General features: G+C 47.5%; 2 protein-coding genes and 2 long non-coding RNA genes across 6 annotated transcripts in view; 2 read left to right on the top strand and 2 right to left on the bottom strand.

The window, feature by feature from the left end:
- The window catches only part of LOC119123495, a 12,437-nt gene extending 10,583 nt beyond the window's left edge, over window positions 1-1,854 (top strand). Inside the window, exon 2 of the long non-coding RNA XR_005098086.1 lies at window positions 1,687-1,854. This is a non-coding gene — a long non-coding RNA (uncharacterized LOC119123495). The remainder of the gene's footprint in view (window positions 1-1,686) is intronic.
- Window positions 1,855-34,305: 32,451 nt separating this feature from the next.
- LOC119123399 (dedicator of cytokinesis protein 3-like) lies at window positions 34,306-62,624 on the bottom strand. 3 transcript variants are annotated; one of them, XM_037252460.1, is made up of 51 exons: window positions 62,195-62,476; window positions 62,032-62,128; window positions 59,345-59,428; window positions 59,138-59,178; window positions 58,953-59,008; window positions 58,512-58,608; window positions 58,054-58,202; window positions 57,864-57,948; window positions 57,746-57,784; window positions 57,026-57,168; window positions 56,878-56,959; window positions 56,746-56,806; window positions 56,510-56,657; window positions 56,340-56,428; window positions 55,906-56,025; window positions 55,711-55,835; window positions 55,086-55,248; window positions 54,666-54,998; window positions 54,477-54,574; window positions 54,189-54,272; window positions 53,936-54,036; window positions 53,778-53,859; window positions 53,416-53,586; window positions 52,974-53,169; window positions 52,760-52,887; window positions 52,442-52,546; window positions 51,425-51,523; window positions 50,981-51,075; window positions 50,831-50,906; window positions 50,652-50,752; window positions 50,000-50,058; window positions 49,773-49,921; window positions 49,507-49,592; window positions 49,349-49,375; window positions 49,057-49,152; window positions 48,880-48,937; window positions 48,718-48,811; window positions 48,487-48,635; window positions 48,044-48,352; window positions 47,787-47,928; window positions 47,536-47,702; window positions 46,510-46,596; window positions 46,127-46,327; window positions 45,951-46,034; window positions 45,776-45,892; window positions 45,528-45,604; window positions 44,823-44,886; window positions 43,897-43,972; window positions 43,717-43,836; window positions 38,941-39,578; window positions 34,306-34,833 (listed from the first exon to the last, which is right to left on the bottom strand). In XM_037252460.1, exons 2-50 carry the CDS (start codon window positions 62,066-62,068, stop codon window positions 39,568-39,570), a joined length of 5,361 nt encoding a protein of 1,786 aa, XP_037108355.1. In that variant the 5' UTR covers window positions 62,069-62,128; window positions 62,195-62,476; the 3' UTR covers window positions 34,306-34,833; window positions 38,941-39,567. The 3 variants fall into 3 exon arrangements, with proteins under 3 accessions (XP_037108355.1, XP_037108356.1, XP_037108357.1); XM_037252461.1 differs by lacking the exons at window positions 34,306-34,833; window positions 38,941-39,578; window positions 43,717-43,836; ... (1 more) ...; window positions 44,823-44,886; window positions 45,528-45,604 and having other exon boundaries at window positions 46,127-46,187; window positions 46,322-46,327; window positions 62,195-62,624; XM_037252462.1 differs by lacking the exons at window positions 34,306-34,833; window positions 38,941-39,578; window positions 43,717-43,836; ... (3 more) ...; window positions 45,776-45,892; window positions 45,951-46,034 and having other exon boundaries at window positions 46,188-46,327; window positions 48,044-48,148; window positions 48,266-48,352; window positions 48,718-48,937; window positions 62,195-62,623.
- Window positions 62,625-62,840: 216 nt separating this feature from the next.
- Window positions 62,841-64,331, top strand: LOC119123473. Its single transcript, XR_005098060.1, has 4 exons — window positions 62,841-62,992; window positions 63,129-63,567; window positions 63,837-63,903; window positions 64,309-64,331. It is a non-coding gene; the product is annotated as an uncharacterized LOC119123473 (long non-coding RNA).
- Window positions 64,332-70,456: 6,125 nt separating this feature from the next.
- The window catches only part of LOC119123438, a 1,664-nt gene continuing 1,460 nt past the window's right edge, over window positions 70,457-70,660 (bottom strand). Inside the window, exon 2 of the mRNA XM_037252581.1 lies at window positions 70,457-70,660. This exon is cut by the window's right edge and continues 140 nt beyond it. Coding sequence (XP_037108476.1) covers window positions 70,474-70,660 — 187 coding nt within the window. The 3' untranslated portion in view covers window positions 70,457-70,473.

Genomic DNA, 70,660 nt, shown 5'->3' with positions numbered 1-70,660 from the left:
TCAATTATGAATTTTACTGACTAAGTGTGTTGGGCAGGATGGCTGAATGCGATGCGCGATTGACGTGTCTTGCGCATCCGTTCTGCGCATCTGTAATGGAGGCCTCCGTATGATATCCGGTTTGCGATGGAGATTAAAAACCAAACAATATTTGACAATAACACACCATCAAGGATTGCACCATCGCATCAAACGATGTGTCATCAATTATGAATTTTACTGACTGTGTTGGGCAGGATGGCTGAATGCGATGCGCGATTGACAACAAACAAGAAGAAAGGTGATTTCAAGTTTTATTTCGAGGGAGATTTTCTTCAAAAATTGTTGTACCCATGCATAATGCGCACCCCATATTTTAGGACAATAAATTAGTTAAATTTTGCGCATTATGCATGTGAATCACGGTAAGACTTCGTTCGATCATCGCTGTATGCACAGTGACGAACAAGCTCTCCACTTGCAAGTGTTCAAAAGGCATACTGTCTCCCGTGTGGTTCTTGCAAAATAAGTTTTTCATTTTGGTGCCGTGACCCGGATCCCTCACATACCCACTGCTGATCGACGGAGGACGACGTGCTGCATTGTCGACAAGCCAGCGTCCATGAGGAGGACCTGGAAAAGAAAGACCTGGGAAGAAAATTCTTCGCTGGGCCAGCATTTCAGGTCTGCCTTCGTCTGACAACAGTGGATTGACGGGATCCGGAAGTGCAACGAACCAGGGGACAAGTAAGTAAAAGCCCTAAAGTAAAAGATGTGAAACGCGTAAAAGGTAGAAGTGCACGAGATATAGCTTGGGTTCAAGTCCCAGTGGAAGGAACAGGCTAAGAAAAGCAGAGCTTCTTTTTTGTTAATCAAAGAAGAGCGTAGATTTTTCTTTGTCCGTTTTTCTGAGCCAATGAACAGCTTGGGTTAGAGTCCCAGTGGAAGGAACGGGCGAGACAAAACAGAGCTTCTTTTTCTTAATTGAAGAAGGGCGTAGATTTTTTTTGTCCGTTTTTCCAAGCTGTTTGCCTGAAAGTTGTGTGGTTGAGAGTGTGACTGGTAGGATAAATTGACTAAAGAGCAGTACTAGCAAATAACACAGTCAAAATAACACTATAATGTTATAATAATGACAATAATAACACATAGTGAAAGCTAAATTGAGCAAATTGGCTATTTCAGAAGTGTGTATCAAGCCCTTTGCCTTAATCAGTACCCAGGAAGTAGCTCTCGGTTTAAGAAAGGTTGGTGACCCCTGATCTAGATGATGATGATAATGATCTAAATGAAGATGCAACAGTCTTCTTCCAAAGTTCCCAAAGGGGCAGAGGAAGAGGCCGCAGGCCGCCATTCAATTCAAAATCCACATCAAATTTGGACTGTTGGAACTGTGAAAAACGGGGACACTTGGCAAGAGTGTGTCGTCATGTAAAACAAAACCAATCAAAGGGTGGAGGAAGAGGCAGAGAAAAAGTCAAATTTTCAGCATGACTAGCTTCCTCACCTTTGACCGCTCATGCTCCTACAGAGAAAGAAATAATAGATGTCCATACAGCATGAGACATTCTGAGCGCATTAAAAGAAAAAAAACACATGGAACTTTTGGTTTAGAATCATTGTCAGATTACAGAATGACAAGTGAGCAGGTATCAAATTGTGTGCACACTAAAGTTAAAATTTGCAAATCAAGTGGTAAAGATAAAGAATTAGAATGTGCTGTCCTCGCGTGAGTGGGCGGGAACCAGCTCATGATTGACTGCAGGAAATGGCCTGCCTGTGACGAATCATTGATGCCGGGCCCCAGCCCTCGCGCGCGAGAGCTGTGCATGTGTGTGCGTATGTTAAAATGATGAAATTGGCTAAACCTTTAGTGCAAAGAAATTTGCTAGACCGTGGTCTATCCAATTCGCACCGCAAAACAGAAACAATTTTGAAAAATATAAAAGAAAAAGAAAGAAATCTGTGGGCAGAAACTGGTTCACATTAGTGCTCATTAGTGTCTCACCTTGAAGACAAATTCGAAAGACAGAGAGAAAATGTTTTCAGGAATTGGATGAAGCAAAATTGTGAATTTAAGACATTGCACTGCTACATTTAAGAGGAATAATTGATGGTTGTGTTATAAGATTATACAAACTTCTATATGTGAGTTAAATCAGAGAGATTGAGTTGAAAATGATATATGTATGTTGTGTGGAGAGCTTGAATAAATTCTGACCAATTTGATAGAAAGACTGCTTTTTGGAGACTGTGTGAGGCGCAAAGCAAGGATGAATGATTGCCTGAATGAAAGGAAAATACAGGAGAATGGTTAAAGTTGTTGGAGACTACTATGGAAAATTAGAAGAAAACCTTTGAAGAAAGAGAGATTTTGAGTAAGTTAAATGCTAAGAAAAAAAAAGTTGCTTTTGGATTGATAATTGACTAAAGACAAAAAACTGGAGAACCAGTAACACATGCAGAAGATGTGTGAACCGGGAAATTGAGAAGCGTTTTGGAAAGAAAGTCAAATTAAAGGATGATAGAATCATATGTAGTAAAGAACACATCCTCCTAAAAAGTTTGTCAAGGTGTGAGGCATATGGGTGTCGCCAAGCCTCAGAAGAAGGGAGGGAGTAGGACAGATAGTGAAAGATAGTAATAATACAACACTTTACGACATATGGATTCTCTAATACATTTGGCGTCATACCATTAAGTTAAAATTTTCTCAAGCTTTTCAAACTTTTGCTTGAAGCAATCGGAAGATTGCCACCACCAACAGCTTCATACTCCAGGCTGTTAGGATCCTGAACTCTCTCCCCCCTTCTGCGTAGCGTCCTGTACTTTTGCGCTATATTCTGACTGTCTGCTGTATGCACACTTGCTCCGTTTTGCTCCTCTTATTTATTGTGTTATTTGTTTATTTATTATTTATTCATCACTCTTATTATTCATTGTTGGTGCCTTCTTGTTTTTATTTTGTGTTCTTTACTTGTATGTATATCGTGTACTATGTCTTGTCACCGTGGGATAGTGGAAACGTAATTTCGATTTCTTTGTGTGTCTTGGCATGTGAAGAGATTGACAATAAAGCAGACTTTGACTTTGACTATATAGAAAAGTGACTAAATAAGCTATGAGGAAGTGGTGTAGCTGTTGGAAGGGCACGCCCTTATGCGCTTCCCTGGCTAATCAACACTTGTTTGAATGAAAAGGAGGCGGGTGAATTGTCTGGGCTTCCTGAAAAACTGTGGAGAAAGGGCCCATCTGATGTAGAACTTTTAACGTCCATTCCCCCAGTACAGATCAAACCAAGATCAGAGTGGCGTCCAAGAGTTAAGCAATATCCTTTAAAACAGGAGGCAATAAATGGGATAGTCCCTGTCATAAATGGTCTTTGGTCAGGAGGAATCATTAGGAAGTGCTCCAACTCTTCTCCCAAACACTCCTATTTGCCCAGTTCAAAAGGGCAATAAAATTGACTTGTGAATGATACATTTGCAAAAAGCAGATGAAGAACTGTCCTTGGGAGATAGCATGATCAGAGCACTCAAACTGAAAGATGTGCCAAATGCAAATTTACTGCCGCCTGATCTTTCTTCCCCACAGGTCAACAACTGCTCCAAGCCAGGAGACTGAGACGACATAAAGGTCGTCAAAAAGGACAAACTGGGCCAGCCATGGTGGGAGGGACCATTCCAAGTCTTGCTGACTACCCCCACTGCACTGAGTGTTGCTGGAAGGCCCAGCTGGATTCACCTCAGCCACTGCAAGTTACAGAGAGTGCTGGACCCCATTTTCGGAGTGGTAGGGAAATCTGACTACATAGGGGCCTCATCGTTTTGGGTGGGGCGTCTCAATATTGGTGAAGAATTCAACGATCCCCACTCTGACAGACAATGGAATATACCGGTGTCTCTGCCAACCTATTAGCAAGGGGGACTTCACATGCCAGGTGGATCCTCTGCTGCGTTATGGTTGAAGTGTGCTATGGTCTATGGGCTCATCTGAATAGACCGATTGACAATGTCAACCGAGGAAAAAGATGGTCACATGATGAGAACTTTGAGGACTGGTCATGGGACCCCAGAAACCCATGCGAAACCAACACTTGGTATATAAAGTTCACTGTGAGATCCCACACACAGGAGGGATGCTATGTGTGTTCCAAACTCACCCCTTTCTCCACGCAAGATCACCTGGAGTCACTGAAGCGAAATGCATAGCCTCTTTGGGAGGAGTTGGATATCAACACCGTGCTGTCACAGTCAGTGATGCTACCCCTACCGCCCTGGACTCACAGAAAAGAACCTGTGATCGAACTCTTTTGGATTAATCTCAGTGTCACTGTTAAAGGACGAAAGATGCAACAAGTGGCCTAAACAAAAAAGTTACCTGGAATGGAGTACACGTGTTTCATCCAAGAGAATGAAACCCACGAACGCATTAACGACTGCTCTCCAGGAGGAAACTGGATGGGAGCTTTGGAAATCACCGCTGAGTGCCAGGATAGGAGAGCCATTTCAAGTGGTCAGGGCTCTCCTACCCACATGGCTGCACCATCGGACGGGACCTACTTCATTCAGAATGGCTGGTGGCTTTGTGGTCACAAGAGTTGTCCGATGCTGCCCGCCAACTGGACAGGAGTGTGTGCGCCAGTGTGGGTAACAGACCACACCTGAAGATACAGCATCATCAGAGGACAACGGCACACAACTCTTCTGGACGTCGACACAGGGCTGTTGCAACCTTTGAACCATATTACCCCGTCTAGGGTGCGAATGTCCCTGACAGCCACAAAGTGTGGTCCGTCGGAGACAAAATCGTTCATGCGCTTTTTCCTTGGATCGGAGTTGGAAAATAATCACTCTTCATAGAGACACTGCACTATTTTCAATCTTTTATGACTTTCTCGCTGATGGACGAAACAGAGAGATCCACGCTATTGAACTGATGGTCTTGCAACTGATGGACTTGATGACTGCAGCACAAGGTGGCGTGTGCCACATTATTGGGACTTCTTGTTGCACATACATTCCAGGAGTTAATGACACTCACATCAACGACGCCATGAACTCACTGAAGAATTTATAGCAGGCCATGTCGGAGGACAAGATCCCACATAAATGGGATTTCTTTTCATGGCTATTCTCTGGCGCCTGGTGGCAACTGCTGTTGAAACTTGTGACTCCTATGCTTGTTGTGCTGGTATAGTTGTGCTCATTTACGACCTGTTATCTCATGTTTGAAGTCAGCTGTATCAGGATCTGTGTCTTCTACCGTAGCTGAAGTGCGAATACAACATCTCAGGCATGTCGAATGTGACGATTTTAATGCGCTGCGGACAGAAGATTGCGATAATGCTGATTAGCTGAACAATTTTCACAGAAACTTGATGATTTGATTGTCAAAAATGTCTCGCAAGTGATGAATACAATGATGTACTGTTTGTGTTTTTATTTTTATTTTTCTATCTTCATTATATTTTCTTGCTTATGTTTGTTAATCGGGGTGATATAATCATGTGATAAACAGGAGGGATAATAATAATAATAATACATTTTATTTGCAAATCGCTTTTCATAAAAGAATCTCAAAGCGCTACAGAAATCAAAGTAAAAAAAAGTCAAAGTCTGCTTTATTGTCAACCTCTTCACATGCCAAGACACACAAAGAAATCGAAATTACGTTTCCACTATCCCACGGTGACAAGACATAGTACACGACATATGTACATACAAGCAAACAACACAAAATAAAAACAAGAAGGCACAAACAATGAAGAATAAGAGTGATGAATAAATAATAAATAAACAAATAACACAATAAATAAATAAATAAGAGGAGCAAAACGGAGCAAGTGTGCATACAGCAGACAGTCAGAATATAGCGCAAAAGTACAGGACGCTACGCAGAAGGGGGGAGAGAGTTCAGGATCCTAACAGCCTGGAGTACGAAGCTGTTGGTGAGTCTGGTGGTGCGGGAGCGCAGGCTCCTGTACCTCTTCCCAGAGGGGAGAAGATTGAACAAAGAGTGAGCGGGGTGACTCACATCACTCACAATCATGGTCGCCTTGCGGGTGAGATGGGAGGTGTAAATGTCCTTCAAGGAGGGGAGTGAAGCACCAATAATCTTACCAGCCGTGTTCACTATGCGCTGGAGGGCCTTCATGTTGTAGTCAGTGCAGCTACCAACCCAAACAGCAATACAACTGGAGAGGACGCTCTCAATGGTGCCACGGTAAAATGTAGTCATGACGGCCGGAGGAGCACTCGCTCGCCTGAGTTTCCGCAGGAAGTACAGGCGGCGCTGGGCCTTCTTCGCCAGTGATGCGGTGTTGGTGGACCAGGAGAGATCCTCACTGATGTGCACCCCCAGGAACCTGGTGCTGCTCACTCTCTCCACCACAGCACCGTCGATGGTCAGCGGCAGGTGTCGGGTGTGACCCTTCCGGAAGTCAACAACAATCTCCTTGGTCTTGTTGACGTTCAGCAGGAGGTTGTTGTCCTTGCACCACGTGGTCAGAAGGTCAACCTCCAACCTGTATTGAGTCTCGTCGCCCTCGGTGATGAGACCCACCAGAGTCGTGTCGTCAGCAAATTTCACCATGCGGTTGGCGCTGTAGGTTGCAGCGCAGTCATGCGTCAGCAGGGTGAAGAGCAGCGGACTTAGCACGCAGCCTTGGGGGGCCCCCGTGCTCAGCGTGATGCTGGCGGAGATCTTGTCGCCAACACGTACCACCTGAGGTCTCTGACTGAGGAAGTCTAGTAGCCAGTTGCAGAGGTAGGTACTGAGGCCCAGCTTGGCGAGTTTGCAGATGAGTCATTGTGGCACAATGGTGTTGAAGGCAGAACTGAAGTCCACAAACAGCAATCTCACATACGAGTCCCTACTCTCCAGGTGGGTGAGGGCCGAGTGGAGGGCCGAGCAGATGGCATCCTCAGAGGACCGTTTGGCTCGGTACGCAAACTGGAAGGGGTCTATGGTGGGGGGTAGAATGGATCTGATGTGCTCCATGACAAGCCGCTCAAAGCACTTCATGATGATGGGCGTCAGTGCCACGGGGCGGTAGTCATTGAAGCAGGACGGGGCAGGTTTCTTCGGCACAGGTACGATGGTGGCAGCCTTGAAACACGAAGGGACGACGGCTTGCTGCAGGGAAATGTTGAAGATGTCCGTGAACACACCTTCAAAGGCTCCGTGCGTCCTTGAAGTGGGCGGTAATCCTGCAAGAGAACGCCCTTTTCGCCTCCTTGATGCCCCGGGACAGGTCGGCCCTCGCTGTCCTCAAGCCAGCCTCATCCCCCGCTCTGAAGGCTTTGTCCCTGGCCCTCAGCAGCCTGAGGACAGCCCCAGTCAGCCACGGCTTCCAGTTAGCCCGAGTGACGATGTATTTCGAGTGGGTCACATCATCAATGCACTACGCGACGTAAGAGGAAACAGAGTCAGTATACTCCTCTATATCCGTCCGATCATTGCAAGTGGCCGCCTGCTTAAACATTTCCCAGTCAGTAGAGCCAAAGCAGTCTCGAAGCACAACAGAGGCACCCTCAGGCCACACTCTAACCCGCTTGCGAACCGGCCTGGATGCTTTCACCATTTGTCTGTATGCGGGCAAAAGCATAACAGTGATATGGTCAGAAAGTCCAAGATGGGGGAGGGGGGCGGCTTTGAAAGCTCCTTTATGTGAAGAGTAGACCAGGTCCAGGAAGCTGTCACCACGTGTTGGAAAATTAACATGTTGGTGAAGCCTCGGAATAAAAAATAAGACTAGCAATAAAAAACACAAGAAACCAGAATAAAGGCATAAAAGCATAAAAGCACAGAGGCGAAAAAAAACCCTATGAGGAGCCAGGGAAAGCCTTTCTAAACAGAAAAGTTTTAAGCCCCTTTTTAAGTGTCCACAGACTGGGGTTGACGTAGATGCGCAGGGAGAGAGTTCCAGATGTGGAGGGCAACGGCCCAGAAAGCTCGGTCTCCCATGGTGCGGAGTCGTGTACGGGGCAGATGGAGGAGGTTGGAGCTTTGTGACCGGAGGTTACGGGTGGATGAGTGAGGGGTAAGGAGGTCTTTGAGGTATTGAGGGTCGTTACTGTAGATGCAGAGGTGGGTAATGAGGGCGATCTTGTAAAGAATTCTTGATGTTATGGTAAGCCAGTGTAGGTGCTGAAGGATGGGGGTGATATGGTCATGTTTGCGGGTTTTCATCAGAGTTCGGGCGGCACAGTTCTGAATGAATTGGAGTTTGTTTGTGTTGGTTGGGGATACCGATGAGCAGGCTGTTACAGTAGTCTAGCCTGGAGGAGATTAGGGCGTGGACGAGCTATTCTGCATCGGAGAAGGTGAGGAAGGGGCGGAGTTTAGAAATGTTTTTGATGTGGAAAAAGCAGGTTTTGTACAGATGTTTGATGTGGTTGGTAAAGGTAAGTTGTGAGTCGAACTTCACCCTGAGGTTGGTAACAGGTGGATAGGGGGATATCTTGACCAGAGAAGGAGATGGTAGGAGATGGGTGATGACTGGATCTGGTGAGGGGTGCCAATTTGTATGGCTTCAGTTTTGGAACTGTTCAGTTGAAGGAAATTGTAACATCCACGCCCTAACTCAGGCGAGCGGGGACTCCTCCGGCCGTCATGACTACTTTTTACCGCGGCACCATTGAGAGCGTCCTCTCCAGCTGTATTGCTGTCTGGGGTGGCAGCTGCACTGACCAAGACTTGAAGGCCCTGCAGCGCATTGTGAAAACGGCTAGTAAGACTATTGGTGCTTCTCTCCCCTCCTTGAAGGACATTTACACCTCCCATCTCACTCGCAAGGCGACCAAGATTGTGAGTGATGTGAGTCACCCCGCTCACTCTTTGTTTGAACTTCTGCCCTCTGGGAGGCGGTACAGGAGCCTGCGCTCCCGCACCACCAGACTTTCCAACAGCTTCGTACTCCAGGCTGTTAGGATCCTGAACTCGCTCCCCCTTTCAGCGTAGCGTCCTGTTCTTGCTGTATGCTCACTGGCTCGGTTTTGCCCCTCATATTCGATGGGTTATTGGTCTGTTTTTATTCATCGCTCATTTTATTTTATTTTATTTATTATTTGTGGTTTGTGCCTTCTTGTTTTTGTTTTGTGTCGCCTACTTGTATGTCTCGTCACCGTGGGATGGAGGAAACGGAATTTCGGTTTCTTTGTGTGTCTTGACATATGAAGGGATTGACAATAAAGCTGACTTTGACTTTGACTTTGACTAATCTCCTCCAGGCAGTTGGAAAGAGCCTGAGTGGGTGATGATGAGGGGACCGGAGTGGAGCGTGGAAGAGATGCCGTGACGACTGATGATCTGACCCAGGGGGAGCATGTACAGAATAAAAAGGAGGGGTCCTAGGACAGATCCTTGAGGGACACCACACGTGACAGGGGCTGTTCCTGATTTGGAGGAACCCAGGCTGACGTACTCTGTCCTGTCAGCGAGATATGAGGTGAACCAGTCCAGTGTGGAGAGATGGAGACCAATGTTGGTGTGGAGACGGTTAAGGGGTATATGGTGGTCGACGGTATCAAAGGCTGCTGAGAGATCAAGGAGGATGAGCAGGGAGGGGGATCCAGAATCGGCGGAGATGAGGAGGTCATTGGTTACCCTCAGCAGTGCTGTCTCTGTGCTATGGGCAGTGCGGAAACCAGACTGGAAGGTTTCAAATAGTGAGTGGTGTTGAAGGTGTTCCTGTAGCTGGATGGCAACAGCTTTTTCAAGGACTTTGGACAGGAATGGAAGATGAGTAGTTGGAGAGACATTCTGGGTCGAGGCTGGGTTTTTTCAGGAGTGGCTTGATAACGGCGGTTTTGAGTGATGGCGGGACATGGCCTGAGTTTAGTGAGTGGTTTATTATTTGTGTGATAAGAGGGCTTATGGCAGACAGGTTAGATTTGATGAGAGTTGTAGGAATGGGGTCCAAGGGAGAGGTGGAGGGTTTCATTTTTTTGATGAAACCCTCAACTTCGGACTGAGTGACAGCAGCAAAGGTGCTGAAAGGTGGAGGTTGAGGGCAGGCAGATTGCAGAGATGGTACTGGGGAGCCTGAGAGATGAGACCGGATGGAAGTGATCTTGTCTTTGAAAAAGACCTGTTGCCTTGTTCTACTGTTGATTTTGTATGCGTTTGGTTTTTGGGGTTAAGGAGGTGATTTACGGTGGTAAAAAGCTGCTTTGAATTTCCAGGACTGCTATTGATGATGCTTGAGTAGTAGATGGACCGGGCTTCTTTAAGGGCTGCTGCATAGGCCTTCTGATGTTTCTTGTAGGCCAGCTTGTGTACCACCAGGCCAGATGAATTTGCACGCCTTTCAATGGCACGGCCTGCAGTTTTCATTCTGCGCAGTTCATTAGTGAACCAGGGGCTAGTGCGGGAGAAAGACACAGTCCTTGTCTTGAGAGGGGCATGTACATCCAGGAGGCAGCGAAGGGAATGGTTTTATTGTGTTCAACCAATTTGGTAGCTGAAGGAAGGTTAACCGAGGCCAGCATTTGAAAGTCAGAGTGCAAAATGGCAGGGTTAATGTTTTTAAGTTTGCGAAAATGAATATCGCGTTTAGGCTGGAGGGGTGGGATGGGCAGCAAACGTCCATGGAAATAACACTGTGGTCGGAGACACCCAGGTCATATACTGCCAGATTATTGATGGAGGGAGAGTCTGAGATGACCAGGTCTAGAGTGCGCCCCCTGGCGTGTGTGGGAGCATCAACATGCGGTGTGAGGTTGAGACAGTCCAACACATGAAGGAAATCAAGTGCCAGGAGGGAGGAGGGATTATCAATATGAATGTTCTTATCACCCAGTATTATATTATTGGAAGATAGGGAGCAGAGGGAGGTGAGAAGGTAATGAAACCCAGGGATGAACGATGGGTGTGGTTTGGGAGGCCGGTAAATAAGAACAGCATTGATCTTGGACGGAGGTTTTGATTTGAAGGCCAGATATTCAAAAGAGGACACTTCAGGTAGAGACAGAGGAGACAGCTTGAGGGTGTCGCGGTAGATCACTGCCAGGCCCCCACCTTGGCCAGTGCAGCGAGCTCTCTGCAGATAACTGTAACCAGGGGGACAGGCTTCATTTAATGATGAAAAAAACTGAGGTTGGTGCCAGGTCTCAGTGAGGCACATTAGGTCAATATCTTTATCAAGAATGTGATCATGGACCAAGCTTGATTTATTTGACAGGGACTGAGCATTAAAAAGTTCAGTATTAATGTGGATTTGATGGGTAGATCTCTGGATGGGACAGAGCAGGCCTGGATCCACACCTCTCCTCCCACGACAGACAGTACGGCCAATTCTCGCGATGTTTCCAGCGCTATTCCTTACTGCGGTTGCAGCGCTCAGATGACGTGTCAGTGATGCGACCGGAAGAGCGGAGCACCAGGCGGGCGAGATGGAGCCGACGTCGGGAGGCCGGACGCAAACAAGCTCTCTCCATGATGCTCCAGCTCCAAGCTGCGCCAGGGTAGCAGGTCCGTCCACCGGCGTAATTAGTGGGGCTGGCACCGGAAAAACGGGCCGGATCCAACGGCTGCACACGAGCCTGACAGGAGGAGAAAATCCGCGGCACAACTCAGTCGAGGAGGAGACTCTCAGGTGAGCTTTGAGGCGGACAATCACACCGGCACGTCTCCCTCGTCTGCGCTTTCTCTGGGTGAGAGGGCATGACAGCCGGCGTCGGTGTTCGGAGCCGCAGGGTCCGTTGGAATGGGACTTTTGGTCGCGATCCCTCCGGGGAGAGACAGTCGACAGTCGGCGCAGGTGTTAGACTTAGACTTAGACACTTAGACAGAACTTTATTGTCATTTTGTCAACACTAGGTGTGTACAAAAACGAAATTTCGTTGCATACGGCTTTCAGCAATGTAGAGGTATTTCGGCTGGTTAAAAAAAAAAGTGACATTCTATATAAAAAATATGAAATAAGATAATTATAAAGTACAAAGTGCAGCAGTGATAAAGTATGTGAACAGTGCAGGAGACAAAAGCAGTATTTACAAGTGTGCAGAGGAATGCTACGTTTGAATGTTCAACAGTCTGACGACAGCAGGGAAAAAACTATTGCAGAACCTGGTGGACCTGCAGCGGATGCTGCGAAACCTCTTCCCAGAGGGCAGCAGGGAGAACAGTCCATGGTGGGGGTGTGATGGGTCACTGATAATATTTCGGGCTCGGGACACGCAGCGCTGGGATGACAAGTCCTGAATGGAGGGAAGAGGAGCACCGATGATCCTCTCTGCTGTCCTCACCACTCTCCTCAGGTTCTTCCAATCGGAGGCGCTGCAACCTCCACACCACACCGAGAGACAGCTTGTCAGAATGCTCTCTATGGTGCTTCGGTAGAACGTCCTCATGATGGGTGGGGGCAGGTGGGCTCTCCTCATCCTCCGCAGGAAGTACAAGCGCTTCTGTGCCCTCTTGACCAGTGTTGTGGTGTTCACAGTCCAGGTGAGGTCGTATGTGATGTGGACTCCCAGGAATTTAGTGCTGCTGACCACCTCCACAGCTGAGCTGTTGATGATCAGTGGAGCGTGGTGAGGCTGGTTCTTCCTGAAGTCGACGATGATCTCCTTCGTCTTCTCCACATTCAGGATCAGGCTATTTTCTCTGCACCAGCCCACCAACTGCTCCACCTCCTCTCTGTAGTCCAGGTCGTTGTTGTCCCTGATGAGGCCCACCACCGTTGTGTCGTCTGCAAACTTCACGATGTGATTGGTGGTGAACCTGGGGGCGCAGTCGTGTGTCATCAGGGTGAACAGCAGGGGGCTCAGGACGCAGCCCTGAGGGGAGCCTGTGCTGAGGGTGATGACATCTGAGGTGTTCTGTCCGACCCGGACTGACTGAGGTCTGTTGGTGAGGAAGTCTAGCAGCCAGTTCCGAAGGGGGGTGCTGAAGCCCAGGTGTTCCAGTTTTTCCACCAGATGTTGTGGAATGATGGTGTTAAACGCTGAGCTGAAGTCCAGGAACAGCAACCGCACGTGGGTGTTCCTCTCCTCCAGGTGAGCCAGGCTCAGGTGAAGAACGGAGGAGATGGCATCCTCAGTGGAGCGGTTCTGCCGGTAGGCAAACTGGAACGGATCGAATGTTGGGGGGAGTCTGGAGACGATGTGATCTTTGAGCAGCCTCTCGAAGCACTTCATCATGATGGGAGTCAGTGCCACAGGTCTGTAGTCATTCCATGAGGTGATTTGAGGTTTCTTCGGCACCGGAATGATGGAGGCAGCCTTGAAGCACACTGGCACTTTGGCTTGGTCCAGCGAGATGTTAAAAATGTCCGTGATGACACCAGCCAGCTGGCCTGCACATTCCTTGAACACCCGCCCAGGTATGTTGTCGGGGCCTGGGGCCTTACGTGGGTTGACTCTTCTCAGAGTCTTCCACACGTCGGCTGAGTCAAGGCAGAGGACCTCCTCTTCCTGGTGGGGAACAGTTTTAACTGCCGGAGTGCTGTTGAGGAATGTTCGCCAGCACCGGTGTTTGCTGATCAAAGAACGGGCGATCAGGTAGCAGTGGGGATTCAAACCACGCCCTAAGGTCGAGGAGGGTTTGGCGATCATATGTCAGCAGAACAGAAACATATCGGAAGGCAGAAAGCAGCAGGAGCAGGGAAAAAGACTTAGCAGCAAAGGAGTGAGGTAGACGGCATGCCATCACGGGCGCCATCTTGGATCACACCTTCACATACGTATGTTAGGGTTGATAGATAAGTTTGATTATATGATTATGTTGGAATGTAACCTGTAATAATTAACCAAACTTGTCCTGTCTTAACAAAGTAGTAGAACAAAGTGCTAAGATCCTTTGAACTGATTGACCAGCTGCAGAGGAAGCAATCAAAGTTGTTCTGTTTACACAACATCGTAAAAGACTCTGATTTGATAGTCCAGGGGTTCGCCAAACCAGTCCATTCCCACCCCCACCCCGCTTCTCTCAATAAATATGCTCTTGCAAGAATCCAAAGTCAGACTTCGTTCGAACATCGCTGATGCACAGTGATGAAAGATTTCTCCACTTGGCATATTGTCTCCCATGTGGTTCTTGTAAATAAGTTAGAGTGAGCACCACTCTAACAGGAGTGAGTGAGGAGCGGAGGCGGTTGATGTTTCGGAGGTGGAAGTAGGCTGACCAGACGGTGTTGTTGATGTGTGACAGGAAAGATAAAGTGCTGTCGAGGACGACACCCAGACTCTTGACCTGGGGGAAGGGAAGACGGGGGAGTTGTCGATGGTGAGGGTGAAACTGGGTTGCTTGGAGAGTGTGGATTTGGAACCAATGAGAACAGTCTCGTTTTGTCACTGTTCATTTTGAGGAAATTGGAGGTGAAGAAGGTTTTGATGTCCTGTAGACACGCACAGAGGGTGGGAAGGTGGAAGAGGGTTTGGAGGAAACATAGAGCTGGGTATCGTCCGTGTAGCAGTGAAAATTGATGTTATATTTACGGAATATGAGACCAAGTGGGAGGAGGTAGATGATGAACAGGATAGGGCGAAGGACAGAGCCCTGGGAAACACCGGAGGATAAGGGGGAGGGATCGAATGTGAATGATTTTAACTTAATGAACTGAGTACAGCCAGAGAGATATGAGTGGAACCAGTCTAGGGGTGTGTCAGATATGCCAATGGAGGATAGTCGGTCGAGGAGGATGGAGTGGGAAATGGTGTCAAAAGCTACGCTCAAGTCCAGGAGAATGAGGATGGATATTAAACCAGAGTCAGCTGCCATTAGGAGGTCATTTGTAATTTTGATGAGAGCTGTGTCTGTGCTGTGACGGGGGTGAAAACCGGACTGAAACTGTTCATAAAGGTTATTGTTGGAAAGGTCTGAATCTGTGATGCTACAGCTTTTTCCAGTATTTTAGAGAGAAATGTCAGGTTGGAGATGGGGCGGAGGTTATTGAAGACGTTGGGGTCTGAACCAGGTTTCTTCAGTAGAGGTGTCACAGCAGCAGTCTTGAGTGATGATGGGAATGATGGCTGTTATCAGGGGTACTTGAGAGGGGAGGGAGTCTATAACCAGGGAGGATGGGAGGGGGTCGAGTTGGCAGGTAGTAGATGGCTTGGAAGTCCGGTTGAGTTTTGATAGATCGGTGACAGAGGGGAGTTGGAAGCAGGAGAGGGGTACAGAGATGGGGGGGAGAACAAAAGGGGGTGGACAGCTGGATGTGTGGGGGGCCAGTTGCTGGTGGTATTTTTGAGTTGAAGAATGACATCAGGGAGTTACAGTGATCAATGGAGTAGAACTGTAGGGGGAGGGAGTCAGGGGGGCGGAGGGAATTGTTTACGACTGAAAACAAGGCCCGGGTAATCCCACACCAGCACTGATTTTTTCTGTAAAATATTAAGATTTGGCTGAGGAGAGGGCGTCCTTATAAAGGAGGATGTGTGCGTGGTGAATTTCTTTGTGTACGGTGAGTCCAGTTTTATTAAAGAGCTGCTCCAGCTGACGACCTTTGGCCTTCAGCTGGCGTAGGTGGGGGCAGAACCAGGGGGCAGAGTGAGGAAATAAAACAGTCCGGGTTTTGAAGGGGGCAAGTGAATTAAGCAGAGCTTTGAGACCATCATTGTAAAAATGAACCAACTGATCTGTGGTGTATGGGGGGGTGATGATGGAGAAACTGTCAATGCCAGTTGTGAGGTCAGTCAGGTTAATGTTTCTGATGTTACGGAATGATATTGTACGTGAATGTTTTGGACAGTGTGAGACTTAAATTAAATGACACCAGCTTGTGGTCAGAGATGGGCAGAGCAATTGAGGGGAGTAACACCAGAGCAGCAAACTAAGTCCAGAATATGACCTTTACAGTGAGTAGGGAAATTAATGTATTATTTAAGACCAAAGCTGTCCAGGCATGAAGTGAAGTCCTTAGTGAGAGCATGGTTATTGTTGTCCATGTGAATATTAATGTCATATTGGATGAAAGTGAGCAGATGTGAGTGAGAAGTGTAGTGAATTCATCAATGAAATCCTTGTTTGGTTTGGGTGGGCGGTAAATGTTGACTAAAACAGTAGGGGTAGGACCATTGAGTTGGAGAGCCACAGCCTCGAATGTCTGTGACACTGGCAACGCAACAGGTGAGACTTTCCAAGTCTCGCGGTGGATTATCGCGAGACCTCCTCCTCTCCCGGAAGGACGAGATTTGCTGGTGTAAACAAACCCAGGTGGTGCAGTTTCATTCAACTGAGAGTAGTCATCTGGAATTTGCCATGTCTCAGTGAGACAAAGACAATCATACTTGCGGTCAAGGAGGACGTCTTGCAACAGTTGTCCCTTGCCAGAGAGGGAGCGGATGTTAAGTAATCCAAAATTGACATCGGAGTGCTGGTTGGAGAAGCTAACATTAGCCGACCTGGCTAGGCTGGCTAACGCGCGGTGATCCACCTTCCTGCGGGTGTTATTCGGACACTGGCAGCAGCCGGAGGACCAGATGGAGTGTATGGCAGTGGAATCACTGATGTTATAACTCCGTCCGGCTCTGCGGTGGATGTATCTCCGACCTCCGGGAGGAAGGCGAGCGATGTCCGGGAAGAGGTGCAGTACAGGCGGGGGAGCAGAACGATGGAAACGGAGTTGGAGGAGCTCCGCACTCATGTATTGGATCAAGGTTGATGCTGGATGATATATCAAAAGGGACAGAACAGTCCACAAGAGCACGGAGCTCACAGCGAGGTTGTAGATCCACATCATGAAACACGGGCTGGTGAACCAAGCAGCAGTAGCAGTGACCAGGTATTCCAGGTAGGTGAAACCCCAGCACGCTACTAACTTGAACGGTCTAGAACACAGATCTGACAAAACAGATTGCCTCTACAGTAAGCCCAGAGTATAGTCCAACAGTACCACTTTCACCAGGAGTAGGCTGTCTGCTGCAAGCGATGCGGGTAATCATAAAAGCTTTAAAAACAACCGGAGAGCAGCGGCAGCTAGTCGCGCCAGCATGAACTCAGCCAGAGTTCTGGCTGTAGTGCGGCCATGGGATTTGGGGATTTCCTGTCACCTGTAGTCAAGTATTAGTGTTAGTTTATAAAAAAAAATTCATGCTTTTTGCCCCCCCCATACATACTGGGAGTACCGGCTGTAGTGCGGCCATGGGATTTCCTGCCACCTGTAGTCAAGAGGTATTTAAGATTAATATTTACAGGTGGTGATGTATGTCACTGATTATGATACTGATTATGATTATTATTGTTTTTTTCAGTTAATGTAAACAAAGAATCCTGCTACCGCGCGAGGAACGCCCCCTTCCCTCACAAACAACACACTCACTTAAACTACTCACAAAAGTAGTTTATATGGGTCACTTCATACATTACATGCAACATAAAGTGCTTAATATTAAAAAGGTAAGATGAATATATAGGTTTCAACCACGTTTAAAAAGTAAAAAGTTAACTTTACCGAACCACCCCTCAACAAACACATACAAAATACTCGCAAAAACATTCTTGAAACATTGTTCAAAATTATTACTCACCAAAATGCAGCCCTTCTTTGTCTTACAGAAAAGTAAGTTGGTTTGTTCTTTTTCTAAAGCACCGTCGACTCTCGCAATTCAAAGAAAAATAATGTCTTTGCACATGTTCTTGTATTTTATTACAGGCAAACCGGAAGCGGAAATAGAAGCGATTACCGTAATTTTCGGACTAAAAGTCGCTCCGGAATATAGGTCGCATTAGCCATAAAATGCACAATAACGTGAAAAAAAACATATATAAGTCGCTCCGGAGCATAAGTCTCATTTTGGGGGGAAATTTATTCGAAAAAAATCCAACACCAAGAACAGACATGAACGAGCAACAACAGGCTAAATGATAGGTATGCTAACGTGATATAAACACAAACGAAGAGCTGAGAACGGGCCTGACATAACATTCAGAGTTATTAAAAAAAACTATTACATAAATAACACGTTTATAAAACCATCTGTGTCACTCCAATTCATTAAATCCATCGATCGTCCTTTGTCAACAATGGGTGCGCGCCGCTGACGGCGCTTGCACTTCAAAATATTCCACAGGCCCATATAACGATATATAAATTAGATATCAAATAACTATTATATAAGCAATAATATCAAATCATCTGTGCACTCTAAATCATTAAATCCATCGATCAAATTCCTCGTCCTTTGTCAACAACGCCACGCGTGCGCCCTGACGTCAGCCTAGTCGTTATTCCACAGATCTAGTATATAACTATATTGTAGCATTAACAAAATACAAGGAAAGACGTGGGTTTGGTAAACGGCTCTTTATTTAACAAAACAAACTTCCAGGCGTGTGGCGGCATGGACTTCCAGCCACGGAGGTGGAAGAGAGATCCATAGAACAGGACCGGGCGTGCGTAAAAGCCATAACCGAGCCCCATCCACCGTCCCCGGACAGCCACCCGGCCGAACGCCGGCCCCCGACTTCCATCCACGGAGGTGAAAGAGAGCTCCGTAGAGTAGGACCGGGCGTGCGTAAAAGCCATAATAGTTTTTCAAACCTTCTGTGTCACTCCAAATCCTTAAATCCTTCAAACTCTTCGTCCTCCGTGTCACTTAGAAACAAAGCCGCTAATGATGCCAGTAGTACGTGGAGCCCTTCGTCATCTTCGTCATCAATTATCAATCTTTGTCCTTTTTGTAAACAACCGCCGCGCCACGCCGCGTCGCGCTGCTGACGTCACTTGAAATTCAAATTACAGTAATCCCTTGCTACATCGCGGTTTGTTTATCGCGGTTTCACTTTTTTTTTTTTTTTTTTTTTTTAAATTTTTGAAAAAAAACATAAGTCGCTCCTTATTATAAATCGCCCCCCCACCCAAACTATGAAAAAAAAACGCGATTTATAGTCCGAAAATTACGGTACTTTTAACCCGAAACTCGAGTTTCTGCCACCGAGTGGGGGGAGGTAAAATATATCCCCGACCGCCCTTCGTGCAAGTTGATACTATAAAAATTATTTAATGATTATTATAATTATTAAATATTGTAATAATTATTTTACTCTGATCCACTTGAGCTATTTTTTGGGCGTACACTATATCAGTGGTTCTCAAATGGGGGTACGCATACCCCTGGGGGTACGTGGAGGTACTCCAGGGGCTACATGAGATTTTACAAAAATATATACCGGTATTAAAAAAATAAAAAAAATAAAAAAACAGTAAGCCTGATTGTCTTGAGAATTAGTTATAAAAAGTTTGATGAAATACAAATGTATGTTTTATATTCAGTATTCAATTTTAATCCTTAATAAATGGACTCTCCACAAACCAATAGCAGTCACCTGCGGTTGCCTTGATGATGCACTGCAACATGGAGATGTGGCTAAAGCGTAGCAGCGATGCTGCTGTTGAAAACACGGAGAAACAAGTAAAAATGAAGGCAAAACTAGAGCCGACGAAGTACCGACAGTACATGGAAGACTTTTGTTTGATGGCCTTTACGTCCACAAGTTGTAACCCACGCAAAGCGCTGTGCTTTTTTTGCAGGGAGGAATTAGCCAACGCTAGCATGAAGCCGGCACATCTCCAGCGGCATCTCACCACAAAACAGGGATGCCATGTTGGTAACCCACCGGAGTTCTTCAGGAGGAAACTTTCTGACTTCAAGTCATCCCAAGACAATGCGAAAAGCCTCCACGACATCAGCCAAAGCCCTGAAGGCTTCTTATGCGGTTTCTTTGCTCGTAGCTGAAGAGCTGCTGCTCCCCGCCGCTGTTGTATTGGCTGAAACTATGCTAGACAAAAAAATCTGCGGATACATTAAAAACTGTGCCTTTGTCTAATGACACCGTTTGCCGCAGAATAGACAAAATGGGTGCAGACATTGTCGAAGAAGTTGTGGGAAAACTTGGAGACTCTTTTTCACTCCAGCTGGATGAATCCACAGATGTCAGTGGGAATGCACAGATTGTTGCTTTTGTGAGATAAATTGAGACTGACGACATTTGTGAACACATACTTTTCTGAAAAAGTCTGGAGGGGAGAACAACCGGAGAGGACATTTTTAATGTTGTTAACGCATTTTTCTCTGAAAATGGTATCAGCTGAAAATCCTGCAGCAGCGTGTGTACAGATGCGGCTGCATCAATGACTGGCAGTGCGATAGGGCTCATTGCGCAGATTAAAAAGGAAAATCCCTACATTAAGTGGACTCACTGTGTGATTCACAGGGAAGCGTTAGCGTCCAAGAAAATGAGCCCCGTGTTGCATGATGTTTTGAACGACAGCATCAAAGTGATCAACTTCATCAAGTCAAGGCCACTTAATGCACGTTTGTTCCGTCGCCTCTGTGAAAACATGGGAGCTGAACACACGCAACTCCTCCTGCATACAGAAGTGCGCTGGCTCTCTCGAGGGAAGATACTCAACAGGCTGTTGGAGTTACGAGCTGAAGTGCACACCTTTCTGACAGACCACGGATCTCCCCATGCCACCTTGTTCAAGAGCACGGACTGGCTTGCAAAGCTTTGCTGTCTGGCAGATATATTCAGCAAACTGAACGAACTCAATGTGTCTCTGCAGGGCAAAGACACCAGCATCCTGAACCTGTATGACAAGGTGGGTGGTTTCCTGAAGAAAGCAGAGCTGTGGAGAAGGGCATGTGGTCAGGAGAATTTCACCTGCTTTCCTCAGGTGGATGCTTTTCTCTCCAATGAAGATGTGGAGACAGCTCCAGTGAAGATAGTCATAGTGGGACATTTGGCTAACTTGATAAAGGGCTTTCATTGCTACTTTGCTGACATGGAAGAGAAATCTGCACAGCTGAATTGGGTGAGAAACCCATTTCTCTTGTCTGAAGCAAAGAGAAGCAAGCTTTCTGTCACTCACCAGGAAAAACTGACGGAAGTGGCATCTGACCAGATGAAGTTTGGTGCATCCACTCACACAGTTTTGGGTGTGTGTGAGGCAGGAGCACCCTGAGCTGGGACAGAAAGCTTTGTATCCCAAAAGAGGTCAAGTTGATTATTTTTTATGAGCAAATCTTTATTTATTATTAAGTTATCAATTTATTTTGTAAACAAGATATTATTTATCTATAATTAAGTTAGTTTATTTTTGTGAACACATTTTTAGTTATGTATATTTTTATTTCCTTGCAAGAAATTATTACAAGAAAGATTCATATAAATTAGCAGTGTTCTGCATACAGTATTTGAGTTTTGAAAGGGTTTATGCCTTCTTGGTGGTCACTGTTTACTGTTTATCATTTTTGTTTCTATATGCATTGTTTGAAACATAAATGTGTCTGTCAGGTACATTGCTGCAAGTTGTTTAACTTTAATAAATCAAACACTGATGGCACAATCCTGTACCACTTTTATTTCGACCAGAAATGTGTTGCGCTGATCAGGGGGTACATGGCTGAAAAAATATTTCAAAGGGGGTACATCACTGAAAAATCTTTGAAAACCACTGCTTTAGATTAACAAAACGGCTTTGAAAAGAGACCTTACGGAGGCTACGAAAAAAAGGTTCCCCAGCCTTATGGCAGGAGGTGCTAGTGATCCCGGGATGCTTCATGCGGCTACCTGTAGAATAAGAGATCTCCAGTTCAAATTTAGTGAACATCTGAGGAGCAGTCTTCCATTTATTTCGTTTTACATTCTTCTTTTTTTTTTGTTGCCGTTTTTACATTTCGTTTTACAATGGAGGATTACATATCCAAACGATTTTCAACTATAGATTTTCGGTCGAAGCAGGAGATCATCAGCAAAGGAAGAGCAACTCCGGAGTTTAATGGTTTGATTCGGACAACGGGACTTCGGAGCATGTCTTTTCAAACAGAGGAAAAAAATAATAATCCGATCCAAAGCGATCTGCACACGCCGATGTGCGGTAGAAGGCACCAGCATCGCCGAATGGACAAATAGAAAGAAAGTAAAAAGAGAAAAGAAGGAAGTAAAGTGGAAAAGAGAGAACACTGCTGGGAGCTGCCACTCACTCAAAAAATTATATATATAAATATATATATAATATATATAATATACTACATATTGAAGGAATGGGGTCAAAATACAAAAAGTCCTGCCTAGCTACAAAAACAGATAAAAGAATAAAATAAAAGAAACATTTGAAGCATACCTGCACACCAAACCAATAAAGAAGACATAACTAGACATTTTTATATATGGTGATGACATAGGTTTTTATAACTTCATGATCTGATATGTATTTCTGTGCACTTTGAAATAACAAATATTTGTTGATATATTGCCTGAATAGCATAATGACCCTTAAGGAACTGTTTAATGCATGCCTGATGTTATTCTAATTCACGGACACGGCCCAAGGTGTCTAAGAATGTTTTGTACTTGATTATATCTTATGTTTTGATTAATGCTTGATGTGGCGTCGTATTTTGCCTAATGCTCGACGCCAGCCTTGGATTACTATTGAATGTTCTGGACAGAAAGAAAATGTCTTGACTAATAATGAAAACTACGGTCGGAAGCATAATTAAACTAAGAATGTGACAAACAAACAAATGCATGGTAAGTGGTGAGTAAGAACTTTGCATAGTCAGGGAACATTAACAAATTGATGATGTCACACGCAAAACTTCACATAAGTCCGTACAAAATGACAAAAGTGGAACGATGATGAATGGACGAGGTGCGACAGTGTATGTGCAAGAATGGAGGAGAATGTTTACAGGAAGGTCACTTGGAGATAAAGCCAGCAGGTGCCAGAGGGAGGCAGCCAAGAACCCGGTCAAAGATGATCGCCAAGGTCGAACACCTCGGAACCAGCTCTCACTGAACCAGCACCCACTGCCATGGAATCAAACTCTCCTGCGAACTTGCCCCACCCCAAAGACCCCCATCACCCATCAAACTCGGCCCACACCGGCATGTGCAACTGAATATAAGCTGACCAAAGAACCTTGAACGTTGCCTTTTCTGAATGGAGACTTTCTGCTCTTGAGCATGGTCGCACGAAAGGCCCAGCGCTGTATTGTACTTTCCTGAAAACAGAGCTTTCTTAACAAGAATTGTGATTGAACTCAACCAACCTGTGTAAGTCTAAATTTTGTTTCGGTGTCTCAGTCTTTTCCTTACATTGCAAAAGACAACAAACACGCAGGGAGTAAATTGGATAACAGGTGATTGGCTCTGGCTTTTGCCGTGAGGCACGGATAGTGCGCTTCCTAAATTGTGAACCAAATCCAACAATATATATAGTATATATATATTTTATATACATATATATATGTATATATATATATATATATATATAGAAATACGTCTATTTGTGAACCATTCCATTGTAGATTTGGCTCTATGTTTTGGATCATTGTCCTGTTGGAAGATAAATCCGTCCCAGTCTCAGGTCTTTTGCAGACTCCAACAGGTTTTCTTCCAGAATGGTCCTGTATTTGGCTCCATCCATCTTCCCATCAATTTTAGCCATCTTCCCTGTCCCTGCTGAAGAAAAGCAGGCCCAAACCATGATGCTGCCACCACCATGTTTGACAGTGGGGATGGTGTGTTCAGGGTGATGAGCTGTGTTGCTTTTACGCCAAACATATCGTTTTGCATTGTGGCCAAAAAGTTCGATTTTGGTTTCATCTGACCAGAGCACCTTTTTCCACGTTTGGTGTGTCTCCCAGGCGGCTTGTGGCAAACTTTAAACGAGACTTTTTATGGATATCTTTGAGAAATGGCTTTCTCCTTGCCACTCTTCCATAAAGGCCAGATTTGTGCAGTGCACGACTGATTGTTGTCCTATGGACAGACTCTCCCACCTCAGCTGTAGTTATCTGCAGTTCATCCAGAGTGATCATGGGCCTCTTGGCTGCATCTCTGATCAGTCTTCTCCTTGTTTGAGATGAAAGTTTGGAGGGACGGCCGGGTCTTGGTAGATTTGCGGTGGTCTGATACTCCTTCCATTTCAATATAATTGCTTGCACAGTGCTCCTTGAGATGTTTAAAGCTTGGGAAATCTTTTTGTATCCAAATCCGGCTTTAAACTTCTCCACAACAGTATATCGGACCTGCCTGGTGTGTTCCTTTGTCTTCATGGTTCTCTCTGCGCTTTAAACAGAACCCTGAGACTATCAAAGAGCAGGCGCATTTATACGGAGACTTGATTACACACAGGTGCATTCTATTTATCATCATCAGTCATTTAGGACAACATTGGATCATTCAAAGATCCTCACTGAATTTCTGGAGTGAGTTTGCTGCACTGAAAGTAAAGGGGCCGAATAATATTGTACGCCCCACTTTTCAGTTTTTTATTTGTTAAAAAAGTTTAAATTATCCAATAAATTTCGTTCCACTTCACGATTGTGTCCCACTTGTTGATTCTTGACAAAAAATTACAATTTGATATCTTTATGTTTGAAGCCTGAAATGTGGCGAAATGTTGAAAAGTTCAAGGGGGCCGAATACTTTCGCAAGGCACTATATTGATATTGCTCAAGCTGGTACATCTTAAAATTATGGCATAGCAAACTCATATTCCAAAATTGTGCGTTGCTACGTGTTTGAGCAGGTCGTGTCCTCCCAATTGCTAACAATTTAATTTATTAGATTTGTTAGTTTCCATCAGGTCACCCCTATGTCAAGCTTGAACACCATCTCCTGGTGAAATTTTGGAACTACTACATGTTTTGGGATAGCCAATGTGCCTGGGCCAAATTCGATACCCAATTTTACACCATCTCGTACCACCATGCCACTTGACACGCGCGAAAGGTGGGGCCCGGCACCAATGATTCGTCACAGGCTGGGCATTTCCTGCAGTCGATCATGAAGTCGGTACCACCAACGCACGCGAGGACAGCACATTCTAATTCTTTATTTATCTTTTAGAAGCAAGTTGTATTTCTTTACCACTCGATTTGCAAATTTTAACTTTAGTGTGCACACAATTTGATCCCTGGTCATTTGTCATTCTATAATCTGACAATGAATCTAAACCAAAAGTAACATGTGTTGTTGTTTTTTTTCTTTTAATGAACTCAGAATGTCTTATGCTGTATGGACATCTATTATTTCTTTATCTGCAGGAGCATGAGAGGTCAAAGGGGAGGAAGCTTGTCATGCTGAAAATTTGACTTTTTCTCTGCCTCTTCCTCCACCCTTCGATTGGTTTTGTTTTACATGACGACACACTCTTGGCCAAGTGTCCCCGTTTCCCACAGTTCCAACAGTCCAAATTTGATGTGGATTTTGAATTGAATGGCGGCCTGCGGCCTTGTTGGCCTCTTCCTCTTCCTCCGCCCCTTTGGGAACTTTGGAAGAAGACTGTTGTATATTCATTTAAATCATTATCATCATCATCTAGATGAAATACGTCAGAACTTTTGCCTTTTTTGAACACTTTGTCAGCGTCTCTGGCCCACTGCATGGTTGTAACACAAGCAGTGTCCGCTTCCACCAAGTGTTTCCTCACCCAGTTGCCTAATTCAGGGGGGAAACCAGTGAGGAGCGCATTTTTAAGATGTTGCTGATAAGCACTCTCAGCTGCATCATTAAATGGGATGTCACTGTGCAACCTGAATTCTTTTTCAAATCTTAATTGAATGGCGGCCTCATCACTTTTAATTTTTCTATTTTTTGTCTTTTGAATTTGTTATCTTTTCTCTTGTGAAGCTTTCAACCACACTCTAGCACAGGGGTGCCCAAACTTTTTCAGCTCGCGAGCTACTTTTGAAATGACCAAGTCACAAAGATCTACCCACTAAAAAAAAAAATAATTACCGTTTTTTCCTATGTATAATGCGCAAAATTTAACTAATTTATTGTCCTAAAATCTGGGGTGCGCATTATACATGGGTACAATTTTTTTTTTTTTTTTTTTTCTTTTTGAAGAAAATCATGGTACAACAATTTTTGAAGAAAATCTTGTCACGGATGGAGTGTGGAAAGGAGCGGAGCGACCAAGTGCAGCTTGGACCAGGGTTTATTGGAGGAACTCAAAACACAGACTTGGTAAACTACCGTATTTTCCGGACTATAAGGCGCACCTAAAAACCAAACATTTTCTCAAAAGCCGACAGTGCGCCTTATAGTCCGGTGCGCCTTATATATGGACCAAATTCCTAAATTTAAACTGGCCCGAAGCATTGTGTCATGAAATCAATCATAAGTGGCCCGCTGAAGACTATGAATCATGAATCGAAAAGACTATGGATCACTATTTTGTGATTATAAAGTAATTTGTTGCGTCTGAAGTTGAAATAAAAAAAGATAAAATGGAGAATGATTTGATTTACATTTGATACGTATATGTTTAAGTTAGAAGAACCCATTATTATGGTTAAGTATGATTGTGTTAAGATTGATTTTTATTAGACAAGATATATGTTATTAATGTTTTGTCTAACAATGGAGGCGCGGAACAAGGTCCACTCGGACTCAATGTCCCCCGCCTCCCCCGGGACGTGGGAAAAGCTCTGCCGGAGGTGGGAGTTGAAGCTCTTCCTGACAGGGGATTCCGCCAGACGTTCCCAGCAGACCCTCACAGAACGTTTGGGTCTGCCAGGTCGGACCGGCATCTTCCCCCACCATCGGAGCCAACCCACCACCAGGTGGTGATCAGTTGACAGCTCCGCCCCTCTCTTCGCCCGAGTGTCCAAAACATGCGGCCGCAAATCCGATGACACGACTACAAAGTCGATCATCGAACTGCGGCCTAGGGTGTCCTGGTGCCAAGTGCACACATGGACACCCTTATGTTTGAACATGGTGTTCATTATTGAAAATCCGTGTCGAGCACAGAAGTCCAACAATAGAACACCGCTCGGGTTCAGATCGGGGGGGCCGTTCCTCCCAATCACGCCCTTCCAGGTCTCACTGTCATTGCCCACGTGAGCATTGAAGTCACCCAGTAGAACGACGGAGTCCCCAGAAGGAGCGCTCTCCAGCACTTCCTCCAGGGACTCCAAGAAGGGTGGGTACTCTGCGCTGCCGTTTGGTGCATAGACACAAACAACAGTCAGGACCCGTCCCCCCACCCGAAGGCGGAGGGAGGCTACCCTCTCGTTCACCGGGGTGAACCCCAATGTGCAGGCGCCCAGCCGGGGGGCAATAAGTATACCCACACCTGCCCGACGCCTCTCACCGTGGGCAACTCCAGAGTGGAAGAGAGTCCAGCCCCTCTCGAGAGGGCTTGTACCGGAACCCAAACTGTGTGTGGAGGCAAGTCCGACTATATCTAGTCGGAACTTTTCTGCCTCGCACACCAGCTCGGGCTCCTTTCCAGCCAGAGAGGTGACATTCCATGTCCCAAGAGCCAGCTTCTGCAGCCGGGGATCAGACCGCCAAGGTCCCTGCCTTTGGCCGCCGCCCAGCTTGCAATGCACCCGACCCCTTTGGCCCCTCCCACAGGTGGTGAGCCCATGGGAAGGGGGACCCACGTTTCCTTTTCGGGCTGAGCCCGGCCGGGCCCCATGGGCGAAGGCCCGGCCACCAGACGCTCGCCTTCGAGCCCCGCCTCCAGGCCTGGCTCCAGAGGGGGGCCCCGGTGACCCGCGTCCGGGCGAGGGAAAACGTGATCCATTAATTTTTATCATCATAAGGGGCTGATGAGCCGTGCTTTGTCTGGCCCCTCACCTAGGACCCGTTTGCCATGGGTGACCCTACCAGGGGCATGAAGCCCCAGACAACATGGCTCCTAGGATCATAGGGGCACGCAAACCCCTCCACCACGATAAGGTGACGACTCACGGACTCCATTGTTGAGGCGGCCGACCGGAGCTGTGGCCGTAAGGTCATTGGTGCCTGTCGTGGCGGCAATCCCCGAACCCGCTGGTGGACACCGGCGGTAAGGGATGCCGTCAAGCTGAAGAAGGAGTCCTATCGGGCCGTTTTGGCCTGCGGGACTCCGGAGGCAGCTGACAGGTACCGGATGGCCAAGCGGAACGCGGCTTCGGCGGTTGCTGAGGCAAAAACCCGGGCGTGGGAGGAGTTCGGCGAGGCCATGGAGAATGACTTCCGGACGGCTTCGAGGAAATTCTGGTCCACCATCCGGCGTCTCAGGAGGGGGAAGCAGTGCAACGTCAACACTGTTTACAGTGGAGATGGCGTGCTGCTGACCTCGACTCGGGACGTCGTGTGTCGGTGGGGAGAATACTTCGAAGACCTCCTCAATTCCACCGACACGCCTTCCATTGTGGAAGCAGGGCCTGAGGACTCTGAGGCGGACTCTCCAATCTCTGGGGTTGAAGTCACTGAGGTAGTTAAAAAACTCCTCGGTGGCAAGGCCCCGGGGGTGGATGAGATCCGCCCGGATTTCTTAAGGGCTCTGGATGTTGTGGGGCTGTCATGGCTGACACGTCTCTACAGCATCGCGTGGACATCGGGGACAGTGCCTCTGGATTGGCAGACTGGGGTGGTGGTTCCCCTCTTTAAGAAGGGGGACCGGAGGGTGTGTTCCAATTACAGGGGAATTACACTCCTCAGCCTCCCTGGTAAGGTCTATTCAGGGGTGCTGGAGAGGAGGGTCCGTCGGGAGGTCGAACCTCGGATTCAGGAGGAACAGTGTGGCTTTCGTCCTGGCCGTGGAACAGTGGACCAGCTCTTCACCCTCAACAGGATCCTCGAGGGTGCATGGGAGTTCGCCCAACCAGTCCACATGTGTTTTGTGGACTTGGAGAAGGCGTTCGACCGTGTCCCTCGGGAGGTTCTGTGGGGGGTGCTTCGGGAGTACGGGGTACCGAGCCAACTGATAAGGGCGGTTCGGTCCCTGTATCACCGATGCCAGAGTGTGGTCCGCATTTCCGGCAGTAAGTCGGATTCGTTCCCAGTGAGGGTTGGACTCCGCCAAGGCTGCCCTTTGTCACCGATTCTGTTCATAATTTTTATGGACAGAATTTCTAGGTGCAGCCGAGGCGTTGAGGGTGTCCGGTTTGGGGACCTCAGCATCGCGTCTCTGCTTTTTGCAGACGACGTTGTGCTGTTGGCTTCTTCAGGCCGTGATCTCCAGCTCTCACTGGAGCGGTTCGCAGCCGAGTGTGAAGCGGTCGGGATGAGGGTCAGCACCTCCAAATCCGAGTCCATGGTCCTCGATCGGAAAAGGGTGGAATGCCCTCTCCGGATCGGGGATGAGATCCTGCCCCAAGTGGAGGAGTTTAAGTATCTTGGGGTCTTGTTCACGAGTGAGGGGAGGATGGAGCGCGAGATCGACAGGCGGATCGGTGCAGCGTCGGCAGTAATGCGGACTCTGTACCGGTCCGTCGTGGTAAAGAGAGAGCTGAGCCAAAAGGCAAAGCTCTCAATTTACCGGTCGATTTACGCTCCTACCCTCACCTATGGTCACGAGCTATGGGTCGTGACCGAAAGAACGAGATCCCGGATACAAGCGGCCGAAATGAGTTTTCTCCGCAGGATGTCCGGGCTCTCCCTTAGAGATAGGGTGAGGAGTTCGGTCATCCGGGAGAGACTCGGAGTAGAGTCGCTACTCCTCCACGTTGAGAGGAGCCAGATGAGGTGGCTCGGGCATCTCATCAGGATGCCTCCTGGACGCCTCCCTGGGGAGGTGTTCCGGGCATATCCCACCGGTAGGAGACCCCGGGGACGACCCAGGACGCGCTGGAGAGACTATGTCTCTCGGCTGGCCTGGGAACGCCTTGGGATCCCCCGGGATGAGCTAGATGAAGTGGCTGGGGAGAGGGAAGTCTGGGAGTCCCTCCTGAGGCTGCTGCCCCCGCGACCCGACCCCGGATAAGCGGAAGAAGATGGATGGATGGATGGATGTTTTGTCTAACCTGTATTTAACATTGGTGTTCCATCCATACCTGAATGTATTAATTTGAGAGGAGACATCAAGGGCTAATAGTGAAAGAAAGAGCAAAACAGGAAACAGCTGCATCCGGTGAGTGACTGCAGTCATGCGCAATGGTTGCTGCTTTAGGCAAGGTTGCCAAGACAACCAGTGGATTCCTATGACCTGGTTCTGGGATTCTGACCTTTCACCTACATATTCCAATGAGGTAGTGCCAGAAGCCTATAAATATGTTGTCCTGACACAGAGCGGGGCACTTCTTCCGAGTCAAGGCGATGGCCGTGACGCTGCCTGGAGTAAAAGAACGCCGTTTAGACGAAGATGGATTTTTCATTCTCTTTGAGATTGAACCAAAATCTACTAAGATGAATTTCCAGAGTCTTCGAATTGGACTTTGTCAAATTTTAAACTTCGAGGAAGGCAGAGGAGACAGCCGCTCCGGGCAGAAAAGGGAAGACGCCAATTTTACTTTTTTGGCTACGCTCCTCACGGCCAGACCTTTCCTCCTTTTTAAACAGAATTCGGATTTTGGAACAAAGGAGAGCCGATCACTCGACTTGTTCAACCAAATAGGATTTTAGACCTTTAGTTTCCTCTTTTGTTCTGAGTGGGTGAGTGTTGTTTTTTCGACTTGTAATTATTTTTCTTGCTTATTCATTAAATCTCTTCTTAAGCCTTAATTCGGTATCGATTATTTCGTATTAACTATGTTGAGCATGGTTTTATATGCGGTAATTACAACTTTAAAATGTCTTTATTTCCCTATCATAGTCATTCTTTAAATCCGTTCAATTCTTTTTAAAGTGAAGACAGCTTTAATTCTTAACATCAGGAATTGTCAGATCTGGTTCGAAGTAGTTATCTTGAGCTCAGCTAGGGCGAGTGCGCTCTAGTAAATTAACGAATCCTTGAGGTCTTAACAAAGACATCTAGAAATATCCGTAACATAACAAAAGCCTCAAACAACCGATGGGAGCCATCATTATGGCGCGGTTATTCTTACGACGTGCCTCAAATTTGAGTTACTCAGCACGAGCGTTGTTTGACTTGAGAGGGATTGGCGTCATAAAGAGATTATATATTGATTCTTTTAGAATTAATTTAACTCGGGTGGTCAGAGACGGACGAGTCCCTTCACCCCGGCTTATCGAACCCTTTAATGGGACTTTAATAAAAAGTGCAGGTTTGACACGCGCGAGAACTGTGCATGCGTGTGTGTACGTGTTGAAGTGATAAAATTGGCTAGACTTGTGTACAAAGAAATTTGCTAGACTGTGGTCTATCCAATTTGCACCGCAAAACAGAAACGATTTTGAAAAAATAAAGAGAGGAAAAGGAAGAAATCTGTTTGCGGGCAGAAACTTATCCACATTAGTGCATACTAGTGTCGAGCCCTCATGGGAAATTCGAAGAAAAAAAAATGACAGAACAAGCTTTCAGGAATTGGAATTGTGAATTTAGGACATTGCAATGCTACATTTAATAGGAATAATTGGTTGTGTTATAAGATTATACAAACTTCTATATGTGAGTTAAATCCGAGAGATTGAGTTGAAAATGATATATGTATGTTGTGTGGAGAGCTTGGATAAATTCAGACCAATCTGATAGAAAGACTCCTTTTTGGAGACTGTGTGAGGTGCAAATGAGCAAGGATGAATGATTGCCTGAATGAAAGGAAAATACAGGTTGAATGGTTGAAGTTGTTGGAGACTACTATGGAAAATTAGTTGAGCAACTTTGAAGAAAGAGTGATTTTGAGTAAGTTAAATGCTAAGGAAAAAAAGTTGCTTTTGGATTGATAATTAACGAGAGACAAAAAACTGGAGAACCAGTAACACATGCAGAAGATGTGTGAACCGGGAAATTGAGAAGCGTTTTGGGAAGAAAGTCAAATTAAATGATGATAGAATCATATATAGTAAAGAACACATCCTCCCAAAAAGTTTGTCAAGGTGTGAGGCATGGGTGTTGCCAAGCCTCAGAAGGAGGGAGTAGGACAGATAGTGAAAGATAGTAATAATACATCACTTTACGACATATGGATTCTCTAATACATTTGGCGTTATACCATTAAGTTAAAATTTTCTCAAACTTTTCAAACTTTTGCTTGAAGCAATCGCAAGATGATTGAAAAGTGACTAAATAAGCTATGAAGAAGTGGTGTAGCTGTTGGAAGGGCACGCGCTTATGCGCTTCCCTGGCTAATCAACACTTGTTTGAATGAAAAGGAGGAGGGGGAATTGTCTGGGCTTCCTGAAAAACTGTGGACAAAGGGCCCATCTGATGTAGGACTTTTAACGTCCATTCCCCCAGTGCAGATCAAACCAAGATCAGAGTGGCGTCCAAGAGTTAAGCAATATCCTTTGAAACAGGAGGCAATAAATGGGATAGCCCCTGTCATAAATGGTCTTTGGTCAGGAGGAATCATTAGGAAGTGCTCAAACTCTTCTCGCAAACACTCCTATTTGCCCAGTTCAAAAGGGCAATAAAATTGACTCGTGAATGATACAACGTTTGCAAAAAGCAGACGAAGAACAGTCCTTGGCAGATAGCATGGTCAGAGCACTCAAACTGAAAGATGTGCCAAATGCAAATTTACTGCCGCCTGATCTTTCTTCCCCACAGGTCAACAACCGCTCCAAGCCAGGAGACTGAGACGACATAAAGGCCGTCAAAAAGGACAAACTCGGCCAGCCATGGTGGGAGGGACCATTCCAAGTCTTGCTGACTACCCCCACTGCACTGAACATTGCTGGAAAGCCCAGCTGGTTTCACCTCAGCCACTGGACGTAACAGAGAGTGCTTGACCCCATTTTCGGAGTGGGGGGAAGTCTGACTACAAAATCGTTTGATCGTTTAGGGTGGGGCGTCTCAATGTTGGTGAAGAATCCATAAGATCCCCACTCTAACTAGGCAATGGGAAATATCGGTGTCTCTGCCAACCTAGTAGCAACGGGGCTCCACATGCCAGGTAGATTCTCTGCTGCGTTGTGGTTGAAGTGTGCTATGGTCTATGGGCTCATCTAAATATGACAGAGGAAAAAGATGGTCACATGATGAGAACTTTGAGGACTGGTCATGGGACCCCAGGAACCCACACGAAACCAACACTTGGTACCGGTGTGTGACGTTCACTGTGAGATCCCACACACAGGAGGGATGCTATGTGTATTCCAAACTCCCCCCCCCTTCTTCCACGCAGGTTCACCTGGAAGCCAGAACAATGACTGTCACTGAAGCGAAATGCATGGCGTCTGTGGGAGGGGTTGGATTTTAACACCGTGCTGTCACAGTGAGTGATGCTACCCCTACCGCCCTGGACTCACAGAAAAGAACCTGTGATCGAACTCTTTTGGATTAATCCCAATGTGACTGTTGAAGGACGACAGATGCCACAAGTGGCCTAAACAAAAAGGCTACCTGGAATGGACTACACGTGTTTCATCCAAGAAAATGAAACCCACGAATGCATTAACGACTGCTCTCCAGGGGGAAACTGGATGGGAGCTTTGGATATCCCCGCTGAGTGCCAGGATGGGAGAGCCATTTCAAGGCGTAAGGGCTCTCCTACCAACATGGGTGCACCATCGGACGGGACCTGCTTCAATCAGAATGGCTCGTGGCTTTGTGGTAACAAGAGTTGTCCGATGCTGCCCGCCAACTGGACACGGGTGTATGCACCAGTGTGGGTGACCGACAACACCTACAGGATACAACATCATCAGCTAACGACAGCACACAACTCTTCTGGACGTCGACGCAGGGCTGTTGCAGCCTTTGGACCACATTACCCCGTCTGGGGTGCGAATGTCCCTGACAGCCAGAAAGTGTGGTCCGTCGGAGACAAAGTCGTTCATGCGCTTTTTCCTTGGATCGGAGTTGGAAAACAATCACTCTTCATCGAGACACTGAACTATCGTTTCCAATCTTTTCTGAATCTCTCTCGCAAGTCAATGATGGACAAAACAGAGAGATTCGGGCTATTGGCCTGATGGTCTTGCAAAACAGGATGGTTCTGGACTTGATGACTGCAGAGCAAGGTGGCGTGTGCCACATCGTTGGGACTTCCTGTTGCACATACATTCCAGGAGTTAATGACACATCAACGACGCCATGAACTCACTGAGGAATTCTCTGGAGCTAGACAGAGAGCTTTGTTGAAGCAAGGGAGTCCAACTCGTAAATTATGAGGCCCTTGGTCAGGCTGACCATCCAATTATTCCAACAAACTCCAAATCATTAAATCCATCGAACTCTTCGTCCTGTATGTCAATCTCTGTCCTCTGTGTTATAAACAACTCCTTAATCCGGAAGTCAGTGAATGGATTCAGACTCATCATCAGTGGCGGCTCCATGCGGTTTAAAGTGAAAATGACGTGAAGCGATCAACTATAATAGTAAGTAATGCGTTAATTATCAAGTAATAACGTGTTAATAATTTCATATATGTCGCTCCTGATTATAAATCGCACCCTCGGCCAAACTACGAAAAAAAACTGCGATTTATAGTCCGGAAAATACAGTATATCATGAATACACATACAAATTCATATAGGATAATTATAAATACACCAAATCATGTTGCTAATTGTTCAGGGGTCAATTTAATTCAACATGTCGCGGGTGATTTAAATGATAAAATATAACATGCAATTCAATTCAAATCATTGATGTAAACCTGAAATAACAAACATTTGGTTTCATTCATCATTTAGGGGATAAAACTGAAAATACTGAAAAACATAAAAAGCGTAGAAAGGGGAGGGTACAAAAAGAGGAGACTGCTGAAACTAATAATTCTGCTTTCAGCTCTCAAACTGACAGCAGCTCTCTCATTGCAGCCAGCCAGCTCTAGTTTTCAGTGTGCTTTACCTGAAGAAGACGCGAAAAGAAACTAAAAACATGATAAAAATAAATAAATACATAAATTGTAAATAGAAAATAAATTAAAAATGGAAACGTGGTGGTGCGCCATGGACGGAAGCGGCCATGACACCGTCAGGGGTTTTGGACAGTGAGGGTACCAGGAATGGGAGGTCCTTGCGCCGCCCCCCGCTCTTTCCAAAGTGGGTTTAAATACTCACAACCTAACCCTAATGTTTCACCCCAAACTTTATCCTAATCCCAACCTTTACCCTAACCCAGGGGTGGGCAAACTACGGCCCGCGGGCCACATCCGGCCCACGGGACCGTTTAATCCGGCCCGCCAACCCTGAATTAATTGTATTAAACTTTTTTTTTTTTGTCATTTTGCCTGCAATGACTGCGTTTCCCCAGTAGATGGGGAACCGCTCGCCTGCGCATTTACTACCGGAAGCCGTGTCAGAAAGCTCGGTGCACACTCACAAGTGCGTGTACGTACGTACTCAGTAGTACGGACATGGCGCACTCGCGCTCTATTTGTATCAGTCCCGAATTTAGAGCGTGGGCTGTGACGACAGCATTCTTGTAATTCGCTCGCTGAGCTTTCAGATACAGTTTTACGCTAAAGCCACCCACAAACCTTCCCCTGGAATCCTTCCATTAAAATGAGTGGCCCGAAGAAAAGAAGTGAGTGCCGAATGTTAAAAGAGTGGCCAATTTGACTCGACGTACGCGACGTGACGTTCAGCCACATCAACCCGTCACAGATCGAGGTAAACGGATCTCTCCTAAGAATTGCCACAACAAATTTTACTCCAGACTATGATGCACTAGCAAAAAAGGGAGACCAACAACACTGTTCCCACTGAAAATGAAGGGGAGGCTCTCAAGTTTGTTGTAAAAAAATGCATTTTGAATATGATTTGTACACATAGCAGGGATTGAAATTAGCGACCATTCTCATTTTCAAACAATGCAGGATGCTCAAGGACATTGATGCACCAACTGTTTGCGATCTATGGTATTTCCATTCTCAGGCAGCAACGCATAAGAATGGAAATACCATAGATCTGGTATTATCCCGAGGACTTGCAACCTCAAATATAGCAGTGCTGCCATACACTACTGTTTTGTCTGATCATTACTTAATAAAATTTGAAATTTTAGTTTCTTGTCAAAGACAAGAGAGCAATCGGAATTATAGGAGCCGTAATTTTAACTCCATGACTGCAACTGCGCTATCTGAGTTACTGTCGCCGGCAACTGCCATATTTCCCGCGTACACCGGCTCTGTTGATAACCTTACAAATGAATTCAATGCGACATTGTTAAATGCCATCGACTCTGTGGCGCCGTTATGTCTGAAAACTCGCCGTAGATTGCCTACTCCGTGGTTCACGGATGAAACGCGTACGCTTAAGCAATTATGTAGAAAGCATGAGCGCAGATGGCGTCTAACCAAACTTGAGGTTTTCCATCAGGCATGGCAGGACAGCCTCCTGAAATATAAAGATGCGCTTATCTTAGCAAAAACTCGGTATTTCTCGCAAGTTATTAATCTCAATAAAAACAATCCGAAACACCTATTTGATACAGTGGCAAAGCTGACTCTACGCCAGCCGACCCCCGATAATTCCTTCCACTCAGCTGACGAGTTCATTAAATTTTTTGCTCAAAAGGTTGAGTCCATTAGGGACGAGATCAAGAATACCATTCCAGTCGTGCGGTCGAGCCCGCCGTGTACCAACGCTGATGATCATGCAACAACCCTCTCAACTTTTAATAGCGTGTCCCTTGAAAGGCTTACACAAATGGTTAGTGCGGCTAAACAAACAACATGTTTGCTCGACCCTCTTCCAGCCAAACTACTTAAAGAATTATTTCATATTTTAGGACCGTCTGTCTTAAATATAATCAAGCTGTCTGTCTCCTCTGGGATAGTGCCAACAGCCTTCAAAACCGCTATCATTAAACCGTTGCTTAAGCGACCAAATCTTGACCCGGACTGTCTCAGTAATTATAGGCCAGTTTCAAACCTCCCATTTATAGCAAAACTTCTTGAAAAAGTAGTAGCACAGCAGCTTAATGATTACATGGTCGCCAATAATCGATATGACTCTTTTCAGTCTGGTTTTAGAGCTAATCATTCCACTGAGACAGCACTTGCTAAAGTGACTAACGATCTCCTCATAGCTATGGATTCAAACACTTCATCTGTACTGTTACTACTCGATCTTAGTGCTGCCTTCGACACTGTAGACTTTGATATTTTATTAGGGCGTCTTAAAAGTTGTGTTGGTATTTCAGGGTCAGCACTAGGCTGGTTCCATTCCTATCTATCAAATAGGACGCACCGAGTGGTCCATGGCAATGCGTCCTCTGAGCTCTATAATGTTACGTGTGGTGTCCCACAGGGATCGGTTCTCGGACCAATTTTATTTAATATTTATATGATCCCGCTTGGGGACATAATACGTAAATATAATATTAGTTTTCAATGCTACGCGGATGACACCCAATTATATATGCCATTATCGATGACAGATCCGCGTGATTGTTGTAATCTTGAGGCATGCCTTGCGGAGATCAAGCAATGGATGTCTCTCAACTTCCTTCGTCTTAACCCAGATAAAACTGAGATGTTGATAATTGGTCCAACTCGTTTTCAACACTTGTTCAAGGAAACCGCTATAACTATAGATAACCGTACTATCACTCAGAGCGATACTGTAACTAATCTCGGGGTAATGTTTGACCAAACTCTCTCCTTTCAAAAGCACATTAAGAATATAACCAGAATTGCGTTCTTTCACCTTCGTAATATTGCAAAGATTCGTCCGATCCTCTCGACCGGTGATGCGGAAACTATTATACATGCGTTCGTCACGTCGCGCCTGGACTACTGTAATGTACTATTCTCTGGTCTTCCTAAGTCCCGCATCAAAAGTCTACAGTTAGTACAAAATGCTGCTGCAAGGCTGCTCTCACGGACAAGAAAATTTGATCACATTACCCCAATATTAGCCAACTTACATTGGCTCCCGGTCCATTTAAGATGTGACTTCAAGGTTCTTCTATTAACCTATAAATCATTGCATGGCTTAGCGCCTTCGTATCTCGTCGACCTAGTTGTTCCTTATGCTCCGTCTCGTAACCTTCGTTCGCAAAACGCTACCCTTTTAGCGACACCGAGGGCCAAGAAAGTGTCTGCAGGGTCTAGAGCATTTTCTATCCGGGCTCCAGAGCTTTGGAATGCCCTCCCAATGGATATTAGGACTGCTACCTCAGTAGAAACATTTAAGACACGTTTAAAGACACATTTCTATGACATGGCCTTTAACTAACTTGGAGTGGCCGATTCGGCCGGAGTTTGTTTTGTTTTCTCTCCCCCCCCCCCTCCCCGGCCGGGGAGGTGGTTAGGTGGCACCCAAGCTGACAGCGGCTATCTGGATTCTTGTGGGCTAATTCAGGTTGGGGGAACTGCAGCTCAACCTCCACAGCCAGGATAGCAGAGGGCTCCTCTGGCAGCCCTTCGCTCTGACTTGGACATCTACTTTTGATTTTCATATTATGTATTATTTGTGCCCTCTCTGCATCCATTACAACCTGGTGATCCTGAAAGGGGGATCCTTCCATCTGTGGTCCCTTCTCAAGGTTTCTCATTTTCCCCGGGCAGGGGTTTTGAGTTTTTCCTTGCCCTTTTGGGAGCTTAAGATCAGGGGATGCTTTGAGAATAATTGTCAATTTTTGTCTATGTGAAGCCCTTTGCGACTGCTTGTGATTTAGGGCTATACAAATAAACTTGACTTGACTTGACTTGACTAATCTTAAACTGTAAAGTTCTTAAGGCTTACTTTAAGGAAGTGTTTCCCGTTTCCTCACCTCTGTTACCAGGTGTTTGTGAGTTAAAACTCTGCTCTGATGTTCAGATACCCCTCACCGTGTTGCCGTTTTGATTACTTTATTTGGATGTATGCTTTCACCGATTCTTCAAGATGATATATTTGGTCAGAATGTTTGCTGTTTGATGTGATCTCATAAGATAAACATTTTTCATTAATCTGACCTGCAGGCACTGAAGTGATGGAGACTGTTATTCATAATAATAGTGACGTATTTTATGAGAATCACTGATAGCAGTTTTTTAGTGATTTTTTTTTTTTTAATGCTGTTAATAAATGCATTTGTTTTCAAAAAACTTGTTTGGAATATCCATGCTTTACTACCTACTAAAGGCCAAAATCTTTTATGCAATGACCTTTACAGGTCGCTTATATTACTTCACACAAACACTACGTCCATCTGCTCCTGGTTCGGCCCTCCGGTCCAAATTTAGAACCCAGTTCGGCCCGCGAGTCAAAATGTTTGCCCACCCCTGCCCTAACCCCAACCCTACCCCACCCCACCCCACCCAAATCGTCAACCTAATCCCAATTGTAATTCTTCCTCCTCCCTCCCATCCTCCTTATTTTGTCCTGATTAAAACCTACGCCCTAAAATGAAAATCCCCCAAAACATTCCTTCCTCCTCTATCTTTCTTAGTTTTGATTAATGTTTTGTTATTGTTTGATATATGGAGAGGATCTCTAGATGTGGTTGACACATTTAAAATTGAGAAAATATATATTTTTCAAGGAAGAACCCGCCCTTTTTTAACAAAAAAAAAAGTAACCCTAACCTCACCTAGCCAGTGGCCGAATTCTCCTTTATTTAACCCTCCCCCGCTTGTTTTTTAAGGTGGAGATCTACACCCTAATTTTAAAACCTTAGGGAGGGGTGTACTTGAGGAGGCAGCCAAACACAGGGAGAGCTCTGCAATCATACAAACATGGAAGTCTAAGCCATAAACATCATCGTCGCAAGACAGCCGCCCTGAGATGATGTTGCTTCATTCCGCGGCACATTCTTTTGGTGCTGGGGGTGGTGCTGCGCTGCTGCTGCTCCTGCTACTGCCTGACAGGGTCGTGCCATCCAGGATGGACGTTGGACTGATGGGCAAGTCAAGGAAACACTGCAGGCGAGATGGAAAACAGCGTTCATGGCCACTTTAATCACAAAGAGTCTATTGCTGTAAAGGTGGGGATGCTATAAAATGTCCAATAAAATGTAGCAGTAAATGGGAAGGTGAGATACATCTCAAATGCTGTAGGCTGTAGGGATCAGAATCAACACCCTTTGACATTTCCTATTTTTGCGTCCATAAGCTGGTTTACATACAACTAGCTGTATGGCTTCAAGACGGTGGCACTAACAAAAAGAGAAGGAGGCGCAGCTGCAGGTGGCAGAGATGAAAATGTTGCCATTCTCTTTGGGAGCAACCAGGACAGACGGGATTAGGAATGAATCTATCAGAAGGACAACTCGGGTGGGACGGTTGGGAGCCAAAGTCAGAGGCGGGATTGAGGTGGTTTGGACATGTGCTGAGCAGAGACCGGGGGCTACATAGGGAGGAGGGTGGAGGAGAAGAGGGAGGCCAAAGAGGAAGTTTATGGGCATGGTAAGGGAGGGCTGTGTCAGAGGAAGAGACAGAGGTGAGTTGGAAAACATTGATCTGCTTGACGACCCCTAACGGGCGCAGCCCAAAGAAGAAGAAGCAGCAGCTTGTTTATGTGCCGTTTCACTCACGTTCAATGCATCCCAGAAGGGATGAGGAGGAGGGGTTGGTGGGAGAAATGGGAAGGAGAGTAACTTTGCTCGGGAGCACACAGCGAGAGCAGGAGGAGGTCACCTAATCGGTGAGCGCGACGGAGAGGCAAGAGGCTGCAATGAGAAGACTATAGGTTGGGGGTGTTCGTCTGTGACTTGATCCAACTACACTGCTCAAAAAAATTAAAGGAACAGTTTTTTATCAGGGTATGGCATGATTTCAATTAGACTTTTCTGATAAGGTTTTGGTCAGGTACGCGGCAGAGGGGGTTGTGAATCAGTTTCAGCTGCATTGGTGTTGATGGAATTAACAACAGGTGCACTAGAGGGGCAACAACGAGATGGTCCCCAAAACAGGACTGGTTTTGCAGGTGGAGGCCATTTCAAGTTCCTCCCTCTTGATCTTATTTAACTGGTTTTCCACAAGTGTTGGCTTTAGCTAGAGTCATTATCACGACTGGGAGCATGAGGCGATTTCTTAACCCTACTGAAGTTGAGCAGATTGTCCAACTCCTCCAGGATAGCACATCCATGCGTGCTGTTGCAAGAAGATTTGATGTGTCTCCCAGTACAATCTCCAGAGCATGGAGGAGATTCCAGGAGGCAGGCAGTTACTCTAGGAGAGCTGGACAGGGCCGTAGACAGTTCTCATCCCATCAGCAGGACCGATATCTGCTGCTTTGTGCAAGGAGAAACAGGTTGAGCACCGCCCGAGCCCTACAGAATGACCTCCAGCAGGCTACTGGTGTGAATGTCTCTGTCCAAACAGTCAGAAACAGACTTCACGAGGGTGGCCTCAGGGCACAACGTCCTGTAGTACAGTGATTCCAAACCTTTTTCGCGCCACGGACCGGTTACGTGTCAGAAATATTTTCGCGGACCGGCCTTTATATAAATAAATAATAGATTTATATAACTAAATAATACATTTATATAAATAAATAATACATTTATAATAAATATATGAATACGATGAAATAAAATGATACGACTGGCATAAAGGTTGTCTCCTCCCCCACCGTCTGTTGTCTTCCGGGTTAGAGCACGCTGGCGTCAAACTTGTTGACTGCCGCTTCTGTCCCGGACCGTGTCCGTTACTTGTTTTTCATTTTCCTGTTTTCAGTGCACCTGTCTCTTCTTTTATTTTTCTCGTGTTGTCCTCCATCCACTTCGCATTCCCGCAGCTCCGCTCTCACCTATCTGTTTCCTCTCCCTCGGACTACCAGCTACGTTAGCCAGCTAGCCAACAGCCAACTGGCCAAAACCACCACCGGACCCTCCTGCCTCCCGACTCTGAGCCTGTGGCCGCCTGCTGTGGACTCTACGGCAGCTCTGGCCTGGCTCTCTGGCCTTCCGTCCGGCGTTCTCGGGCGACGGGCTCCACTCCCTGCGGGCTCCACTCCCTGCGGGCTCCACTCCCTGCGGGCTCGCCAACCGTGGCTCTGCTGTGTGCCGCCGTGGTGCGTTGGGGCCTGCCGTTCGAGCGGGTGCAGTCGAGGTCGACCGGCATCACCATCTGGTCCATCTGGTCCAACATCTGGACCGGCACTTCCCCGATGGCTCACCCATCTCCTCTTTTTGGACTACCAACCCCCCGTCACCCCCACCTCCCGTACTGCCAACTTCAACAACCTCCGCTTGCGCCCCTCCTGCTCCTCCATCCATCTCCTTTGCACTGCTGACCGATGTCCTGTTATTAACTATATCCTATTGTCTCACCCCCCCCCATACGTACCCCCCCCTTTTTTTTTTGTTATCTGTAAAGCGTCTTTGGGTTATTGAAAAGCGCTATATAAATTGAATGAATTATTATTATTATTATTATAAAAACAAGTATAAACGACATTAAAATAAAACTCACCATTACATTGAATTAGTGGGAGCACTGAGCTTGTTTCTCAGAAACGAGCCGGTCCCATCTAGGCGTAATCGGAGACAATGACACCCGAAGTGGTTAAGGTTTGTCTTTTAATGCAGGATGCTTGGTGTCCATGTGCCGAAGCAGTTTTGAGGGCTTCATTGCCTCGTTAGCTAGCCTGTCGCCACATATTATGCAGAGTGGGCTTGGCGCGTCATAGTCTTTTAAATGCAGCTTTCCTTTTCTTAGAAGTCGTAGCCTCTTCTTCTTCCGTCTCCTCATTGGGCTTTTTTCCCTTTCCGAAGAAGCTTTCCAAACATCTCTGTTTCTTGCTAATTTTTGCTTGCTTCGCGGGCTCAACTGAGGTGACATGTCACGTGACCGAGACGAGCGTCTTGACCTGAACCGACGGATGTAATTGGGAGAGAATCGCCAATTCTTTTTATATTTTTCAAAATAAATACTTACTCATTTTTGCTAGCTTTGCGGGCTCGACTGGGGAAACATGTCACGTGACCGGGACGAGCGTCTTGACCTGAATTAATTGATCCTCGATTAAAAAATTTTTTTTTTTTTTTCCGTGTGGCTTGGCGGCCCGGTACAAAGTGACCCACGGACCGGTACCGGTCCGCGGCCCGGTGGTTGGGGACCACTGCTGTAGTATACCCTGTGCACACTGCTCAGCACCGTGGAGCTCGATTGGCATTTGCCATAGAACACCAGAATTGGCAAGTCCGCCACTGGCGCCCTGTGCTTTTCACAGATGAGAGCGGGTATACCCTGAGCACCTGTGATAGACGTGAAAGGGTCTGGAGAAGCCAAGGAGAGCACTATACTGCCTGCAACATCAGTCAGCATGACCGGTTCGGTGGTGGGTCAGTGATGGTCTGGGGAGGCATTTCCATGGAGAGACGAACAGACCTCTACAGGCTAGAGAACGGCAGTCTGACTGCCATTAGGTATCGGGATGAAATCCTTGCACCCATGGTCAGACCCTACGCTGGTGCAGTAGGTCCTGGGTTCCTCCTGATCCACAACAATGCCCAGCCTCATGTGGCAAGAGTATGCAGACAGTATATGGAGGATGAAGGAATTGACACAATTGAATGGCCCTCACGATCACCTGATCTAGACCCGATAGAACACCTCTGGGACATAATGTTTCAGTCAATCAGACGCCGCCAGGTTGCTCCTCAGACTTTACAGGAGCTCACTGATGCCCTTAGACAGATCTGGGAGGACATCCCACAAGATCCGTCGTCTCATTAGGAGCATGCCACAACGTTGTCAAGCATGCATACAAGCACGTGGGGGCCACACAAGATATTGAAAAAAATTTTGAGTTGCAGAAATTGAATTTGGGCAAAATGGACGAGCCTGCCACATAATTTTTTCACTTTGATTTTTGGGGTGTCTATATACTGAGCCCTCTGTAGGCTGCAAACTTTTATTTCCATCGAAAGATGTGGCATCTTTTTGTTCCTGAGACATTAAACTGTCCATATCAGTGTAGATATCCAACAGTTTTGTTGTCACCATTGAAATCTGATGTATTTTCAAAGTGTTCCTTTCATTTTTTTGAGCAGTGTATTTTGCCAACTGCTCGACCAACTCAAAGGAAAGGGGCATTTGCACGCAGCCGTACCGTGCGCTGGCGTATTCCGTGGGGGAACGGGAGGTGCGGCGCCAACGTGGGCAGACAGAACAGGGATGACTTTTCTGGTCACGCTGTCCAAACTCCAACTGCTAGCCACCGCGGTCACAACTGCCAAAGCAAGGCCAGTTTAGGAGGGTTTGTTAAATGTGAATCCGAAGACTTACCGACCTTTGTCAGAGGAGGACAGGTAGGGGTCGCTGCAGGGTTTCCAAGCCGGACTCATCAGCTGATGGAGGAACACTCTCTGGAAGAAGAAAGGAGCGAAATTTTAAGTGGAAGGCTGAGGGCCTTTTCAGACTCCAGCATGCGAGCAAACAGCATGTCCCCTTGGTCGTTTCTATTCTGCGTGCGTGCGTGCTAACCTGTCCGTCCTCACTCAAGTTTCGGTACATGATGCTGTTGGGGTGCTCTCGCTGCTGCGGAAAAAACATCATCGTTTCGTCTGTGCTCTTTTCTGACACGGACGAAGGCGGGGAGGCGAGTGAGGTTGCTAGGTGCTTTTCAGGCATGCGCGGTCATTACCTACGCGCGTTGGCAGAACCGAGCTGACAGCGTGAAAGGGAGCAGGGTGGGTGCAGCTAAGGTTGACGCAGGAGCGGCTTGCCTGCAGTCCAACATTTGACATGTCAACATTCTGCTGGTAGCGATGGACCTGCTCTGCTTGGCTTGCAGTTAGGTTCAATGTTTGACTCGACTTGGATTTGAAGAAAATACATCATTGTATGACTTGATAAAAATGTTTTTGTGTTGTTGATCGAACTTAGGCCCAGCCTCCGTCCTATTTCAAAGAATGAGAAAGGCAGAATCCAAAGACTGCGGTGAACGCAAGCTATACAGTAGTACGGTCGAGCCACCCAGCGGAGCCCAACATCCACGGGCAAAAGGTTTCCTTGCCGGAGGTGCTAACCCGATGGTGGAGGCAATTTTAGCAGCTGGCGAGCGGTTGCCTTTCAAATCTGTGTTTGGGCACTGTAAACGTGTTTACTACGTTAGGTAGAAAAATAATAGTGTCTGCTTGATTTCCTACGGCTGGTAGCAGAGCAATGAGACACAATTTGCTCAGACTCGCGCTTCTCCCGATTCGCTTGCCTCACCTGAATGCCGTAGAGGTCTTGGCCGTCGGCCAGAATGGGCACATTTCCAACATTTGCCGCCTCACTGGAGATGTGGTGTGAGAGAAGAAGCCAAGTGGGGAGATGACAAAGGCCCAGACGACGTCAACCGCAGTGGGAGGGAACGGAGAGAAACGGAAGGAAGCAAACAAAATGCCAGATGAATGCACTTGGCACGATCTGAGGCGGCGAGAAAGGTAGACAGGGAACGGGGACGCCGAGACTCCACTCGAGTGGGACTGAAGGAAAAAGGGAAAAGACAAGTTGACACACTGCACCGCTCTTTGCTCCTTCAAGCAAAAGACACAAGACGAGATAAGGGCTGGGTCGCGTGCCATCAGCTGCAATTGAGACAATTAACTTTGATATAGGCATGTGAGATGCTTTTGGCAAGTTTCAGCAGTAAAAAGTTGCCAACTTCATTTTTTTCAATTTTCATTTTTCATGTTTGAAAATACATTTTACCACTTGCTGTCCACTGACAATGACGTCCAGCGTAATAAGCTTGTCAATGTTAGGAGAGCAGTGACTGGTTGTTACCCGACTCCCAAGTGCCCGGAATGCCATTTCCGGTCCATGGCAAGTGCAAAAAGGCTCGTTTCAAATGCAGAATGGACTTTTCAAATTTATTCGAGACAAATCTATTCACTGCCGCACCGATTTCCTTTCAAGACAAAGGACGCTGACCTGTGTCGGTGCACCACGAAGCCCTCGGGACCCGCAATTCCTCCAGCAGCGTTGGCTTGGCTTGCAGCGCACGCCGCCTGCAACACGGGCACAATGGCAACCTCAATCAACGGTGGCAAATCACCCGCTCAAAACGTTTGTCAGGCAACAATTCTTCAGCGTCCCAGCCCAGAGCACGCATGGCGACATTTGCAGCAAAGGTCAACGGGGTTGCATCAAAGAGGATTTTTGCTGTCCTGAGTTCTTACCCGGCAGAGGCTGCTCCTGATCACCTGGAACCGATCCATCAGCTTCTTGTGCAGCGGCCGCATTTCGGGATGCACCAGTCTGCCGTGCACGGCCAGGCCAGTTCCCAGCACCTCAAGCTGGAAGGAAGCTTTTGACATCATCCGGTTGGACGAGGGTGGCACTCGCGCTTCTCACCTGCTCCTGCATCAAGTCTTTCAGCTGCGAGATTTTGTCGCCATCCTGAGGGTGGCTGCCGATGTAATCCTCGTCGAAGAAAGCCTGAAATGGTGAAATGGCAGAGAGGCTCAGGAAGTGGCGTCTTGGCAAGTGAAAGCAGGGCGTGCGCAACAAAAGCCCATCACCGTACCCACCTCCTGGTAACGAGCGATGCCTCCGTTGACGGCAGCGTCCACCACGCCATTGAGCGTCATGCTGAGCAGGTTGACATCGTCACCGGCGACATCGTCGACACCATGCGGCCGCATGAGGTGATAGCGGCTGATGAGCGCACGCAGCTCCTGGTTCTTGTTCTCCACCACACTGACAGCGTTTTCCAGCGGACTCACCTCCACCTGAAAGGGTTGGCCTTGACACTTGCGAGTGTTCCCTCTTTAGGGCAGACCTGGCTGCGAAGGGATCTTCTTGTGAGGATCCATTAAGCCACTTTGAGATCAGCCTCGGCCGTCGGTTTGGACGCGTGTGAACCACTGTCGCTTTGCCGTCCAGTCACTCATTCACTCTCTCATTCACTCACCAGCTCTTGCTCCTCCACCTCAAACCAGGGTGAAATTCCAGGCAAGGGGTGAGCCAGGACCAGAGTTGTCCGCTCGATCCAAAGACTCTGCAACAGCAAAGCGGCCGACATCATCAAAATTAGTTCTTGCGTTTTTCTTCAACATTGCAGACTTTCCACGTGTTGATCGGCTGATCCGCCCTTGACTTTTACACTAACTATCCGGCAGTGCAAACACATACAGTAGAACCTTGAACTCCAGGTTCAAACAAATCGGAATTCGAAAATATTCGAAGCTTTTGAACCCCCAAAACCAAACAAAACACCAAACTCAGAACAGCTTTTCGAGCTGGGTCGAGGCTCATCGACGTCCCCGAATCAACGTTTGGTTCGGCTCGACAAGCTAAAGTGCGTCTTGAGAGCATAAAGCCATGAAATGAAGACATGACCTGGAACAAAAATTCTGAAAAGGACGATGCAACAAGATGTCATCAACAATAGCCTAGTGCCCTCTAGTGGCCAGAAGAAACCTCTCCAGTAGCAGCTCTATTTTCTTCGTTAAGAGCCAAATCGACTGCCTTTAACTTAAACACGGCATCATATGCATTTCATTTGTCCCCCATAATGAGGGGTTGTGTATAAAAGCTTCCTTTCTCCAGTAATGTACGTCTTGATGTTGTTGTGTCTCGTTCGTGTCAATTTAGCGCCACTATTTGCCTGGCGAACCGACATGCCACACAATAATCACTAATTATTACGCAAAAGGGTTCAATGTTGCTACGTCAGAACGGATTAATCCGTTTTCCATTATTTCTTATGGGAAAAATTGAATTAAATCAGTGTCCGACCAGTTTTCTGGAACGAATTATGGTCGAAGTCAGAGGTTCTACTGTACACACTATTCTCGCATGATGTACAGAGTGAAGGGAAATTAATTTTCAGTGGTTTGAAGGATGCCGTGGCAAATTGGCAAGATGCACTTTGGGACAATCAAAGCAGGTGTGCTTTTTCACCTATTTGGTAGGACAATGCAAGTAAGCCAATGACCTTGAACTCATTATCTGGATCTTTGGGTCCTTTATGGAATGGTCGGTCGTGCCGGAAACGGTGAACATTGTTAACCCGGTAAAAACTCTTGATTCGGTCAGGGACTCGGTGCGACCGGAGGATGCCGGCAGCTTCGGGAACTGGTGTGACGGCGTAAATCTGAAGGTCTGGGCGCCGCCGGTCAAAGAATAGAAGACAAGCTGCCCACCGCGGCGGCGGCTGCAGCGGACGCGCACACCAAAGCAGGATACACTGAGCGTTGGACTGCAGAATGGCTTCATCGGGCTGGTTGGGGTGCCGCATGGCGATGGCTTGCGGGAACTCTGCCAGCATCCTCTGCTGAAAGGCCTCCAGGCGTTCGTAGTCGTAACCGCGGCACACAAACTCTTTGTTCTGGCAGAGACACGTGCAAACTTAGAGGGCTTGGCATTTGTGCACTGTGCGACATCTATTGCTCGACGCCTCCAGAGGCTTCATTGCGCAAGCATTGCAAAAAGCTTCAACTGACCCTGAGGAAGAAGGGGAACATCCTGCCGTAGAATCCCACCCTGAAGAATTTGGGTTCCAAACGTTGTTGCTCCATGATGTCATCAAAGTAGGCCGCCTCCAATTTCTGTTCAGCCAAAGAAATCACAGCAGACGAGATGAAAGCGCGAGCCATTCTCTCGGAATTGTGCGGCGACATTACGGAAGCGACCGGCGGCGTGTGGAAGGTCTTTGTCATACTGACCCGAATCCAGCTGAGACTCTGATAGTCGTACAAGGATTCATACTGGAAAGCCAGTTCCCTGCACAGAGGGATGCCAAACTCCCAACACTGTACGCAGGCAGGCAGTACCGATAAGTTTAGCGACTCATTTGACTGACCTGAAACCTAACTTGAGCCACTTGCACTGCTCAAAGGTGCACTTTGACACAAATTTGGCAAAATAGTGGATGAGCTTTCTTTACCTTCCCCTTGGCAAAATAGTGGATGAGCTTGCGGGAAAGCGCTTCCTTGCGCTGCCACTCAGACTGAGAGGGATAACGCAGAAGCTCTTTTGTCGGCCGCTCGTCCCAGTGCAGCAACTCCCAGTACAACAAAAGCGTGAAAGCTGCCTCTGTGGGTCGTCGTCACAAACAAATGTCGCCCAAGTGCCTGCCTTCCTCCCGCGTGTGCGCGCGTGTGTGCCTGCGCTGTACCAGTGTAGTTGCCCGCCCCCACATGCAAGTCACACAGTTTGTGGATGTAGCGGATATACATTTCCTCCTTGTTGAGCTCCGATTTGTAGAAGGTCTGAGCATCAACATTGTCTTAACGGCGGAATGCATCATCGGTCGTTCATCCGTCGTCATTTGTCTCACCAAGAGATTGACGGTGCACCCTGTGTTCTTGCTCTTCTCATCTCCTCTCATGCCATCCCTAAGGACGAGATAGACAAAGCTCATCACTTCTCCATTGCAGCTTTTGGGCATGGTCAATCATGTCCAACAAAAGCCTCTTTTACAAATGGGCACAGCGTTTCACTTAGATCAACCCACCTGTAGTCCAAAAGACGTTCCATCAGGCGAGTGACTGACGTAACCAATGAGGTGCCGGTCTCTCTCCAAGTTTGCTGCTCAATCTTCTCCAACAGACTTAAAGAAAACAACAAATCAATGGATGAATTCAATCCTTGCATCTCCTCTTTGGGTCAGTCATAAGCAACACACACAAACAAGACTCGAAATGGCATCTTTGGACAGAATATCGCTGCATTTGAATTCTTGCGTAGATCCATACAAGTCACTTTCAGGCAGACGAGGCGGCAAGACGGAGCGAGTGCCTGCATACCTGGGGTATGGCTCCAACAGAAGAGTTCTAATCCCCATCGCACAGAGCAAACAGGCCACAGCAGCGGTCGTGCACAAAACAAAAGGTTCAATCAAGGAATGAGTTGAAATACAGCCGTGTAACCCAGGCTTCTCAGGACACTAAACGTTTGGGTTTACAGCAAACTGAGGAGTTCTCTGTAGTCATCGTCGCCTTTGCCTTCGGAAACCAAAGCATCCAGCTTGTCAATCAGCTCGGCCTCCACCTACACCACCACAATAAGCACAAATCAAGTCCACCGGCACTGTGTTTGAAAGCACTCTCCAGACACCCGGGGCAAGGCTTGCGCTCGGGTTCAAACGCGCAAACAATACCAGCCTATGAAGACAAGGTGCCTTGTAGATGCAGGTGAAAGCATGTCGCTCGGTGGCGAAGGAGGGCTAACCTGTTTCAAGCTGCCCTCTTTGCGCTGCTCCCAGTCCATCATGTCATGGAAGATGGGGACCATGATATTGCGGATCTCCGCCTGAGGCACCAGAGTGACGCCCAGGAGGGGACCGATCATCCCAGGAATCAAGTGTCTCCTGTTTTCACCTGCGGCGCACCACAGACCTTTGACACTGCTGCCAACGGAAGGAGGCCTTGAGCAACGCTCGGGCACTGGGTTCTTACTCATGTTCTGCCACATGCTGAAGAGTTCATATGCCATTGTCACCCTCATGTCCCCGTACCTGCAGTTACAGTGCACATCAGGGGAGAAAGTGACCCAAGGGAACAGGCTCTTTTTTTTTTTTACGTCTGTCGTTGCCGTACTCAAAAAAAGCGGAATTGCGCATCCACTTCAGTGTGTACCAGTGGGGTTCTCCTTCGCGTGAGCTAGTCGTATCAGCTCCAAGGGGATATTTGGCGTGCGCAGCACAGAGTAGGCAAGGAGATAAAGTCTGTGACTTTAAATAATTTAGGAGCACTCATTAGAAAGGACACAGCAATGAAGCCTCGACCAAAAGTTCTGATTGTTTTGGATACAAGCAGATAGTGAGAAAAGTGGGATGCTTCCTGTAGCTGATTTCAGAAACGCAGCTGCACAGATTTTCTGCATACAGGTTCAAACCACAGTGTCATTGGCCCTTTTGATCTCGAAAGGTTTGGATGTGTGCCCCCGCTAAATTGGTGTGGCGCGAGATGCTCCAAATGGCTCTTTGATGTAGCCAAGCTCTGCTCTCCTCAGAGCAGCAGCCCCATGACAGCCCAAGTCAGTGAGCGTGTCTCTTGAAAATGATGCAGACTCCATTTTGCAATAAGGATGACAGAAACAGGTCCTTACTTGTCAAAGATCTTCTTCCTCTTAGCTGCACTCATGCTCTCCAGCTGCAAGCTGGGCTGGTTGATGTACAAAACTGCCAGACTGAAGTAGGCGCTCCACACCTGCGCACAGTCACAGAAATGATCGCCAGGAGAAGAAGCACTCACGTGGCGGTGGACGAGCGGCGGCACCACAAACACCTTGAAGTCAAAGTCGGCTCCGACAAAGTTTTCTAGCTGAAAGGGTGCCAGACGTTGCACCGTGCGCAGGATGATGCTGCATGAGGAGCACAAAGTTAATGGCAGGCCCGTCCTCGCCTTGCCGTTGTCCATCCCGCCCCGGCGCCTTACTGGCTGCTGAGTAGCCTCATCACAGTCCAATCCCGCGGGAAAATACTCAGCTTCATCAAGTTTCGGAGCACGCACCAAATTTTCATCATGAACTCCTGACGAGACAAAAGCGCAGTCACCCGGGCATGTCATCTAGCCTGGAACTCAGACGGCGTGTCCACTTCCAAAGCAGAGGTGTGAAGTTGCCCCGTTTTGGCCCGGTGGGTGCGAACGACAATATGCAATGGGTGGGGGGTGGTTAGGGTTGCCTGACCTGCCCTTTTGGATTCAATGTGAAACCCAATCAATCCCTTTTCAAATCAAAGGAGCTAATCATCTGACGGTCTTGGAAAGGGTTGTGTGTTACTCAAACTCCAACCGCTGTTCTTTTCTCTGGCATATTTCTATAACTGACACTTCTTATTGTGCATCTTCACAGGCCAACGCTTGAACCCTCGGACTTACCTTGAGTACCTCTTTGCTCTGAAAGTTCTCCATCAGGTGTTGGAAGTGGACGTCAGTCATGTGACGGAGGAGGGACAGAAGGCAGGACACAAACTCCCCCTGGCAAAAGGAATCAGAGCTGTGCTAAGGTCAGCCAAGGGCTCAGAGGCAGGCGGGACGACGGGAGCCCATGTGGGAAACATGACCGAGTCCATCAGTCTTCCTGGTGTCTCAAAGAGGAACTTTCAAATGAACAGCACGGACAGGTGCAAAAGCAGTTTCTGTGAAGATTCACCCGACGGCTTCAAGACGTGGCTGACAAACACGAGATAGGCGAGGGGCAAATGTAGCGGACGGGGCAAAATGTGCCACATCCTCATTTGAAACTGAGGAAAGTCACAAGGTTTAGAAGAGGTTTTAGCACGTACCCAAAGAAGGCCCAAATGTGCTTAGCTGACGGGCTGATTGTCACGTGCCGTGCCAGAGACGCTCGGCCGGCAACTTCCCTCAGCCACACCCCTTCGTTACTGTAATGTCTGTCACCTGCTTCCTCTTGTTACCTTGTGCATTTAAACCCTGCCAGTGTGTTTCTCCCTGTCGGTGTCTACTGTTGTCTTTCCGTCCCTGTCCGCGCCCAGTGTTCCTGTCCTGTCATCTAGTTTTCCCCCCGGTCTTGTCTGGAGGCTCACAATCAGAATTTTATCCGTGTCCAAGTGGACTTCTGTCTGTCTGTTTGTTTGCTGGCTGTGAGTCTCTGTCCCGTATGTGTCGTCGTTTTCGCACCTGACTCCCTTCCAACTCCCTTTTCCCGTCAATAAACCCTGGTTCAAGCTGCATTTGGTCGCCCTGGCTCCAATCACTCCTGACACTGATTGAGTTATTCCACAACACGCTCCTACTCCCACAAGGCAAAGTTGGAGTGGATGCGTTTGACACACTCCTGCAGAGTCGCATCTTGCCCTGCCCGAGAGAGCTTTGAAATTGTTAATTACTAACAGAGGTCTCGGCGGTGCACTGCGGACAGCGATGACCTCTTACCGCCTCCTGCGATTGGCCGCTGCTCGTGATTGACAGCAAGGTCTGCAGCAGAACGTCCAACAAAGACTCCACCATCAGCTCCACCTCCTCCTGTACGGATGCATCCTGGCAAAGGAGATGAGAAAGCAGAGGGGTCGGGGCAAACCTTTTCTTTCACACACAGATGCGAGCTCACCTTTGGACTTTTTTTGAATAGGGTGAAACTGAATTACATCTCGCGGTGATACAACCCGCGATAAGCGTCTGATTGTCTGACAAAGTCAGACCTCAATAGAGTTGAAAAAGAATTAAATGAAAAGATCTGTGTGCGACTGTTACCAACGAGCTGGCCTTGATGATTGAGAAAAGAGAAGTGAGGATTCCAGAACACGTTGGCAGCTCTTTCTGATGCCTGAGGTGGAGATGAATGTGATGAAGAACCAAAGGGAGTAGGATCCTTCGAGACTCTGAGCAACCACACACAGCCATGTCCCCGAACATCATCAATCCGTGCTCTCCCACTTGTGAGTTCGGCTTCCAGTGAGCCCTTCACCTGGTAAAGCAAACAGGCTGCTGTCCACAGTGCGAGCGATGGACTGTAACCTGACGACATCCATGGAATGTCCCACAGTGGCAAGCACGGATGGCAAACTTGCCAAAGTGCTGCGCACAAATTCCGCCACTTCTTGCACTGAAAATATGCGCATCAGCTCATCAAAGATAGCTGTAAAGGAGCGCAATGCGGCCACCTGCACAAAAGGTCACAGCAACATTCATTGTCAGACACAAGCTTTCAAGGTCTTGCGGAACCCAAGACAAATCATCTCAGCCGTCTCCGTCCATTGATAGCAAACGCATGACAAATTCCATTGTTTCAGGTTGTGCATTTGATGATCGCGCAGGCGAGTGAATCGGCTGACAGCGGTGTCGAGACAAGTTGTAAAATATTGATGGCATGGCACAGGTCTCTAAATGGTTCACTTTGGTCCACGCACCTGAGTCATGATGAGGCTCTCACAGGTGGGCCAGTCCAGACCGAGAACAAAGCGAATGGACTCAAAGAGTTCCTGGAAGCTGCTCCGAAATTGTTCCTCCTCCATCCCGCAGGTGGCGCCAGAGTAAAGACTCCGAGACTGAATGATGAACTTGAACAGATACTCCAGCGCCTGGCGGTTAAATTGGGACATATTGCTCGTCAGCACCTTGATATCAGTTCTTGTTCCGCTGGGCCACCCCAGCTCTCCTGCCTCCCAGCCCAGCCCTCCTGCCTCCCACCTCATCCCTCCTGCATCCCACCCCAGGCCTACTGCCCCCCCTCCCATTCTCCTCCTCAGAGTCACGTCGAACCAAGTCTTACCCGCATCACGTCCTGTGTGTGATCTTGCCACACCGCCTCAGGCAAGCTCTCCATGGCCCACCTAAGGCACCGGATCAGCTCCCTGGCGTACAAGTCAAACAGGTCAGAACACAACGCATATGCAAACACAAGCACAACATGCGCACGCCTCTACTCACTTGTAGGCCAAAGCGCCAGCAAAGTGTTTGCGAATGTATGTGTCCATGACCGCTCGGAAATGGAAATATTTGCTGTCCCCCAGTAAATTGATGACGAAAACCTGAAGTGGGATTTGGTGGTTAGCATTCCATTAGCAAACTTAGGAGATCTTCCCTGAACAATTCACGCCTTGGCTGTGCAAGGGACTGCAGACAACTCCTCTTCTTACAAATGAGCCAACATGCGAGCAAATACTTTTGGTTTGCATCTTACCAGAGACTGAAAGACCAGGGGGCCATATTTGTAGGCGTCGTCATCCAGGATGGCAAATAGCGTGTCCAGGATGTCTTGAAGAAACTGGGAAAAAGCCAAGGGTATGCATTCACGCCGCTGCCAGACAGTGGCGTCAAGTCCATCTCGTTCCAAACTCGTCACGCCTCGCTACCGTATTAGCGGGATTATTTCTCGACAAACAGTACATCAGCCATCACTGTTTGTGGTCACAAACACTCGCATCCCGTGACGTCAGCAAATCTCAGCAATGGAGCGGAAGAGCTCAACCTTGACAATTTCCTCTCCGCTGACGTGCCGCAGACGACCCAGGATGTTGCCCACTCGGTCAGGATGAGCTTTCCACTTGAGCAGAGCCAGCAGGTTGGCTAGCAGACCGGGGGAGACACACCTGTCACTGGGCCCATTTGGGACCTCAACCAGTTCTTGGCTGGCTGGCATCCAACAATTTTCAGATACCGTTCTGGGTGAGCTTGGTGGACAAGAGCTGGGTGGAGATCCAGAAAGTTTCCCTGGCGCTACGCTGAAAGGCCGAAGCGGCGGGAAGGCCCGGGCTGGAGCCGTCTTGGCAACAGGGTAGGACCAGATAGAGGCCGGGTTGACGCAAGTCGCTGCTCTCGTCGCACTGAGGGCGTGAAAGAAGAGATAATTGGGAACAAACAAAAGACAAAACCCGAGTGGCCACCTTGTAAACGTAGAGTTGGTGGCTCTGATCGGACAGCGTGGACCCATCTTCCCTCATCAACGGCGTGAAGGAAAAAGCAAAGAGTTTCTTCTCTCCTTTGTCCTTGGCTTCACGGAGCAGAGAGAAGACAAGGTGACAAGGGAGATGCAGGCAGGGGCGGGGAGTCGGTGCTAAAGCGAGTAAGCGAGCCTCACTAGAGCAATGTCGGAAGTCGAAGCGGAGGTGAGCGCCTTGGAATCTGTCGAGGGGAACGCCAAGCTTGACTGCCTCATTCCATCGCGGGTTGTTGTTGTGGTAGAGCACCACAGAGCGATGCTGCGTCACGTTGGGCTCTCCGCAAGCCTTGCCGATGCAGTCCTACGCCACCAACAGGAGGATAGTCAGTCGCTCTGGCTTTTCACCTGCTTTTTACGCTAAGACGACAACAGCGGGCGGCCCGGCGACGCCACGGGACGGGGCGCTGATCAGAAGGCTGCCTGCGAAGAGAAGAGCCATGAGGCCCATTGGCCATTACTTGCGCTTCGACCAGGTCGCCTCTCGCTCCTCGCCCCACTGTTTGGGGGGGCACGCCTGACAATGTCAGTTGGGCATCTACCCGCAGCCCTTCTCGCTCCACTCCTTCAGTGGGGAAGCCGCCTGTTGATTTGAATTTGGGTACCCTTTGGCATTAAAGGGCACTTTTTTTCCTGCTGGACAATTTGGAGTATTTGTGGTTGCATTTGAGTGAGCCCAAACTCTCAATCAACCGCTAGATTTGTCAAGACGCTCGGCAGCTTGCGTCCTTGAAGACGTCGCCGCAACCAGCGTTAGCTACGCCACCTGTACGAGTTCCCCATCAGCCAAGAGTAGTGAGACAGTGACTTCGATGTTCTTCTGGACGCTTTTTCCTCCTCGCTCAAAGTCGCCCCGCTCCAGCGTCAAGTAGAAGTCATTGCGCACGTCGCCTGGAAAGGCACGCCACAATTGCCGCCGCATTGTTTTTGGGGCAAAGGCAAAAAAGACGCACGCGCTCACCTGGCACCATGACGTCGGGGAAGCCGAGCTTGTGCGTCACGCTCGCCCTTGACAGCCATTTGTTTTCACGCCGCAGCGCCTCCACGTCGCCATGCAACAGCTGCAATGAGATGACTAGGCCTGCGGGAGCACAAGCACCAACGTTGGCAACAGGAGCCGGTTGAGGACGCACGTTGGGAGGCAAGATGGACATGCCAATCAAATGACCATGATGAAGATACAACAGATTGTTCAATGGGGAGAGATTTTTGTGGGGGGGTAGAAACAGAGCTGGGACTTTTCTCCCCTTGGCCACTTGGACGGGATTCCTGGGCCGGATGGGAGACGTGTCTGGCATCTGGCCCAGGGCCTCCTCCCAGGTGAGGGGCACCGCCCACATGGGATGGCCCCAGAACTGACAGAGTGATCACTACATCTCAAGAAAACTGCCCTACCGGAGTTGTTTGCGGGTGCAGAGTATTTGCTACTGCACTTGCGAATGATGTTCTCGTGGATTTGGTACCATTCGCTCTCATTGTTGCACCTGAAGATTCAATTTTCAGTAAAATGTCTCAAGTCTGCCAATGTTGTGAGAGAGAGAAGAAGTCATGCAAGAGAAACTCACATGTACACTTTGAGTACAAAGTCTTTTTCCTCTTTGAGCTCAGCGATGGTTTGCAGGATGTCGCTCATGGCTAGAACAGCGCAGCCATACGGGCGGCGGTATTGAACATGCCGGAGCCCTTTTCTGTGCTCGTTCAGCAGCATTCTTCCTGCAACGAGAGAAAGTCGTTGTTGAACATTGTTGACACCCACTGACAGTCAGTCACAAAGGCTCCGCTTGTCGTCTCGTGGTTTTACCTGAGCGGATCACCTGTGAGACAATGTAGAGATCTCTCTTCAGATCTTTGTTGCTCAAGTCCTGCACGCACATTGTTACAACACAATGGCGGAGAGTGGAACGACACTAGCAGGGGGAAGCGACTAACTTACAGTGAAAAGAGCCCACAGCCCGTTCACCTCACGGGACTTTTTGGGTTCTCCGTTTTTGTTGAGTCTGACCATGAACTTTTCACTGAAAGACAAGCAGGAGGCCAAGCTTCAAGCTGGCCTTCTGTTTGTCGCAGGGCCAAAAACCAACCTGATGCTTTTGGCCTCCCTCGAGTCGTAGAGCCAGAAGAAGATGTCGCTGTCTTCTCCGATGCTGTTACAGGTGGAAGTCTTCATGTTGAGCAGCAAGTGGTGCGCGACTGGAGCTCTACACGGCTGGACGCTGTCGTGCCTCTGTGGAGAATTGAGGATGGGCCATTACAAAGACCACGACATCTGACATCCTACATCGAGTCAGTGTGAATGGCAGAAAGGCAATTTCTTCATTGCACGCTATCAAACAAGAAACAAAAGAGATACAGCTTATGAGGAGGAAGTGGAGCTGGATTGGACATACCCTGAGAAAAAACAACACGGCTATAACTAAACAGGCGTTAACATGGAACCCACAAGGCAAAAGAAGCAGAGGGAGACCCAAAAACAACTGGAGAAGGAGCACAGAGCTGGATGTCAAGAAGAGGGGACTGTTGTGGAAACAGCTGGAGAAAATGGCACAAGACAGACGAGGGTGGAAACTCTTCATCAATGGCCTATGTTCCGAAAGAAATGTAAAGGCCTAAGTAAGTAAGTAAGTATGCTATCAATTGTCATTTGTTCATGTTGACATCAGGGCAAGAGTCCTTTCCTTTTGCTGGAAAGGCCGTGTTGTTTTGCCCTGTGGGCAATGGGCTTATGAGACGTGACAAATGAAGGTGTTGCACTTGGCTGAGCTCTGCCCCATTCTCAGACGCGTCAAACAAAGCTGGCAAACCTGCGAGTCGTGCCAAACGTCGTTCCTGCTGCCGAGATGCTGAGAAGACGAGAGCAGAAATGCATCAGTCGCAAAACAACACTTGCGCTTGAAGAGAAAGCCACAGACTCAAACTCACTATCTTGTAAAGGTCAGAGACGCTGACCTTATCTTCATCCACCGTCTCAAAGTCTTTTCTTGGCACCAAGTCCAAGCCCAAATGTCTGGTGAGGGTGAGGGTGAGAGAGAGCGAGAGAGAGCGAGAGAGAGAGCGAGAGCAATAGGACGCCAGCCAGACGGATGAGCAATGCGGGGGCGGGAGCTCTCACTCATTTCCCCAGTCCAGTCTGGTGGCCACGTCGCGTTTGATGTCTCGTTTGTCTCGCTCCACCAGCCGCGCCGTCACCAGCTGCTTCCTCAGCTCCATCAATTCCGACATTACGTGAGCCACTTGGAAGAACACTTCCACCTTGCGTTTCTGATGGGGACGTTCATTCCAATTTCATTTGGATGTGGCATTTATCAAGTCTACTTCATCACATCGTCACTATGCTAAGGGGCAAATTGTCCCGATGGCGCTCAAGTCGATTGCGTAGGCGCCTTAAATTATTCGAGGGCAGACCTTCGTCAGGAAGCGTACCACGCCGTCGGTGCTTCTCAATGGGTCAAAAGAGTTTGCATGTGACGTGCTCAGGTTCGCATGAGACGCGCTCGTGGGAAAGCTTACTGTTCAGCACTCGGATGAGGACGTTTCGGTGCATTTGAAAAGGAAAAGGAAGCCCCTCACCACGTAGAGTTGCTTCCACAGCGGCGCCCATTCCCGAAGCGTGGACGTCACCTCGGCAACAAGCGCGTCTTCAACAGGCGTCGCCGTACCGTTGAGCCTGCGGGTGACGAAATGAAGCCTGACGAGTGGTTTTCCCCGTGCACACAAAAGACGGCAACGCGGCGGTGATGGAATGTTGGAGCGATGGCGCCATGCACCTGCGATGTCATTTGTTGCAATATCGCTTGGTGCGCCGTTCATTGCGCTTTCTCAAGATGACCAACAGAAGTTCAAATACTCTCTCCTGCTGTGCCACGTTTGCATTTGCATGCGCTTAAGTCATGAGCAGTCCTGCTCGCAGTAGTTTTGCTCGCAGTCCTGTGAACAGGACTTCACGGTGCTCGGTGAAGCCAGTCAGTCGAGGAGCACTACATGATTTGGATTTCATCGGGGTGGTCATACCCGTCGCTGCTGAGGGCGTATTTCGTCACGTGAATGTAGCTGCACGGAAAAATTCCCTGCAGCAAGAGAAACAAAAATTCAGATTAATAAAGACAAGAACTTCCGTTGGATGGGAAAGACAAACAAGGACGAAAAAAGGGCGCGGGGGGGGGGCAAGGGAAGGCAGGCAGGCATCACTTTCTTACTTTGACATTGGTCCTCTTGCAGGAAAATCCTCTGAACCACCCTAAAAAGGCGCAAAAAAGGGACGGTTTACAAGTGGAACGCCACATGGAGCACTGTCTTCTTTCCAGTTGAAGATCATTCCATAGCATGAAAGGACAATCGATGGACTCACTTACTACAGGAGAGGAACAAAAATTGGAACGTCTGGCTTCACAACTCAAAGTTACCTTGGCATTTCTCCAGGATGCCAACGCTCTCGCCGAGATCCAATTTCAACGCATGAGGCAGGTCACTCCGGAACCTGAAGATGGCTGCATAGGGAATACAAGGCCCAGTCGGTGAGGCAAGGCGAGTTCTCGTCCACATTTCAGGGGGATTGTTGGGCTTGTCATTTTTCGTTCATCCCACGTTACAAACGGTTGGCTTCGGCCCAGCCTTTAAATCAGCAATCCTGCTCAAATTGTTTGGGCTTACTCAGCTCTTGGTTTCGCCCACTCGCGTGTTCTCACAAAAAGACGGCAAGACAAAAGACGCTAACGTCTGAATGCCAATTCATTTCTAAAACAGACCTCACGCGTCGCATCCCTGCCATCCGTCCGCATCCCTGCTGGAAAGGCTCAGCGGGCGTGACTGGGAGCAGCACTAATTGGTGGCCTACAAAGCTCTGGGTAGAAGCCTGAGCTGAGACTGCCCAAGAAGAGTTTGGAGTCTGACGAGCCATTTGCGTGGGTTTTTTGCTGGGCGACGCTAATGCACCGCCCCTCGACCTGAGTCAGCCGAGACTCGCTCATGCTCGCTCGCCACCACAATCACCACTCGAGTTGTACAAAAGGAAGAGAGCTCTTCCCACCGGGACAGTGGTAGAGGCGTGATGATGATGGTTGTTAGGGTTCATAGATTAGTTTGATCCTATGATTATGTTGGAATGTAACCTGTAATAAGTAACCAAATTTGCCCTGTCTTAAAGTAGTAGAACAAAGTGCTAAGATCCTTTGAACTGATTGACCAGCTGCAGAGGAAGCAATCTAAGTTGTTCTGTTTACACATCGTAAAACACCCCCTGCTATGATTTGACCAGAGGCCAGGGGTTCAGCCCCATCCTGTCCACTCTCACCCCCACCCTGTTTCTCTCAATAAATATGCTCTTGCAAGAGGCCGAAGTCAGACTTCGTTCGAACATCACTGTATGCACAGTGACAAACGAATTCTCCCCTTGCAAGTGCTCAAAGGGCATACTGTCTCCCGTGTGGTTCTTGCAAACAAGTTAGAGTGAGCACCACTAACAATGGTGATGGTAATGGTAATGATGATGATGGTGGCAACCATGAGGATGAGGCCGTGAGCAAAACATCTGCGCGTTGTATGGCAGCAGGATGCTTTGGAATGAGTTTTAAGAGGGCGTGTCCAGCAGCAGCTGGTGTTTGGACAAAAGAAGGATTAAAAAGCAAGTAAACACCAGTGCTAGGACAATGGCCCTAGTATGGACTGTTGCTCAAATATATAGAACAGAATGCCCTTATTGTCATTGTGCAACAGGTACAACGGAATTGGACAAACGATAGGGTATAAAGCATGTGGCATCCGTTGGTACAGGTTTGGCAACACGTTGCAAATCTGCAACAATGAAGCAATGAATGCACTGAATGTATGCCCATATGTTCATGATTCATCTTGTGCTGTATTGGTTTCAAAATAAAGGAGCTTGGTAGTGAGACTTGCATGAAATTAAGAACCAATTTCAGTGAAAGCAAAAAGGCAGACATGACAGAAAGTAAGCGAGCTGGCCATCTAGTGGGAAACCGTTTGTTGATCTGCACTGATACTTCTGAGGAAAAAGATACGACTGTGGGTTCATTAGAATCTTTTGTTACAAAGAAAAAATCCTTTCCAACTCAGAAGCTGCTAAGCCAATGAGTAAAAAAAGAGAGCGCTTCAGGCGACTGTTGTAAATGTAATCACATAAAATTTACTGACCTGGATATGCCTGAATGCGCACGTGTCAACAACGTTTGTGTACTAGCTTACAAAAAGGAGAATTCCTTCATTTTCACCCTTTCAAGCCTTGTCATCTCTCAAGAACAAAATAAAGATATTAGTGTCAGCATTCTTTTTCATTTTTGTTTCATGGGCACGTTCCAAGTGACGTACAGACAAGGGATACACCCACACCATGTGTGTTCAAGTGGCTTAGCCCAGTGCTCTACTTTCCGAGTGTATGACCATCTGGACACACGCACAAAGGAAAGGACACACCGCATGCTGTTGCAGGCAAGTGTAAATCGAAATCCAAGGAACAATTGGGCACAAGTCAGTTCGTTGGTGGAGCTTCACCACGAAACTGTTTGAGCTTATGACGATCTTGCTGACAATTGAGGTTGCATGGTCATTGGGTGCATGTGCATGACACAGGATCATTGTTGTGCTGAGTGTTTGCGATTATTGACATGATCATTACTACAAGAGTTATCATTCTCATTTCATTGCAGTGACTCCAAGCTCTCTCGTTTGCATTCTCTCGAGGAATGCATAGAGAAAATGTGAAAAGCTTTTTTTCTTCGTGCACTACCGCGCAATCATTGTGCGCAATCATTGTGCTCTCTCATTGAGCTCACTCATTGAGCCTCATTCCCAGCGCTTTTATGTGCACCAACACAACATTGCAATGGGCCCTCGAGCCATTTGAGTACACTTGCATAGTCATCCGGTCAGTCCTTCAGCTGACTCGTCAAAAGATGGCGGCAAAAACATTACATGACATGAAACAAGCATGTTTGTTCTCCATGTCGAACATCAATAATGGGGGGGGGATCATTGATTGACACGCTTCCCGTTTCTGGAACTTTGCTATTACGTACACTATTCAAAGCAGCGACTCAAACTTTTGTCACATCGTCAGTGTGCGCGAGCCACTTACCTACGCCAGTCTTCTCATCTTCTGTCAGCGTCCACATGACATCACGAGGTTCACCCAGTCACCGTCTTCGTGCAGGCATTGTCACCACATGATGTCACTAAAGAAAAGGATGAAAAGTCATTAAGACTATTAGCTTTCAAGTTTGATGGATCACCATCAGTACCTCTTTGAACTGTCGTCCTTTTCGGCTTGCATTCGGATGGATAGCGCGACGCGCGCAGCTGGGCGCACTAAGAGGATTAGCGGTGACGGTGCTCTGCGCATGCGCGCAAACACAAGCGCACAATCCGAGATCGCGCGTCAGTGTCTGAAATTGAAATGAAAACAACCCAGATCAAAACCAAAGCACCGAGTCAAAATCTTCACCGAGCATTTGTTATTAAAAGACATCTCGCGCTGTTTTGTGAGTCCTCGGCTTGCTTTTCTCGTAAAGCCTATAATAGGGGCACGCTTTTTTTTAAAAGAGCGGCTGGTTTGACCACGAGAAAACGAAAGACGGCTGGCTTGACCGCAGTTGTGCCTCCCCGTGGGAGAAAAAAAAATTCATAGCAATGCATCCAGGCGACTTACAGCTAGTTTTAGCTAACGCGCGTATGGGAGGATATGATAAAAAGACCTCCGTGAAGCTGGCCCCCCACCCCACGCAAAATTTAAGGAAAATAGTCTGTTTCGTTTGTGCTTCGTTTGTGCTGGTTTGTGCCGTAAAAATTTCGTTTGTGTAGTAACGGTTTTCTAGTTATAAAAGATTATTTTATAGGTCATCCAGAGTTCACCCAGCCCCCCATCTGCTCCAAATGAACCCAGAGTAACATTACCTGAACACAGAGCCTTGCCTGTACTGTTGTCCTGTGTTTTGAATGAAGACGGACACTGGGAAGGATTTTCAATTGGCCTGAGGCAGAGCGAGTCAGGAAGGCTGAGTCCCTCTTCAGCAGCAGTCTGAAGATAAGCCATGCCACAGGTCTCCAGGACAGCAATGTTTGCACAAACAAGTGAAACTTGCCTTGTTACTTGTTGGCTTAAACTGCAGTACTGTGAGGAGTATTGTTTTATCAAATAAACACTTGGGATATTCCTCATTGCGCTCTCAATTACAGTGGAGATGTGGCATTGTGCATCAATTTGGAGAGCACCAGAGGTCAGGAGGACAGGTTTGAATATTTCCCCCAGCAGTTCTGCCCTCTGTGAGTATACCTGTGGGTTCACACCCTGTGTTGTGATGGTTTTCACCAGGTGGAGGAATTGGTTCCCACGTTCATAGTTCAGAACAGTCTTTTCAAATGAAAAACTTTCACAGAAAGAACAGCATAAGCATTGAAAGACAGAATCAAATGCACAAGTATTGAGCACAGACACTTTTGATGTGCGAAGTTTAACAGGCTGTTGATGGTTCCCGTTTTTCAACAATGGTACCTTGACTTTTTTCCAGCCCACTTGTGTATCAATATGCAGCCATTCAGGACAAGGAGAGAGATATGAAGTTGTCTTTCTTTTTTTCGGTGGGACCGCTAAACCTCTCCAGTTTTCAACTGCACTGTCAGTAGATGCATCTGGCTCCCCGCCATGATGAGATTTTTTTTCCCTTTTGTTTACTACTTTAGTTTGAGAAGTACTGCAGACATTGTCAGGCTCTTTGACAGTCGTGGCATCACACACATCCTTTTCACTTTTTTGTTTTGCAGAGCAAATCCGCATGTTTCCCTCAATGAAGGAAAGATGATGAGCAACAAACCGGTCCACACGAATGGGTAGGCTTTCATGCTTGAAAAGCCCTTTTTTTATGTTTTTGAACTCTGCTTCAACAGCTGCGGAACTTGCAGTGATGCTGGTGCTTTTGAAGAGAGGGACCATTATTGCTGTCCAGAGTGGCAAGTAACTTCCAAAACTTGTTATTTGAGGAATAATCTCAGGGAGGAAGTGGATGTTGTCTCGATCCCCATCAGCCATGGCAAGTGACCTGCTCTCCTCACATATTTCTGTCACCCACTGTTGGACATTAGTCTGGATGTGCTGATTTAATGCATCACCTGGTTCTTGTCCCTCAACTTCCTCATCTGAAATGGGGACAAATTCCTCTGCGATTTGCGCTCTCAAGTATTTCTTGCACTTTTCTGATGGGATAGGGGCTCCAGAATTGTCATTACCCTCTGTCTCACTCAGTGCCACAATGGTGATAGCACGAAGAAGTTCTTTTGCATGTTGCAAACATTGTTACTTAAGAAGCTGTGCTATTGACCTGACAAAGAAATCTTTAACAGTAGGTCTTTTGTTTTTCAGGCAGTCCCATCGGCAGATCATCTTAACGCTACAATATAGTTGTATACTAGATCTGTGGAATAACGACGAGGCTGACGTCAGGGCGCACGCGCGGCATTGTTGACGAAGGACGAGGAATTTGATCGATGGATTTAATGATTTGGAGTGACACAGATGGTTTGATGATGATATTGCTAATATAATAGTTATCCATCCATCCATTTTCTGAACTGCTTAGTCCCCACGGGGGTCGCGGGCGTGCTGGAGCCAATCCCAGCCGTAATCGGGCAGTAGGCGGGGTACACCCTGAACCGGTTGCCAGCCAATCGCAGGGCACACAGAGACAAACAACCATTTGCACTCACACTCACACCTAGGGACAATTTGGAGTCTTCAATTGGCCTACCAAGCATGTTTTTGGGATGTGGGAGGAAACCGGAGTGCCCGGAGAAAACCCACGCGGGCCCGGGGAGAACATGTAAACTCCGCACAGGGAGGGCCGGAGGTAGAATCGAACCCGCACCCTCCTAACTGTGAGGCGGACGTGCTACCCAGTGTGCCACCGAACCGCCTATATAATAGTTATTTGATATATAATTTATAAATCGTTATCTGGGCCTGTGGAATATTTAGAAGTGCAAGCGCCGTCAGCAGCGCGCACCCGGCTGGCATTGTTTACATAAAGGACGATCGATGGATTTAATGATTTGGAGTGACACAGATGGTTTGATAATATTATTGCTTGTATAATAGTTATTTGATATATAATTTATACATCGTTATATGGGCCTGTGGAATATTTGGAAGTGCAACCGCCGTCAGCGGCACGCACCTTTTGTTGACATAAAGGACGATCGATGGATTTAATGAATTGGAGTGACACAGATAGTTTTATAAACGTGTTATTTATGTAATAGTTATTTGAATAACTCTGAATGTTACGTCAGGCCCGTTCTCAGCTCTTTATTTGTGTTTAGGTCACGTTAGCCTACCTATCGTTTACTTTAGCCTGTTGTTGCTCGTTTATGTCTCAAAGTCAAAGTCAAAGTCAAAGTCAGCTTTATTGTCAATCCCTTCATATGTCAAGACACACAAAGAAACCGAAATTCCGTTTCCTCCATCCCACGGTGACGAGACATACAAGTAGGCGACACAAAACAAAAACAAGAAGGCACAAACCATAAATAATAAATAATAAATAAAATAAAATGAGCGATGAATAAATAATAGACCAATAACCCATTAAATAAGAGGGGCAAAACCGAGCCAGTGCGCATACAGCAGACAGCAAGAACAGGACGCTACGCTGAAAGGGGGAGCGACTTCAGGATCCTAACAGCCTGGAGTACGAAGCTGTTGGAGAGTCTGGTGGTGCGGGAGCGCAGGCTCCTGTACCGCCTCCCAGAGGGCAGAAGTTCAAACAAAGAGTGAGCGGGGTGACTCACATCACTCACAATCTTGGTCGCCTTGCGGGTGAGATGGGAGGTGTAAATGTCCTTCAAGGAGGGGAGAGAAGCACCAATAGTCTTACTAGCCGTTTTCACTATGCGCTGCAGGGCCTTCAAGTCGTAGTCAGTGCAGCTGCCACCCCAGACAGCAATACAGCTGGAGAGGACGCTCTCAATGGTGCCGCGGTAAAAAGTAGTCATGACGGCCGGAGGAGCCCCCGCTCGCCTGAGTTTCCGAAGGAAGTACAGGCGGCGCTGGGCCTTCTTCGCCAGCGATGCGGTGTTGGTGGACCAGGAGAGATCCTCACTGATGTGCACCCCCAGGAACCTGGCGCTGCTCACTCTCTCCACCACAGCACCGTCGATGGTCAGCGGCAGGTGTTGGGCGTGACCCTTCCGGAAGTCAACAACAATCTCCTTGGTCTTGTCGACGTTCAGCAGGAGGTTGTTGTCCCTGCACCACGCGGTCAGAAGGTCAACCTCCAGCCTGTATTCAGTCTCGTCTCCCTTGGTGATGAGACCCACCAGAGTCGTGTCGTCAGCAAACTTCACTATGCGGTTGCCGCTGCAGGTGGCAGCGCAGTCATGCGTCAGGAGGGTGAAGAGCAGCGGACTGAGCACGCAGCCTTGGGGGGCCCCTGTGCTCAGCGTGATGCTGGCGGAGATCTTGTCGCCAACACGTACCACCTGTGGCCTCTGACAGAGGAAGTCCAGTAGCCAGTTGCAGAGGCAGGTACTGAGGCCCAGCCTGTCAAGTTTGCTGATGAGACGCTGTGGCACAATGGTGTTGAAGGCAGAACTGAAGTCCACAAACAGCAACCTCACATACGAGTCCCTCCCCTCCAGGTGGGTGAGGGCCGAGTGGAGGGCAGAGCAGATGGCATCCTCAGAGGACCGTTTGGCTCGGTACACAAACTGGAAGGGGTCAATGGTGGGGGGGAGAACTGACCGGATGTGCTCCATGACAAGCCGCTCAAAGCACTTCATGATGATGGGCGTAAGTGCCACGGGGCGGTAGTCATTGAAGCAGGACGGAGCAGGCTTCTTCGGCACAGGTACGATGGTGGCAGCTTTGAAACACGACGGGACGATGGCCTGCTGCAGGGAAGTGTTAAAGATGTCCGTGAAGACACCCGTCAGCTCACCAGCGCAGTCCTTCAGCGCTCGACCCGGGATGCTGTCCGGGCCCGCCGCCTTACGGATGTCGATAGCGGCAAGCGTCCTCCTCACGCTGTCGGCGGAGAGGCACAGGGGCAGCTCGTGGGAAGGGGGAGTGGCCTTCAGCGGGCAAGTGCTGTTCTGAGCGTCGAAGCGAGCAAAGAAGCGGTTGAGGTCATTGAGCAGACGGACGTCGCCTTCACAGCTCTGCGGCGCGGGCTTGTAGTCCGTGATGGTCTGAATGCCCTGCCAAAGGCTCCGTGCGTCCCTGCTGTCCTTGAAGTGGGCGGTAATTTTGCACGAGAACGCTCTCTTCGCTCCTTTGATGCCCCGGGACAGGTAGGCCCTCGCAGTCCTCAAGCCAGCCTCATCCCCCGCCCTGAAGGCTTTGTCCCTGGCCCTCAGCAGCCATGGCTTCCGGTTAGCCCGAGTGACGACGGATATTGAGAGTGTCACATCATCAATGCACTTCCTGATGTAGGAGGAAACAGAGTCAGTATACTCCTCAATGTCCGCCCGACCGTCGCAAGTGGCAGCCCTCCTAAACACGTCCCAGTCAGTAGAGCCAAAGCAGTCACGAAGCGCATCAGAGGCACCCTCAGGCCACACCCGCACCCGCTTGCGAACTGGTCTGGATGTTCTCACCTTTTGTCTGTATGCGGGCAAAAGCATAACAGTGATATGGTCAGAAAGTCCAAGATGGGGGAGGGGGGCGGCTTTGAAAGCTCCTTTATGCGAAGAGTAGACCAGGTCCAGGAAGCTGTCGCCACGCGTAGGAAAATCAACATGCTGGTGAAGCTCGGAAAAACAGACTTCAGGTTAGCATGATTAAAATCCCCAGCGAAGATGGTGAAACCGTCAGAGTGCGCTGTCTGTTGGTCACTGACAGCCTGGTACAGTTCACTAAGAGCCGCGACCCTGTCGCCTCCGATGTTGGAAGGCGGGATGTAAACCGCGACCAGCAGAATCGCGGTAAATTCCCTCGGCAGGTAAAAAGGACGGCACTTAATGATCACAAACTCCGCCAGTGGCGAGCAGTGCCTGCATACCACCACAGAGTCCCGGCACCACTCGTCACGGATGTAGACGCATATTCCACCTCCACGAGATTTCCCCCCTCGTACAATGGTCCGGTCCGCCCGATAGCACGCTAGCCGCTCCAGACGTACAGCCGAGTCCGGAATGTTGACGGTCAACCAAGTCTCAGTGAACACGAGCACACAGCAGTCACGCACCGTCCGGTTTGTAGATCTCAGCAAGCGAACGTAATCCATTTTGTTGTCCAGCGATCGAACATTCGCCAGAAGAATGGAAGGCACGGCCGGGCGAGCCGGGTTGGCCGCCAGCCTGGCCCGGACGCCCCCACGCTTGCCCCTCTTCAGCCTCCTCGCACACCGCTTTCGACGCTTCCCAACCGGGGGAGGAATAGCAGACGAGTCCGGCGACGCTTCAGGACGTAGCAGTCCGAGCTCCTTTAATGTCCCCGCATCAAAGTCCAGAACTCGACAAAACTCGCTTTCGCCGATGTCGAGCAGAACCTTCCTGCCGTACTTGTAGCACGACTCAGTACGACGAGACGAACGCACAAAACTGCCGGTCAAACACTCATTTGACGAACAAAACACCGTTCGGGCGGTCTGTTCTTGGTGGTGGATTTTGTCGAATAAATTTCCCCCAAAATGCGACTTATACTCCGGAGCGACTTATATGGTTTTTTTCACGTTATTGTGCATTTTATGGCTAATGCGACGTATATTCCGGAGCGACGTTTAGTCCAAAAAATACGGTATTCTTTTTCTGCTTTTTAAGTTTCTTGTACTGTGATGGTATTAGAGGTAGGTGGCCTCTTAGAAGATTTAGAGCAGTGGTTCCCAAAGTGGCCCCTTTCTTCCTCACCGCCCCCCCAGATCTTTCCACCGCCCCCAGGGGGGCGGTACCGCCCACTTTGGGAACCACTGGTTTAGTAGACCAGTGGGGCACACGTGTGGAAAGGTTTTGTACATTGCTGACAGCTATGAACATTTTCCAGACTTCCGATCAGAATTCAATGCCGTTCTCAAAAGCAATATCTGGGTCATGGATATTGTTTAATTCTGTCAATAACCATAACTCCGTTAATTATCCGTTGTAAGTTGCATCAACACAACACAACATATTTTGTTCACTGTTCTTATTGGTCAAATAGAAACAAACTTTGTATTCGTTCCTTCACTGTTTTTAGAATTTTATAGAAACAGCTTGCATTTGGCATTATGTTCCAGTTATATAAAAGTTCTAGGGCTTTATTAAAATGACCCAAGATGTTATGCATAACCATTGGATGGTTGTTTTCAGCAGCTACATAGTATTAAGACTTAATACTTAATAAATTAAGTATCATTACTACTTAATGAAGAGTAGTAATATTTTATTGCATTCAATAAACTCACTCTTCATCCACTATGTATTTCCTGACTGCACCTGAATGTTGGTATATAAAAATAAAGTATTATGTTGTACAGATGCCTTCTATGAAAAGACACAATTTTTAATATACAAGTAATACATTAATACTTAATACTAGGGGTGTAAATCGCGGGTTTTGTCACGATACGATATATCGATACAAAGAATCTCGATACGATATTTGCCGATATCTTAAAGCCTGCTGTGATTCATTCACGATACAGTGCTCCACGATCGATATTTATTTTTTAAAATAAAAAATATAGAACAATATCCTGATTTATAACAATTCATACGCAAAATCAACAAGGTACTGCAAACTCTTTTTTAGGAAATTACAAGAGTATTGTAGTATACAAAGTGCTTATTGTAACACTGAACTTTATCAAATTCCTATATTTTTTCTCATACAAGTAAAGTAAAATGAATATTCTTTCTTTTTTTGGAATACCATTAACTTTAAAGTGCATTACTGAACTATTTATTTACAATAATTCTAATTGTCCGTTGAGCCATCTTTTCTTTGGAATCCAAAGTGCTTCCAAACGAATGACCTGAAGCCTAAAGGGGAGTGAATTTCCTCGTCTTCTTAGACACTAGCCATAGCACCAGCCCAGGAGCCGCGTAGTTGTCGGCTCCCCTTTCACGTGCCTGCTCTGCTCACAACACGCCGCGTACTGCTCCCGGAAAGAGGAAGCAAGCAACAATGAACTGGATTTCAAAATAAAGTCGCGTCTAATGTCCGAGGTCAAACACGGCGATATAAATCGATGTTTACGTTTAGCATCGATGCCAATAAATCGTAGAGCATTATATCGATTAATCGATCTGTATCGATGAATCGTTACACCCCTACTTAATACATATTTAAGCAGTCAAGTTCAGGACATTTCAAGCAAAATGTAACATCTTTGTTTTTGTTAGTCACAAATGGAAAAGAATAACCATAGATCAGGTAAGCATAGTTAAAAAAAATTCAATTTTGCAATGAATTATTCTGGAGAATTTGGGTCATTAAGGAATATTTAAAGGTCAAGAAGGCATTGTAAGACTAAAAAAACATAGTAACTGAGTATACAGACTACTGATTAAATTATTTTCTGAGGAGTTTATATGTATTACATCAATACGCTTGTCAAACAATCTTCAGTAATTCCTCTCTCAACATAAGATACAAGTCACTTGCATGCAATGGATCTGATGGAGCGTGCCATTCATTTTCCTCCATTAGCAGACAACACAGTTCAAATACAGTTTCATCGCAAGGAAACTGGCATTTTGGAGTGCACTCTTCCATACACGCAGTGATATCTTGCATTCCA

Source organism: Syngnathus acus, chromosome 5 (assembly GCF_901709675.1).
Source record: "Syngnathus acus chromosome 5, fSynAcu1.2, whole genome shotgun sequence".
Taxonomy (NCBI): Eukaryota; Metazoa; Chordata; class Actinopteri; order Syngnathiformes; family Syngnathidae; genus Syngnathus; species Syngnathus acus.
Note: the sequence above shows the minus strand (reverse complement) of the source record. Positions and strands in the feature narration are given on the sequence as shown.

Excerpts from the sequence above, each read along its gene's own strand:
- LOC119123399 (XM_037252460.1), bottom strand. The coding sequence starts at position 62,068 with ATGTGGACGCTGACAGAAGATGAGAAGACTGGCGTAG. Across the intron at positions 54,999-55,085 it reads CGACTTCCGACATTGCTCTA|CCAAGGACAAAGGAGAGAAG; the intron begins GTGAGGCTCGCT and ends TGCTCCGTGAAG. Across the intron at positions 54,273-54,476 it reads GCGGAGAGGAAATTGTCAAG|TTTCTTCAAGACATCCTGGA; the intron begins GTTGAGCTCTTC and ends GCTTTTTCCCAG.